The 53,636-nt window shown below is 44.6% G+C and overlaps 1 non-coding gene and 1 pseudogene across 1 annotated transcript; both read left to right on the forward strand.

Moving 5' to 3' along the window:
- Nucleotides 1-6,642: 6,642 nt before the first annotated feature.
- Nucleotides 6,643-6,715, forward strand: TRNAR-CCU (transfer RNA arginine (anticodon CCU)). The gene has a single exon. It is a non-coding gene; the product is annotated as a tRNA-Arg (tRNA).
- A 15,421-nt stretch (nucleotides 6,716-22,136) lies between these two features.
- LOC133912998 (protein WHAT'S THIS FACTOR 1 homolog, chloroplastic-like) lies at nucleotides 22,137-26,758 on the forward strand (annotated as a pseudogene).
- Nucleotides 26,759-53,636: the final 26,878 nt, after the last annotated feature.

The following is a 53,636-nucleotide window of genomic DNA, read 5'->3' on the forward strand; positions in this document are numbered from 1 at the left end:
GGGGTTTCTCGATCCTGGGAGAGGCTACACCTCACTCTGCAGTCCCTTTTATCATATCTGGTGTACCTCTAGTACCACACAGCTTCTAGCGGAGTGAGCCATGAACCTCATCACACGGATATCTAGTCCACACACTCACTCATCAAAACTCACACACCCGGAGTCTATTCAAGCGTGATCATGCCTTCGCATGTCCATCACCATGGACACGACTATTCGAATAGATTTACACTCTACAAAGATTGTACAACTTTACCCACGCGATATACTCAGCCTCCAACCATTGCAAGCAGAGGAGCGAATCATACTGAGACTCTTCAAACACCTTTCCTGCCGGGCTTTTCCACAAGACACGCTAAGTCCCAGAGCGCATGTTCCGAAGGCCAGCATCCCTTTTTAAGCCTAAGCCAGTCCCTGAAACCTCCAAACAACGGGACAGATGGACCCTTGGCTGCTCGTTGCTCTCAGCCTCCTGGTATGATGTCCAACTCAGTCCAGTGAAAGAAAGTCCGAAAGTCCAATCCTACCCATACAGGACGCATGGTTGCACGGGGGTGGCTAAGCATGACGGCGCAAGACTCGGTCCTTAAGCGGCCGGGCTAGGCATCTTCATGGGCAATGAATACCACCATGTAACTCAAGCCCTCAAAAGCATCCTCCTTGGATGACCACTCTACCTGCACGAGCCAAAGCAGTTTTCACCCATTTTTACACATCACCATCTATATCCCACATGGCACCAAGGATTTCACGATCATCACGGAATTCACAACCATCAAGGAGGCATGGTATATGAGTTGTCATTGATAACAGTAAATCTTTTCTCTGAGGAGAGGTGTTTTAAAAGCGACATCTCTGAGGAGATATATTCAATCCGGAGCATGCTAGATATCATGGAGTCGTCCAACGTTAATATAGATAATGACAGGTAATCCTAGGGTGATATGTATTTTGGATGATGACATGTAAGACATGGCAGTGTTGATAGGATTAACTACTACAAGTAGTTTGAAAGAAAACACAATATATAGCACATGCGATAATAAGTCCGGTTTTAGTTGATCATGTATATTATTTGAAAACCATAGGTTCAGTATGATCAAGGAGATAGGACTAGCCTTCTCTGGAATTTTCTTCAAAGTCTTGATTGTAATCAGGATCCTCCTCACTCCTGATGCTTCCGGCGTAGCACTCGCAGAACTCGGGTTGCCCTGAAATCGCGACTACGATCAATAACGGTAACACTAAAGAAGAATCAATTAGCACAAAATGGAAAGCCAAATGAGCCCTAATGTATACCAAAAAATTACAGATGAGTAGATCTCGATTTTAGACGAATTTCGGTGAAAGAATCGCCGAAATCGGAGCCAGAATGGAGAAGTTACGGCTCCTAGAAGATTTAATCAGAATTTAAATCAAGAAATTAAGAAATAGCACTGTTTATATGTGGGGCCCACGGGTGGGACCCGCTGAACAGTAATCTGGCTCCACATGAACAGTGATAGGTGGGATCCACATGAACAGTACAAATTTGGGCCGAGTGGGCTTGGATGGGTCGGATCTGGGCCTGGGTCGGGTTTGTACGGGCGAGGCTGCACAGTGTTGGGCTGCACAGTGAAGGCCTATTCAGGTTTGGGCTGGGTGGCTTAGCGGGTTCTGGGAGCTGGGCTGGCCCACTGGAGCGCGACCTTTGAACGGCTGGGCCGGCCTGGCAAGCCAGCGGCGCTCGGGCCGAGCCGTGGCTCAATCGGCCAGGCCAAGTCACGGCCTTTGGCCGGCCCATGAGAGCGCGTGGGTGCACGGGCGAGCGCTGGCGCACGTGAACAACAGAGGGGAGGGGAGAATTAGCTGGCGGCGAGGAATCGACAGTGGCGCGCACAGGGAAGCTCATCGGAGAAGCGTTCTGGTCGGGGCTCCACGAAAATAAATTCATGCCGACCTACTACGCGCTATGGAGAACTCAATTGGGCACTCACCGACTGCGACTGGCAGCGAGAACGACGCCAGATCATGGCTGGAGAGGAGGCAGCGGCGCGGCGCAACTGGACAGCACCTCCCCTGCACTGGGAGGTGCCAACCTGCACAGAGAAATGGGCCTAAGGCCTCTAGGCATCACAACACAATGGTCGGCCACGCACACAGAGCACCAGCATGCCGGTGGGGACTGCTACACGGTGGCGGAGAGCAGAGCTCACGGCGGCACGCGGCATCTAGCTAAGAGAGAGCACGGGGACACCTACACGCTATCTAGGAGGGGGTGCTAGGGGCTTGGGGTGCTCATCGTGCTCAAGGATGATGAGAAGCGGGTCGGCGATTTGTCGAAGAGGCGATGGTGGCGCTGCTCGGCTATTGGTGTGGACAGGCTCCCGTCGGGCTTCTGGTGAACGGGCAGTGGCACAGAGACGACGAAGGCCTCCTAGTACCCCTTAGCAGCACGTTGATGGTGAATGGGTGACGGCGAGGTCGCAGAGCGACGGCGAGGCGAAATGGAGAAGAAGGGCGAGAGAATGACCGGCTGCGCTATTTATAGACGAGTGAGGGAGCACGGGGAGGCGGTGCAGGCGCTGGCATCATGGGGACATCGGCAGCAAAGTGGCAGCCAACGCCTACCTTATTTCCCGGATCATGGGCATGCTCTGCACCGGCCAAGCGCGTGGGCCGCAAAGTCACGGCGCAGAGGCATAGGCAGCAGAGAAAGGGGGGAGAGAAGAGAGAGAGAGAGAGAGAGAGAGAGAGAGAGAGAGAGAGAGAGAGAGAGCGGAGAAAGGGGGGCCGGTGGGGAGAGCTTCCCGAGGAACGATGATCGGCGGAGGCGTCATCGCGCTGGAAAAGGAAGGAGGGAGAGAAGGCATGCGGAACGGAGGCCGGATCAGCGACGCGTGGACATGCGGATGGGTGAGCATGCGCGAGCTGGGCTGGCAGTGCGGTGACGTGGGCCGAGCGTGGCGAGAGAGAGAGAGAGAGAGAGAGAGAGAGAGAGAGAGAGAGAGAGAGAGAGAGAGAGAGAGAGAGAGAGAGAGAGAGAGAGAGGAAGGGCCGACGCGTGGGAGGAGAGAAGAAGGCTGGCTAGTGGGCTGAGAAAGAGAGAGGGGAGGAGAATTCGGCCCGGGTGAAAAAGAGAGGGAGAAAAGGAAAAGAGAAAAAAGAAAAGAGAGGGAGGGATTTTTGGGAATAATTCAAAATGGAAAATGTTAAATTTGAATTTTGACTTGGGATTAAGATCAACTCCATTTGGAATATTTGAACTTTGATTTGAATTTGGAATAAGATCTTTGGGGGAGGATTTGAAACAAAGGATTCAAACTCAATTTGGATTGGAGCTGAATAGAATCTAAGAGTATATTTGAAATTGAGAGACATTCAATTTCAAACCTCCACACAAAGAACCAAAGAAATCTCACACATGAACCAACTTAATGCAGAGACTATTTTGAAATTGATTCTAGTGCACTTTGAAATACCTATGCAACTTAGCACAACTTATAAATATGAATGTATACATATACTGGTATATATATACATCCACATACCTATTCTCTTAACCCACAATTAGCTTAATTAATCCTAAAAAGTTTTAATTTGAAGTGAATTTGTAATTAATTAACATGCTCAAACTCAGGATGTTACAACGACAACAAACGTTGATATGTATGGTACGCATAAAGACTAACCTAATAGCGTGTCGCTACTAAACCTAACATGTATTAGGGAATAAAAATAGGCTAGATTAAAATAGATGCTCTCTACTAATTGGATCTACAATATTTTCTCTTTCGTAGGGCATCGGGGCCCTCCGCTCGTTTGCATGTATGGTACGCTTGAGTCTATCAAGGATATCGTGTCATAGCTCATAAGGGTCTATCTTGCCCTTACCCTTGTTGAACCCGCACCCAGATCTGGTAGCCATGGAAGGGATTATGTTGGATTGTGTTAGAGATGAGGTAGCTATGGATGGGTTACCCTTATATGCATAAAGGGGGAATATTGTCATAAACTGTTTGTTGTATTCAAGGGAGATTTATTGCGATGTCAAGGTGGGTCTCAGGTAATCATGTCGCGTGTCTGTCGAAAGCGTCCGACGACAGAGAGAGAAAGAGGTGTGATATTGTAGAAGAATCGATAAGGTCACAGGCAAGTGTTTCCTCATCATTTGACTGCATGGAGCGAGGATGTGTTTCCTTAGCAAGATTAGTGTCATTATCTCATACATTGCCCCTCTAGTGTCGTACATCAAGGCTCACTTATCTCTTGACTCATTTCGTATCCACTGCGAGAAGTTTGTAACAGATGGCTCTGACCTCCTTACTATCTAGAGAGTATCTATTGGGATGGAATCAAGAGCAACCGACTCCTCTCCAGTGTCTGCTACCTTAGCTGACTGCTTCGTGGTTAGTTCATCTAGCCTTGCTTATAGTGCGTTGAACTTTCTTTGCTGGTTTTGGTAGCACAGTTTCTTGAAAAAATTCATCAACTACTTATTTTTGAATTGTCTATAAAAGTTTTCACCCATACGCCTTATGTACCACCTGCTCTTCAAGTCAGGCCACTTTGTTGTCACACTGTCAAATACTGCAATATTGCATATCCAGCAAAGGTTGCAACATCCTTACATATCTATCATGAATCAAACATATACTAGGTCAGTCTAGAACAATAGCATGCTTCACCGGCTCAAGGAATCAATACTAGCTATCCCCATTCTCGTTCTCCACAAAGGCCAACCCCGGTGGAATAACTTGGTTGTTCCTGCCTACCCCACTTGTAGACAATATCTGTCCTTTAAACTTCCCAGTGAGGAACGTTTCATCTAAGCAAATGATGGGTTGACAGTACATAAATACCTTGATAGTTGCCGCAAATGCAAAAAAAAACACGCTATAATACTCGAGGGGCAGGGTCCCTTACATCACTCGAGGGTTAATGCTTGATGCCAAAGTAACTTTTAGAGTTTCTTGCACATATTGTGATTAGTTGACGTGGTAAGTTGTCATATGATGTTTCGTATGTCACAAATCTTATCTCAATAGCCTTCTATTTCATCATCCATGCCTTGGCGTAGCGTATTGTGTACTGAAACCTTTCCTCAATAACATAGATTATTGATCACGGCTCATACTTTAGGTTGTTCACAATCTCTCCATACATCACATTGACAACAAAAATAAATGATAGGTCTCGATAGCAGAACTCTATTTCCTCAATATGATAGTTACGCTCTCTAACTATTGAGCACTCCCAGTGGTCAACCCACTTTCCCCTGAATGTGTGCACCCGCCATAGACAATCAGGCACCAAACACTTAACGTCGTACTCACTTTTGCTTGACTTCACAATCTTGAACTACCTCTCAAAAGACGATGATCAATATTTTACTACATCAATAACAACCTCATTACTAGGATACATAGCGCTATGGGACACCTCGTTCTCATGATATTCCCACAATGTTCGATGACTCTCGCTGACCACTAGCTATGAAAAATTCTGATTCCTTCACTCTACAGGAACATGAGCACTTTCCTCCTCGTCGAATGAATCATCATCGATAATAGCTTCCTCGAGCTCCTAATCCTCCCTCTCTATCTCTTCAATATGTTAGAGATGTGCTCCCCTCATCGACCACACCTCTCGGATGCATCGGCTACACATCCCCAACATCCTTCTTGTTCCCCATAGTTGCCTTGTCTAATTCATCCACCACAACTTGATTTGTTTCTGGTAATGCTTCTCTGACATTTATCTCTGTTGGATCCTTCTGATACGCCTCAGCTAGCAGCATAAGAGATCATGTTCACATGCTATATCGACATACTACCTCCAAGTAATTGTTGAATTAATCGGGATGAGCTCCCCAATATACCCTTCAGTAGCATAGCTAAGCATAACTCTTAGCTTAAGATTAGTGCTAGGGATCCAATTAAAAATAGTATATCAGTCACTTACACACGCCTAATATTATCCTGACGTTGGCTCTACTAAATCTCTTCACGATATTCTGAAATCAAAAAAATCTACACCGTTAAGATCTAACTCTCAGTTTTGTCTTAGACCTGAAGTTTGTATGTCTTTGAACGAGACATCGAGACCTGACCAAGCTGGATCCAGACCGGGCGTGTAGAGAGCCCGAGTTGTATCGGCATACTGTATTTTGCTACCGAGGACCTGCCCATCAACTATCTTGCCGGGCCATACCAGGCTGCTTATTTGAAGCAGTAAAATCGTAAAAGTAGACTGGTCGAGCTTGTCCTAGCAGGCAAACGTTAGACCTAGATTTAGGGCCAAGCCGTTGGGCTTGAGCTGGACCATTTTTGCTGTACACCCATAGAACAGACCGACGGGTCCTTTCAAAGAAAGAAAGAAAGAACAGGACAACGGACTGCGCAGAGCAATCGGGCAGCACGTTCCATGAACCAAACAAGTGTGAACAGTACTGTGCCAGGATGGGGACCAATGCCAATCATAAAAGATGGTTAGTAAGCACATCGAGGAGCAGCATTCGCGAAGGGACGTGTTTTATCATGAAAATGATGAATGGTATTTGGGAAAGAAATGATTTGTTGCGCGCAAAATAGAACTGTGGCACAGCTTGATTTGGAGTGAGTTCTAGAGATAATGAAATTGGTAATACTTAATGGTCGCCAAGCGCCTGTAGCTCAGTGGATAGAGCGTCTGTTTCCTAAGCAGAAGGCCGTAGGTTCGACCCCTACCTGGCGCGTTTACTCTTCTTGTCGGTTGGTATTTTTTCCCTCCCCTCTTGAAGAAGCTTGGCCTAGGCGTTTTGGCATTTTTATTTTAATAAGGCCCTGTTTATTTCAGATTATAAAAGCTGGATTGTGATCAAAATTTTAAAGCTGAAACAAACAGCTAAATTGTAAAAGTTGGATTCTGATCACAATCCAAAAGCTGAAACAAACAGCTGGGTGAAAAAGCTGGATTGTTACAATCCAACACACAGATTGTAACAATCCAGCAATCTGCTTTGCACCAGATTCTAACAATCCACAATCCAGCTTTTTACAATCCAGCTTTTTACAATCCACAATCCATAAGCTGATTTTCACAATCTACAGTTGAAACAAACAGGGCCTAAGTCCAACCGATAAACGAGCGGACTCACCGCGTCCTCCGCCGCCTCGCGCCGCGTGCCGCTGGGCATGGCGCGCTGCGCGCCACCTGCTGCGGGCGAACCTGCTCCCGCTCAAGTTGGGCGGCATCTTCATCTGCTTCGTCGGCCATGACCTCCCGGGCTTCCTCGCCCGGCCCTCGTCGGAGCCCACCATCTCCGGCTGGCCGACTCCCTTCCCATCACACAAGAGGGCGCTGACATGGAGGATCACTGCAACGGCCTCCTCCTGCTCGACGACCTCGTGGTTAACCGTGCCACGCGATGGTGGGCACCCCTTGCCCTGCCGCACACGGCACACCCTTGCCCTGGCCCACGTGCGTGCCGACAAAGATTTACCATGATTACGAGGTCACGCATTATGAGGTGACCGCATTCCCCTGCTTCTATTATGAGAACGCGCTTCATTGAGACCGTCTCTACTATGGTCCTGGGGATAAACACGAACTAGACCCTGCAATCGAGCAATCCGAATGGCCACCATCACCATACACCTTACAAGTGTTCTCGTCCAGTATCGGGCAATGGAAAGAGGAGACATTTGTTCGCGAAGGGGAGTCTGTTAGGACTCTCGCTGGCATGAGGTTGGTCTGCCCATCCCAAAGCCTGCATCATTACTCAGTCCATATTTATTTTAGTCTGTTTTTAGCTTCTACTTCTGTCAGAAACAGAAATCAAAAATTAAAATAAATATATTTGTAAAAAAGTAGTTTTTAAAAGTTAGAAGCCCGTTTTAGAAAATAAATCAGAAGCTGTGTGCTGAGAGGTTAAAAATATTATTGTAAAAACCAACAACTAAAATTCAAAAATAATTTTTTTAAAAAATCAAAAGCACAACTTTAAAAAAAACCAAAAACATAAGCTCAAACAAACCGCCTCTCGATCTACTGGAGAGGAGCACTCTATGTACATTGTCAAAGTGATTTTGTTACGAGGTAACTACTCACTCATTCTACATGATCATTTGATTTTTTGTTTTATTTTTGCTCTTGAGTATTTATCCAAATAGACGAGTTGTTAAACTTTTATTTTGTTTTATCAATGATTCGGTTTCGCAGAATATCCTCATCAAATGACAAGTACCATGTAATTAAATCACCGACAGGTGTGAGCAAATATCAAGACTTCTACCTTGGAAGATCAAGAAAAGGGGTGTACTTTGCCTCACTTGACGCTCAATGTTGGCTTCTAGTTTGGAGGCTTAAAGAATCGAGTGCTCAAATGGAGTGGGTGTTGATACATTACAGGGACCTCAAGCGCATGGTGCCACGTCCGAACTATGGACCAACAAATTCATGGATCCTGGATCGTACAAGGTATTAACTGTGATGAACATGATCAGCCAGTTTATCCAAACAAAAACATGGAAAACTAGAACGGAACTCTGATGATGATAATCTTCTCAGCAATGAAGATAAGGTTGGAGTGTACGGAGGTAGATGTATGTCGATCATTGGGTTTCATTCATAAAAGAAGGTCGTCTTCCGTTACCTGCACATTATAAAACAAGTAAATATATTTCTTCAACTCTAACTTCAATTAATCTATAATTAAAATACTCAAACTAAACTTAAACGATCTAAAACTCGACAAACTAGATCGGTAATCTTATAGGTCACTATCATTGATAAATTAAGATACATTTAGCTTAATTTATCAGAAACACGTGTGCACGTATGGAATCTCGACCTAGGAATAGGAGGATTTGGAGTGCTACAGCCTGTCGGCACGTAGCGAAATCATCGTTGAACTCCGCTTGTTGTACACCCCAGTTGCCTGTGCCTGTTAGACTATATTTAGACGTGATCACCCTCCTAATCTTCCCGGTTGTTGTTTCCATAAGCCGGTTGTTAAGATATGGAAGGGTTTAGCCTATTTATGTAACCTTCTGGTAAATCAATCATCATCGCGTGAATAATCTCGCTTTCATGGTATCAACGAGCGGTTCGCTCCTGCGACCCTCGCTTCCGCATCTCTAACTACCGCCGCCGCCCCTCTCTCTTCCGGCGTTCTCTCTCTCCTTCTCGCCATGGCCTCCGCTTCCCAGGGGCTCTCTCATGCCGCCGCTCTGGAAAACGCCGCCATCGAGGCCGCACGCGCCGATCTCGTCCGTCTCCAGGCCGCCAAGGCAGACGCCGCCCTCATCAATGCGGCCGAGGATGCTGTCACACGCCTGGAGGATCTCCGCGCCGCCCGGGAGCAGCTCGACGCCGACTTCAAAGCCGCTCAAGCCGCGACCGTCCAGGCCTATGCGGCGGCCCAGGCACACGCCGCCACCACTGCGCTCCATGCCCAGGCGGTGGCTGTCTCCAACATCAAGACCGCGATTCCCATCGCCCTCGATCTCACCTCGATGAACTATACCAAATGGAAGGCCCTGTTCCTCAACACCCTTGGTAAATATGAGCTGACCGACCACGTCTTGGTTGAGATAGATGACGACACCGCCGCCGATCCATATTGGGCGCGTATGGATTGCACGGTGAAATCCTGGATTTTCAGCACCATCACGTCGGACCTGATGGAGGTCGTCCACACCGGCACGCCGTCTGCCCGCGCGATGTGGCAGAACATTGAGGAACAATTCGTCGGCAATAAGGAGACGCGCGTCCTCATGCTCGACAGCCAGTTCCGTACTTTTGTACAAGGCTCTCTCACCATCACCGAGTATTGCCGCAAACTCAAAAGCATGGCGGATGGCCTGGCTGATCTCGGACACCCGGTGGAGGATCGCACCCTCGTTCTCTCCGTTCTTCGCAGTTTGAACGAGCGCTTCGAATACATGGCGGCTCTCATCAAACGCCAGCGCCCGTTCCCGTCCTTCGTCACCGTGCGCTCCGATCTCGAGCTGGAGGAACTCAACATGCTGTCCAAGGCGCCCTCTCAAGCCCTTGTCGCTGCAGCCCCTCCACGGACGACGACTTCCGTGACGCCTGCTGGTGGCGGCTCCCCTTCGATTGTTGCTGCCGTCACCTCGCCTTCCGCGGTGTCTCCTTCTGGCAGCGCGACGCTTCGCGGCAAGGGCCGTGGCCGCGGTAAGGGGCGCGGTCGCGGAGGGCCGGCGTGGCCCACCACCTTCAACCCGATGACTGGGACGTTCCAGGTGTGGCCCGGCTACAACTCAGGCGTTCTCGGCGCTCGTCCACGCGCCCCTGTTGCCGGCGCTGTCACTGGTCATGCGCTGACTGCGCAGGGCACACACGGCGCTGCACCCGCCTTCGGTCTTCTGGGTGCGCCCCCTGGCTATGGCGCGCCAGGCGCGCCGACCCCCGGCTCTGGTGCTTGGACACCTTCCCCGCTTGCTCCGTACTGGGATCAGCAGGCGCTTGCTAATTCTTTCAGCACCATGACGCTTACTCCCCCGCCGTCCAGTGAATGGTACATGGACTCTGGGGCCGATGCTCACATGACGTCTTCGTCTGGTAACCTCTCCTCCTCTTCTCCCCCTTCATCGAATTGTCCTCCTAATATTATTATCGGTAATGGGTCACTGCTGCCCGTTATCTCCACTGGCCATACTAGTTTTTCTGCCGAGCGCCCTTTATATCTTCATAATGTTCTTGTTTCTCCAAATATTATTAAAAATCTCATATCCGTTCGACAATTTACCACTGACAATTTTTGTTCTGTCGAGTTTGATCCTTTTGGCCTCTCTGTGAAGGATTTGGCAACCAGGAACGAAATCGTTCGCTGTAACATCTCGGGGCGGCTCTACTCCTTCCATGTCCCGCCTCGTGCGCTCCTGGCTGCCACCACTCCTAGCACCCTCTGGCATCGACGTCTTGGTCATTTAGGTGTCGAAGCCCTGTCTCACTTGTTTCATGCAATAAACGTGAGCTAGAACCCTTGTGTCATGCATGTCAGCTTGGTCGCCATGCACGACAACCTTTTGCTACATCCAATTCGCGTGCCATCACGAACTTTGATTTAATACATTGTGATTTGTGGACATCACCTGTGCCTAGCATTTCTGGCTATAAATATTATCTCATCATTCTTGACGACTGCTCACATTTTACATGGACTTTTCCCCTTCGGCTAAAATCAGACACATTTCAGACCATCTCACATTTTTTTGCTTATGTTGCTACACAGTTTGGCACCACTGTAAAAACTGTCCAGTGCGACAACGGACGAGAGTTTGACAACTTGACCTCGCGTCATTTTTTTCTCACCAAAGGCGTTACCTTGCGCATGTCATGTCCTCACACCTCACCCCAAAACGGTAAAGCTGAGCGCATTATCCGTACTACTAACAATATCATGCGCTCCCTTATGTTTCAGGCTAGCATTCCTTCACCATATTGGGCTGAGGCGCTCAGCACAGCTACGTATCTTCTAAATCTGCACCCAACCAAAACACTGAACTTTTCCACCCCTTTTTTCGCTTTATTCGGTATCCCACCCACCTATGATCATCTCCGTGTTTTCGGGTGCAAATGCTATCCCAATCTTTCTGCCACAGCCCCCAACAAACTTTCACCCCGCTCTTCCCTTTGTGTTTTCCTTGGCTATCCACCCGAACACAAAGGTTATCGCTGCCTTGATCTAGCCACAAACCGCATCATCATCTCTCGTCACGTTGTGTTCGACGAGTCCTCCTTTCCTTTCGCCGAACTCGGCTCGGCACCGCCTTCATCCCACTTTGAGTTTCTCGATTCTGATGAAACTAACGGGCCTCCTCCAGTTGGCCACCCTTTTTCTTCAGGTACACCTGCAGGTCCTCCCCATGTCAGCCCCGCTGCCCCTGCCTCCCCGCAGGTTGCTGCCAGCGAGGATGGAGCGGCCACCGGTGACGCCACGCCTGATGCTGCCCTCGGCTCACCCCGGGTTGCTGCCAGCATCGGGCCACCGTTTCCTGTCGCACCTCCGGCGGCTTCGCCGGCCCCTGAGCCTGGCGTCGCTCCCTCGTCCTCTGTCGCTGGGCCGACATCACCCACAGGAGCTGCAGCACCCCCTGCTGGTACTGTCCGTATCCCTCCTGTGGACAATGCGCATTCGATGCGCACTCGCGGCAAAGATGGCTTCCGGCATCCGAAAAAGGCGTTTGATCTTCAGGCGACCTCCCTGTCACCCATACCGAAGACATATCATGGTGCCCTCTCGGATCCCAATTGGCGCGACGCTATGATTGAGGAATTCTCCGCTCTTCAAGCAAATCACACTTGGGATCTCGTGCCTCCTCCGCCTGGTGTCAATATTGTCTCTGGTAAATGGGTCTATCGCCATAAGCTTCACCCAGATGGCACTCTTGATCGCTACAAAGCACGCTGGGTTCTTCGTGGTTTTACACAACGACCCGGTATTGATTTCGGTGAGACTTTCAGTCCAGTTGTCAAACCAGCTACTATTCGTACCGTGCTGTCGCTTGCTGTTTCACAGGACTGGCCCATACACCAGCTCGATGTGAAGAACGTGTTTCTCCACGGGACCCTCGCGGAGACAGTTTATTGTGCACAGCCATCTGGATTTGTGGACTCCTCTCGCCCTGATCATGTTTGTCGGCTAAACAAATCTTTATATGGTCTGAAGCAGGCTCCGCGTGCTTGGTACAGTCGGTTTGCTACTTATATTCAGTCTCTGGGTTTCATTGGTGCCAAGTCTGACACTTCTCTATTTGTCTTTCGTCGTGGCTCCGACACAGTTTATTTATTGCTGTATGTGGATGATACTATTCTCACTGCCTCTTCTACAGCACTTCTTCAGAAGATCATTGCAGCCCTCACAGCTGAATTCTCTATGAAGGACTTGGGACCCTTACATCATTTTCTGGTAATGTCTGTGACACGCAATGCAGAGGGTTTACAGTTGTCTCAGCGCCATTACATGCTTGAGATCCTTGACCGTGCCGGCATGTCTAACTGCAAACCATGCACGACTCCTGTTGATACTAGTGCCAAGTTGTCTCCAGATGGAACTCCAGTGGCTGATGCGACTCATTTTCGTGGCCTGGCTGGTGCTTTGCAGTACCTCACGTTCACCCGTCCCGACATTGCTTATGCCGTCCAGCAGGTCTGTCTGTTCATGCACGATCCGCGCGAGCCGCATTTGGCCGTGATCAAGCGCATTCTGCGCTATGTCAAGGGCACTCTAAATTATGGGCTTCAGATTCATCGCTCTCCTTCGACTGATCTTGTGGCCTACTCTGATGCTGACTGGGCTGGCTGTCCTGAGACTCGACGCTCCACTTCAGGCTATGCTGTTTTTCTGGGTAATAATCTCGTCTCCTGGTCCTCCAAACGTCAGGCCACAGTTTCTCGCTCTAGTGCTGAGGCTGAGTATCGGGCTGTCGCCAATACTGTTGCTGAGACTACATGGTTGCACCAGTTATTGGGGGAGCTTCATCATCCTGTTCGGCGTGCTACAGTTGTCTATTGTGATAATATCAGTGCAGTCTACCTCTCTTCCAATCCTGTGCAGCATCAGCGCACGAAGCATATTGAGATTGATCTACACTTCGTCCGTGACAAGGTCGCCGCCGGAGCCGTCCGTGTTCTTCACGTACCGACGTCATCTCAGTACGCCGACATCTTCACCAAGGGATTGCCTTCATCCGTCTTCACCGAGTTTCGCTCCAGTCTGAACGTCCGTCTCTGTGGCTAGTTACGACGCTCAGACTGCGGGGGGTGTTAGACTATATTTAGACGTGATCACCCTCCTAATCTTCCCGGTTGTTGTTTCCATAAGCCGGTTGTTAAGATATGGAAGGGTTTAGCCTATTTATGTAACCTTCTGGTAAATCAATCATCATCGCGTGAATAATCTCGCTTTCAGTGCCGCTCGGCGTTCATCCCATCGTCACCTACTTCCCGCCGCCTCTCTCCATCTCGCGCGTACTTTGCTTCGCGTCCTCCGGAAAGCCAGAGTCTTTCTTCCACTCGCGATGGCTGCCTGCGAAGGAGCCGCCGAAGTGCTGGCGGAACTAGACGTGCAGCAGCACAGCCTGTTCCCTGAGGCGATGCTGTACAACCAAGGATTTTGAGGTCCTGAACGGCCTTTCTCGCGTGCATGCCCGACAAGCGGCTCACGGCAGCCGCCGTGCTCAAACACCCATTATTCGCCAAGGTCGACGCACTGGCGCTGCCAAAGAGGACGTGGTGCCCAAGAAGAAGGAGCTGCTGGTCATTCCTCTGGCTTCGCCTAAGAGATGAAACCTGCATTGCGCGTGATTCGAGAGTCCTTTGATCGTTGTAATGGCTACTGTAGCTTAACACACTTGAACAGCCATGCTTCGATCAAAAAATTAATGAAAACTCTTACTGAATAAGAATAACACGTGATAAAACGTGCATGCAACTAAAGCCTAGCACGCACGATTGTTTGAAAGAAACAGTATAGCACGATTAATGGAGTAATCATTTTCAAATGGCGGAATCTCTGGGGAAAAATCGAAGGGTGTTCAACAATCTCAGTGAATCCATAACACAAGTTGTGCAATTCATTAGAGATTACTAGCGCATCAACCTGTGCGATTGCACAGGCTAGAAATTTAGCATACAACTGAATTTTAGATATTTATGTTAATAATAATTGTATGTTAAGATACATCAGCTATTTATATTTAAATATTAGAATATAAAATATAAATGTAATTTTTATTCATAATATTGAAATCATATTTATTATTTGTGAATAGATCTAATTTATAATTTTCATTTTATGTGTTATGCAAATTGATTTTTATTTGTTTCTTGATTTTTTGAAATTATTATTATTTTTAATATTGTCACCGTATCTCATATTATTTTTTTGAGATACATTATAAATTCTTTGATATTACTTTTATGTGATAATCCGTAATATGTTTGCGTTCTGTTGTTTTAATTTTGTAATATCTGATTGGTATATTTTAATTGATTTGGAAAAATGTGTTTATTGCTAACGTAACTAAGTTGGAGTTTGCTAACGTAACCTTGTTGGACAAAGGATATCTATAAAAAAAAAGGAAAGATCAGGAAGGAAGTAGTCTTAGAGTTGGACTCTGATTTGTTTTTTAATCTTTTGTTTCTTCTGGTTGTTGATCTATGGTTACAGTTAGTCAATCAATCAATTCGACGGTCGGATGTTTTGCTTTTTTATGAGAATTTCTAGAATTTTTCTAGAATTAATGTGGAGGCACTAAAAGGAGCCTCCAATTAGTAAATATAAGACTGCACACAATATAGCGGAGCCCATCAGACATAGAGCAAAGCCCTGCGTTAGCCCATGGGTCCAATCCTTCTAACAGAACAGATCCATTAGCCCATGAGTCCTTCCTTGGGATGACCCTCGCTACTAATCCCGATCAGATGGTATTGTGCCGCTCTATCGAAAGACGCGAAGGGCAACCTAGAGGTCTAGATAGAGCGCGATGCGTTTTATATGATATGGCTCACATGTGGCAGCAAGTCCCACATATCAGATGACACCTTACCTCCTCTCCATCTCTTCAAACCGTTTCGAGGAAATGCCAAAGAGAAGACCCACCACGCCATCCCATTGACACCACCAAATCCCACCAACCACCACCACCTCCAACACCTCTCCAAGCTAGATCGCATCACCAAATGGCCACCTCATGCTGCCGCGAGGTCCTCGCCCTTCTCTTCACCGATCTCGTCAAGCTCACCTTCTCCTTCGATCGCCTCTACCAGCCCTCCAACCCCAGCAATGTTGAGGACGTGGAAAATGGTGGTGGCTCAGTATGTTCCCCAAGTTAGGAGACTCCTCGTCAGGGACGCCCAATGGTGGTGGGATCAGGAAAAACCTTACCGGTAAAGTAAATTTATCGGAGGTCACCAGTATACCCGATTTCTTAGAGATATCAAATCTACCGAAAATTTACTGGACAAATTAAAAAATATTTTTAATTTTTTTTGCATGATTTCCCTAAATTTTAGTTCCGATTCAGTTTATCACAAATTACACATAAGATAATATCACAAACTCATAGCATATTAGAAAGGTTCATTACATCAATAATAACAATATCATCCTTCATACAAAAGTTGTTAGATATGTTTAAGCAAAATGATGGACATAGACCAAATTGTACATCAATCACATTACAGATCCTTAAATTATCTCCGGGGAGGGAGGATTTGCATAGTAAAGACATACATTAATATAACTGAAAAGTAAAATGAACTTAAATAGGAAGTAACAAACAAAAGCTGACATATATCTGAAATGACAACAGAATAATGATTGGTTTCAGTTTCACTCAGCAACCTACCAACTAAATGAACTTTTGAAAGTCCTTTTGGGTGATCACTTCAATTATTCATAATGAGAATGTCTGAAGTGGCAATTTTAGCCCACATCGCAGAAATAACAATTCATCAGGGCACCTAAAAAGTTCAAATTTAAATGTCGACCACAAGATTTAAACAAAAATTAAAACAAACAATAGTTGTGATGGTAAGTCAACAGTCAACAAGGACAAAAATGATCATGTGAGTCCATAAACTGTTAGGAATTTAGCGGAAGTATCACCAGGATCATCAAGCCAAGCATAAGATTAACACACAAGACACGATATTTTTTAACGAAGTTCGGCCAAATTGCCTACATCCTCGGTGTATGACTACGGGCGCTCCTCCCCAACTGTTTCGTCTTGCCATGGTTACAATGATGATGCCTTCTATTTAAAGGCCCAGAATTAGGAGTTCGACTACAACTTTAATCGTAGTCCCACTCAATTACAACTCAAGTCTATCTGTAACCTACCATGTACACATATTCGACACATATTCCAACAAACTCCACCTTGACGAATATGCACGTCAACTTGAGTCTGCCATGTGTGAACCTCCGTGTACCTAGACTTGAGCCGTCTATCTCTGCTGCTCATCCTGAACAGTCCGACGAGGATGCCTCGCCGCTAGGAACGTATTCCGCAAAATTTGCAGCTCCCACCTTCATGAATTCACCTTTCAACTTGTATTGATGACCTCCCATCTTCTCACCTATCATCACAGTCTTGCCATCCTGCATCACATTCAAGGTCTTCTTATCTGACATCGCCTGATATAGCCAACCTTCTTCATGCAGAAATCCAAGCGATATTAGATTCTTCGTAAGTCCCGGCACATGCCGCACACCCTCAAGTAGCACTTCTTGTCCATCATACATCTTCAGTTTGATATCGCCGACTCCCATAACACGGTAACCCGTGTCATCTCCCAAGCGAGCAAGACCAAAATCACCTTCAGAGTATGAAGAGAACCACTCCTTGTTTGATGTTGCATGATATGAACTCGCCGAATCTAACAGCCATGCTTCACCATAAGACTTTTCACTTGATAGTACGAGAAGATCACCATCGCTATCCGAGTCATCTTTTTTGGAAACCACAATATTTGCCACGCCCTTCTTCAGTTCTGGACAATCTTTCCTTACATGTCCCCAATCCTTGCATTTATAGCACTGTGGCCCCTTCTTCTTCTTTTTCTTGTTAGTCTCCCTACCTGGATCACCTTTGACCAACAAAGCATCTCCAGATGAACTCTCACCAGCATTGTTCTTCCTCCTTTGTTCATGAGCAAACAATGCCGCAAGAATATCATCCACTTTGACTGCCTCTTTACCATACGTCAATGTTGTGACCAAGTGCTCATAAGATCTTGGCAAGGAACACAGAAGAATAATCGCCTTGTCTTCATCATCAATTTTCACCTCCACCTTCATAAGATCAGCGACAACTTGATTAAAGACGTTTACGTGCTCAGCAAGATCTGACCCCTCCTGCATCTTCAGCCCATACAGTTTTTTGCTTCAGATACAGCTTTCGAGTCAATGTCTTGGACATGAATTGATCATCTAATTTATCCCAAATCTTCTTAGGTGATGTTTCATCCATGACATGGTACATGATCTGATTGGAGAGACACAACCTTATTGTCGCCGCTGCTTATACTTGCATCTCTTCCCACTTGTCATCATCTACCGTGACTGGCTTCTTGTCGCTAAGAGCCTTCAGGATCCCCTGCTGTGCTAGCAAGTCCTTGACTCTTGTCTGCCAAAGCCCGAAGTTGCCAGTCCCGTCAAATCTCATCACCTCGAATTTGGACGCCATCGACGTCATCTGCCTGTTGCCGCAAACCGCCGAATCCCGCTCACGTGTACCTCACGTGTGCTGAACGCGCCTTTGCACGCTCGTACCTGCGCCCCGCGTGGACGCACCGTCACGCACACGCCGAACCGCGCGTACGCCCGCCTCGTACACCGCTCGTGCACGATCCGCCGCTCTCAAGCCCCGTCGACAACCACGCCGCTTGCACACGATGAAGCCGACCCGCTCGATCGCCGCCCGTCGTTCGCCGTCAACCGCCACAAGCAATGGTTCACGATCAGTCTGATTGCAATTTTCGCAATCTCGTGGACTTCATTCTCTGGTTACCTTGCGTTCTGTTTCTGTTGCGCGCTGCACTCGCACGCCTTGTATTTATTACCCAGCCCAGTCGGCTCTTGACCAACTCCAAGTCGGTACCCAATCGGACACGCCCACCCAGCTCTCGCGAGTGCATGTCCAAGCCACCGAGCCGAACACGCCCGCTGAAAGCGACACGAACTCCAGCATCACGAGCCCGCCTCTTTTTTAATGCCACAGCCGAGCTTCCTAGACCTCTGGAACCGAGCCGATCAACGTTGACTGTCGTGCGGTACCAATTCGACCACCTGGACTGGCTACCTCAGCCATGCATGATGCGTGGTAGAGCCCACCTGGGCCTTCCGTACCGAGCCAGCCACAGGCCGAGCGCCTCCTGCCCAGCTGCATAGTCTTGTGCGCATGATCTCCACGGGCTGTCTCCGTCCGCCACATCGCATATGCTGGACCACCACCGACGCCCGTCACCACGCCTGGCCTGGCCGCCCATGTGAGCCAATGCCTGCTGACCCTGTCCCACGCACCTGTCCGTCCGCGTCTGGCTTTGGCCGCCCGCCCGTGACGCCCAAGCAGTGGCCTGATCTGTATTGAACGCGCCTTCACGGCTTGGTCACCTCGCCACAAAACACGCGCACAAATCTCCTGGAGCTCCAGACCGTCTCGGCCTTATTCAAAGCCGCGTGCAAACTCCAGCCGATCACCATGCAATATTTTAATCCCATATGCATACATGCTTTGCTAGAAGACACACATCACATAAGGCCATGCACGTGTGCCCTCCAAAACCAATCACGCTGGATTTTTAAATCCAAATAGTGTGCATGTCTCCCATGCACCCTACATGCATGCATACAAGCTGTTGACCAAGCCTTGCCGATTTCCTTTTTTCTTTTCTCCGTTCCTCACCACCACGGCCCGCGCGCTGACTCCTGGGCCGGCCAGCTAAACTAATTAGACACCTGTTCGGCCACGTCTCGGAACCAGCCGCTTCCTGCTGCAGCTCCACGTGTTCCACCTCAGGCCAACACAGCCGAACGCTAAACGAGTCCGCACGAGTCCACGTCAGCCACGCCTCACGAGCCTCCGAAGTCCACCGTGATTTTCGCCATCGCTATCGCTGCTCCACCTTGAGCAAACAACAGCCGCTCCGATCTAGATTGATCGCCCGTCAATCAGACCGTGAGTCGAAGCCGCTGCCTTATCAACAACGTCTTCCAGCCGCACCGTCGAAACTGGCCGTCACGTCTGACTGACCACTATCGAACTACAGCCCCCAGCCGCTATCAACCTGATCTCCACGTCTGGACGGATCCCTATTGATGCAGCCCATCGGACGGTTCAAGCCGCCGCGCTTGAAGTGTCCGAATCCACCGACCGAATCGTTGATCATCGCCATGCTCCACCTTGCGCCGTCCTTCCCCGGACTAGTGCAAGCCTTGCGCGGTGTGGAACATATCCTCGTGCCTTCTCTTGATCTTTCTTCATGGCTCTGGTACCACTTGTTAGGAATTTAGCGGAAGTATCACCAGGATCATCAAGCCAAGTATAAGATCAACACACAAGACACGATATTTTTTAACGAGGTTCGGCCAAGTTGCCTACATCCTCAGGGCATGACTACGGGCGCTCCTCCCCAACTGTTTCGTCTTGCCATGGTTACAACGGTGGTGCCTTCTATTTAAAGGCCCAGAATTAGGAGTTCGACTACAACTTTAATCTTAGTCCCACTCAATTACAACTCAAGTCTATCTGTAACCTACCATGTATACATATTCGACACATATTTCAACATAAACAAACAAAATCAGAACATCCTGGTGAATATAATTTGGTCAGGGACACATGCAATCACGAGGACAGGTTAGTTCCTGTTAAAAAATCAGAAAGCTGAAACAACCTGTCATTGGTGCCCACTGCAAAGACACCTCTTTTCCCTTATCTAAAAACTAAGGACATCTCTTTGATATGCATTATTGCATTGCAAATTTCCATTCCTAACATATGGGCCATGCATGCAAGCATGCAAATATTGATACGCTGATTTCTGAACACCTAAGACACAAGAGTTAATTAATCATTACACATCGTGACCACACCTAGGCGGGAGCGGAGTGCGGGACGTGGATATCGGCCGGGGAGGGCGTGTCGCCGGGCGTAGACGTGTAGTTAAGAGTGAGGTGACAACCTTCAGGGTGCCGACGTGCAGAGGCCTGCTGGAGCCTAAAGGCGGAGGGGCGGAGCAGGGCGCGCAGCCGCGCAGGAGGTAGAGGCACATGGGTGGCGGCGGCTGGGAGTGAGAGAGCTCAATACTGGCCTGCTGGGAACGAAATGGGCGATTGGCCGGGCGTTGGCATGGAGCACTAACCTAATTTTTTTTGGACCGGGCCACACGAGGGATCTGGTTGGGCTGGCCAGCGGCAAAATGAATATTTGGCCGAAAATTTTTGTCCGGTTGTTTTTTTTCAGTAAATCGGGTTTATCAGCCGTTTACCGGCGGTAAGTTTTTCCCAAGGTGGGACACGAGCTATGGTTGGCAGCAGGGTAATAGTTTGGCGAGAAGGGAACTCCAGCGAGGGAGCTCCTCTGTGGCGGTAGAGGGGATGGCGTGGCCGTGGGAGGATTCACAGAGGCAAGGCAAACCTAGATGTCCAGGATAGCAAGGCCGGAGAGGCTTTGCTAGGGATATCAAGGGAGCAACGACGTGTGCTATCACTACCAAAATGCGAACCATGTCATCTGCATCAACGATCCTGGCAGTCTCGAGGTCGTGGCAAATGGCCACGGATACCCCCTGCTGCACAGTGGCATGGCACCACCTCGATGTCTGCCCCGCGCCCCGACCACAGCGCGGCGGCGTGCCCAACCCCGCCGCCCTTCCCCAGCCTCAGCAGCAGCTGTGCAACCAGCATGCCATGCTCGGGAGGGTGCATGCCGGTGCTATGGGTGCTCGATTTATGCGGTGGCGTGCTCCCAACCAGCAGATGCCGGAAGAAATAGAGAGAAGAAAGAGGATAGAGGTTGACGTGTGGACCCGTTCTTATTTCTTTCAATAATTTACACCTGAGCCAAACGGTTGCCACATGCCATCTGACATATGGAGCCAGTGGCAAAAACATCGGATATCTTTCTTTTAGCCTGCTCAATGCTGTAGTATTGAAAGTGCGTATATTACATTCGATACATGCACATTCACACCTCACACGTACTCTAAGACACATGTTAGACCAATAATTTATACAATAACCTATTAAATAGACTCTCGAAGCCAATGATTCTATAAGCAACAGGCATATCGTGTTCTCATTGTGGTCTAGTGACGTTCGAGATTGTCTTTAAAAAATCTATTTACGAGGGTAAGTCCTGGTACAAAGTTAGGAGTCAAACTCCCAGCCAATAGTTCACTCACTGACGAAACAACCAAAACGCTATGAGAGTATTCGCCCGGTTTGGATATATGGTTTTACAGATGAGGAGGAAATCAAATACACGAGGCTAAATAGACTTTTTCCAAAAAGAAAAAGAGGCCAATTAGTCCTCAGGAAAAACGGCCCAACGAACTGGAAATTCAGTCCCCAAGGCCCAATCTCACTCATATTCTGCCCAACACCCTTCCCTCAAAAAAAAAAAAAAAATGTTGCTCCACACTCGATCCCGACTACAGTGCCACGTGCTACCGTAAAAATCGACACAGTTCCTCAAGTCGCCGAGCGCGGAGGAAGTGTCGCCCGCCCGCCAGTGCTTGCCGCCGCGAGTCGCGGAAGCGTCGCCGGACGCCGCCGAAGGCCACACCTGTGCGGAGGTGTCCTCCGCCCCGCCCCTCGCCAGGTTGTGCCCTCACAACCTTAGCAGTTAATTTAGCGATGAATGAACTTGAAATACTGATCGAGTGAAACAAGTCTAAAATTTAGGGATGTGTTTTCCTTCTGTTTTTATGATGCGTAGGAACTTAGGATTTAGGATACAGGTAAATCGTAGCCATGAGGATATCAACACATTTCCCTTCAATATCCATGGAGAACGCCCCCATAGTCAGCAGGAATTGGAGCTATTCACATTGAACCAAAGAAACCACCTACCGAGCTTTCGATAGCAGCAGGAATTGGAGCTATTCACATTTAACTAAAGAAACCACCTACTGAGCTTTCTGAACCAGCTCTATACTGCTCTACTTATTTGCCTATGACACACTCTTCGCATCAGAATAGAAGATGGGGTAACTGGAGGCACGCAGTGGCCGTTTGTATGTCAGATCTCTGCTAAACATTTCGACTCCTGACTTGCCAAGTTTAAGCTACTTGACTTGACCAGTAATATAATTTTGATCTTTCTTGCAGAATTTGAATTACAACTTGCTGCTTCATTATTTCACACTCTTGAATGCTTGGGCCTGGAGTGACTATATAGGGTGGTATTCTTTACATAAATGATAGAAGGTAGATTGCAGGGCATTTATATTTGATTCCCAGAATTCTTTCCTTGATACAACTGAAGGCTATGTCCTCATTCTCAGCCGGCCATGGACGTCGACCCAAGAAGAAAATATATCACCGTGAGCCTGTACTTGACAAGGCCATGGACCTCCAAAAGAAGCCTGCCCTCCTCCTTCGTCTCCATGAGCTCATTTTGGGCCTTTTGGCACAAAAGAAAGGTTCACTACTTGTACGTGACCTCAAATAGGAGGTTGAGTTTGTCCAAAAATGGAACTTTCTTTCACTTATCGAGCGTCACCCCAATATCTTCCATATCTCTGGTGGATGTGTTTCCCGAGAGCCCATTGCTGTCACACTTACTGAGAAGGCCAGAGAGTTATCCAGTGAAGAGACTGAAGCACAAGAGCTAATGGAGCCAATCTTGGTGAGAAACCTAAGGAAGCTACTGATGATGTCAATGGACTGCCAGATTTCTCTGGAGAAGGTTGAACTAATCCAGTCTGAATTGGGCTCACCCAAGAACTTCAGAACTACTAGATTCCAAAGTATCCTGAATTTTTTCGATCTGTGATGTGAAAGGATTGGACCATTACTGTTTGGATAGTTGGGACTCTTCACTGGCAGTCACAGCACGAGAGGAAAAATTGGATTTTGAGGGTTTCCAAATAGCCTGGAGAGGGATTCCTAAAGATGGAAATATCTTTGATCCCTTTGCTTTCAAGTTAAAGTACCCAGCGGGATTTAGGCCAAACTGAAAGTACCTTGAGGAGGTGGTCAGGTGGCAGAAGATGGCATTTCCTTCACCTTATTTGAACGCTAGACGAGTTGAGCCTGCAACACCACGGGCTCGAAAGCGAGCTGTGGCTGTTCTGCATGAGATTTTGAGCTTGACAATGGAGAGGCAGCTGACATCCGATAAGCTGGATGTATTCCACAATGAGTACAGGCTGCATTTTGGATGGCTTACTTAATAATACTCCATGCAAGCTACCTCTTTGTTTAGTGAAAAATCATGGCATATTCAACATCACTAACAAGGGAGCAAGAAGTACTGTCTTCCTCAAAGAGGCCTATGACAATAGTAACCTCATTGACAAGTGTCCTTTGTTGAACTTTCATGATCGGTTTGGATCTTTATTGGCTGACCGTGTTCCGACTCAAATATTCCTTTGGCAGTATAATTGCAGTGTCAATTTACACCTGAGAAGGTAACCTGCAGCTGATGCATCTATTTAGTTGAAACTCAGGTCAGCTTACTTAAGCTCATTTGCACACAGCACTCATATGTATGTCCTTTGTAAAATGGGTGTTTCTGCTGCTAAAGAGAGAATTAAAGAATTGAAATGACCAGTTTCTCATCATCAAATGTGAAGCCCCCTCCGGAATCAAGTGTCAGCTCTACAGATTTGACAACAGTCCATTGTTGTACCAGAAGTCATATATTCCATTCCCACCTATGTAGACTTGGAATTTAGGGGACAATATGGTTAGGTTTAGGAATTTTAGGATTAGCTCCTGTTATGAAGCTGATATAGTGTTGTATTTTACCGGGGTTTCTCTTGCTTAGTTGTATGCTTTTAATTCACTACTAGCATCATTGTACATTTACTTCCATCTATTGAACCATTGGTTAATGGTAACAACCCAGGCCGGTATTGTTTCTCAATCTTTTCTTATGTTTATTTCTTCATCCATACACAGGCAGAAAACACCTATAAAATGCTTTGGTTGTTATCAGTAGCAGAAAATTTCGTTCCATATAACACATCAAATGGTCTGCTAGCTTCTGAATTTGTTGACAGTGCTAACCTTTGATGGAAGGAATTTTTTTTATTATGCCGAGACTGCAGCAGAACTTATGGCATCTGTGCTAATTTTATGTCCTCCTTTAGTGTTGATTTTAGTCTTAACTTCATATATAGTTTTCCGGATGATTAAGATTGAACCTGATTAGTTATGAAATAATGTCAGCATCCCTATTTCAGCTGTCTGCTTTGTTGATGAATTAAACTGCAGAGGATGGGCATGATTTTTTGTGCTTATGCTCACATGTTAAGAACACATCAGTTGACACAACAATGTATGTACATTATTGTTATTTTTAATTTCATGTGTTAATGGATAACAGTTTGCTTTATGTTATTGTTATCCATGTTAATAGTTCTTTGGATTTATGTTTAAAAAATGTGTAGTACTCTAGCTAGCTTCTAGTTCACATGTTGATTATGATTTAAAAGCAACTTTGATAAGACATCTTAGTGCTTGATGCTGTCACTTGTCAGGTTATTTCGTGTCAGAATGATACATTCTGCAGTTGTCAAATAATGAGACTTTCCAGTGGAGTGCTCTGAAAGACTGGACAGTGAGTGAATGCTATCCTATAAAGCCTTTAGGCTACATGGTTGCTTGGTGCTGAATAATGATCAATGAAATTGGGGGCACTCACTCAGTGTTGTTGATCTGGGGCCAGATTCTAAACAGGGGAAGCTTTAGCAATGGTTATGCCAACCCCGACAACAGGCTAATAATAGGCACACGTTTGGATTCTTTTCATACTTCCTACAATATATCGAGTATGTTCTGATTTCTCTGTATCAAAGTGGCTGTCCAGAACCCAAATAGAATATCTTGGCGGGAGATCCATTGGTGATGTTCTCCAGACTTAACTGCAACGCTAAACCGAGCTATCAGTGGGATCCATTGGAATAATCAGATGGGCATATGCCAAGTAAAGATCGATCGACAAAATTATGGACGGTGTGGACACACTGAGGTGAAATGAGGCTAACTGGCTGCTGCTCAATTATAACCCATGAAAGTGAGGAGCATATATGGGAGCAGTGATTGGGACCAGATTCTGCAGACACCAAGAGAGCACCCATAATGATAGTTGTCATGAGCCTGGTAAGATGCATTAGTGGCTGATAGTTTAGGCAGGCCTATCCTGAAGTCATACAAACAATGGATGGAGACTAGACACCTTTTTCTGATCCTTATTTCTTCTAGTAAGCATTTATGCCTCCCTCTGCAGTAGCCTTTCCATTTGTTCTTACTTCGACAACTTGCATTGGCCTCTTTTAAATCTGTTGGCTCTATTATTGGCCACCAAGAGCACATGCTTTACTTTGCCCCTCCAGTCACCTTCAGCCTCCAGTGACCCCATCTGGATTTCCAAGTTGATGCGTCTTTCTTGTACACCAGTCTTTCCCTGCCTGTCGCTGTCCTTCAGTAGCATTACCTGTTCGATAAACAACTTTTGTGTGTTTCTGGGACCTGCCTTTTTAAGTTGGCAACTTCCACAAAATCACAAGAGTTATCACTGCTTCAGAACCGGACTTTAGGAAGCTACCATTATCTTTACTTGTCCTTCATTTTGATTCGCATACTTACCACTAGATTTGGACCGAAATCTTATTTTACGCTCCCAATTAGGTGGATTTCTGGTTTCTTGCAGCTTATTGCTCAACACATCATTGTCTTGTTGATTTATGCGGGGTGCCTGTATGTTTGTTGTTGGTTCTTAGCTTTTACAGTGGGAATCTCTTTACTTTTTTTTCTGCTCTGAAGTAATAATTTCTCAAACTTTAGAGAAAGTCGGTGCCAGAGAAGGCCCCGTGTATTGTGTCGTTAAACGTCTCTTTGATGGTTGAATGTCGCAATTAGGTTGACCAGCCCACACCGCCCCTGTTTCTGTCATCATTCACCTAGTGTCTATCCATTTGGAGGGGAGAGCACCTCGTTTAGGTCGTCTAACATTTTCTCTTTCTCTTGCTTGAATGAGTAAGTTGGCGCTTAGCGAGCAAACAGCCCTGATTTGAACATCGGTGCCTGCTCAGCCATCACCATCCATCCTCCCGGACAAAAGTCTGGACTATGTATCAGCATCATGCTGGAGTCTGGTTTCTTCCAACTCCTCCACAACCTCCGATAACAAGTCATTTTTATAGTTGTCTCATCTGAAGAAAGTAATGTGTGCATTGATATGTCCGTGTGGGGGGTCCATCGTGGCCTAGGCGTAGCCTTGTGTGATTTGTTAGGTTCAGATTTCGCAATCTGGGCATACAATCGGGCTGTCTGTCTGTCCCACGTATCCAATCCCTTGGTAGTGTTTTCAAGCCTTCCTTGTCATGTTGACAAGTAAAGACATAAGCATATTATTATTATTATTCTAGCCCATTACTGAAGAAACATATTATACCATGTCAATCAACTGAACATCGTGAGTGGGAGATGAGATGAATCATTCCATCTTCAAGTAGCTGTCCTCAAACCCCACAGCGATTTCACCTGTCCTCAACTGATCCTCTCGTCCACCCTCCAAGTAATTGTAACCAATCGGAGCTCCCACCGCGTCACCCGCTCTGATTACTCGAGGGGCGACTCCACCTTCAACCCAACTCCCGCTCTAAAACAAGCTAGATCCGGCCACCGCCGTTGCTGGCCGCTAGCGACGGCCCCGAAGCCGGGGCATAGCGATCGCGTCCTCTACCCCTGTCGTTCTCTTTTTCCTCCTCTACCCCCACCCCCTCCCCCCCACTGACTGCTCTTTTGAGGTTGCTTTTCGACCATCCATGTCTCCAGCTGGCTAGATCCGAGTGTCCTTAGGCTAGATCTACTACCGGCAGCATCAGATCCACGCTCGGAGGTCCGGTAGTGTCATGGCAGCGCTGCTCGTGCGTGTTTCCCTCTTGGATGGCGATTGCGGCGACGGCTTGCATCTTGGGCGCGTTCTGCGCCTTCTTCGTCGGCCTGCTTGGGCAGATCCATCGTGGGCTGCACCTACCTTTGATGTCGTCAGCCTTCTGTTGCCCAGTGGTGCCAACTGGCCACCTTTGGATAGGTTGGCTAGCACTTCTGCCTCGAGAGGGTGCGGGTGGGATCTGTGGCCGGGGGGATCCAGGGCTGCGCCGCCAGTTGCGGTTCTGCCCCCCCACTGGCTACCCCTTGGCGTGGGTGCGCCATTAGCCTGGTCTGGTCGTCAGTGACCCCCGATGCTCCTCGCAGTGGTCGGTCGTTGCTTCAAGACGATATTGGTGTTACCCTGGCGGCCATGTTGTGTTTTGATGCGGGCTAAGGCTTCGTCCCCAGTCGTCTTTTATGGCGGATGTTGTTGTGCTCTTGTGTTGCTGCCTGTTCTCTTGCAGGTGGTTGGTCTGGTCAAACCTTTGGCTTCTTGGGTCGTGCCGTGGTCGGGGGGTGGGGGGAGCTAAGGGAGAAAGTCCTGACAGGCTTCATGCCAATGTCGGCTGCAGTGGCGCCCACGGGCGTCATAACCTCCCTGGAGGTGCGTGGCACAAAGCTTCCCTTGGGATCTCTCTGGGTGAAAACTCTATCTGGCTTCCCAGACGAACGGCGGCAGCTCATACACTGCTACCTTCCTGAAGGCATCATTTCGGAGAATCTTTGCTATTTTGTGCTGCATCTGGCGGCACTCTTTACAGGGCACACCATCCTCCTCTGTTGCTCTGTCCCTCTCCTGGTCGGTGGGGCTCCCTTCACCTTTCAGCACTTCGTGACAATATCTATGCTCCGACATCCTAGGAGCCGTCTTTGCTTGCGGTTTGGCATGGAGGTCGTCAACCGAGTCGGGTAGTCAGGCGTGGGAGCAGGGCTCCGCCTGTTAAGTTGTCGGGGTGTTCTGATTGAGGTGCTAGCATGGCATAATTGCTTGCGGTATAGCGTTGCTAGGTGTGAACTCTGTCTATTGTGTGGTCGCCGGATTGTAGCTACTTTCTGTACCTTCGTCGTACTGTTGTTATAGGGGATTCAGGGTTTATTTCTTTCTTCTTCTTTGTGTCACGCGTGAGCTGGGCTCCGCGGATTGTAGCAACGCATGTTAAGGTTTTCGGGCCCGGTTTCTCTTGTAAACTAAGTCACTCTCTCTACTTAATGCACTGGCGCACAACTTTCGTGCATGTTGGAGAAAAAAATCATTCCATCTTCAGCTCACTACCAAACCCACAAGCCACCCGGTCAATACATTCAGGTAAGCATTTGAGATAGATTATTACAATACCAGATTACATAGTTTATTCCTTCTTGCAAATTTTGTAGAGACACTTGGTGCTGGAGCAATCATATTCATATCTTATCGGTTGGGATTAGTAGCTGATTTGTTTAATCAAATCCTAGGGTGTAAACATTGCACTGGCTGCGGATTATAGAATGCAGTGGTAAAGATGAACTGATCGACTTTGGCAGGAAAGTAACGTCTACTAGCTACCATCATGCACAAATCAAGTTGTAGTGCATTCTAGGTCAAGTTTTGTTAAAGCTGATGAGCTCTTTCGGTCTGGGTGGCTTGTTGTGGAACAAGATGAGGTGATGGCCACCCTAATGCGCTGCTCTAATGCGATTAGTTAGGGTCTTTTGTAACTGTGAATGGTGAAGAAGTCATATGCGTCCGTGGCAGTGACTTGTGCACCGCAAGCTGCATTGTGTCGCTTCTGATCTGAATGATGGTGCCAACAGGTGTGTGGGGCTGCCGGTTCTGCTCTTGTCTGCTGCTGCTGCCTGCCTGGTGAAGCCATGCACCTGCATCTTTCTGCCATCGAAAATGTTCTCGGGGCCATTTGCTTTGGTGCGCATGCGTTAGGTCTCTGTATCTTTTGCTCCCTTCAGCATCAATGCACTTTAACCCCACACAAGCAACTTTGTGTACAATCCCTAGAGCTTTCTCCTGTTTCTTTCCCTCCTGTCATGTTGCAACAATTACAAAGGCGATTGATGCCATGGGAGGCTGCATAAATCTATGGAAAGGGACGTGTGTGCATAATCGCGCACAGCACACACACCTCTATGATCTATCTATCTACATATAATAGAGCTTCTTTTTCTTCCTTTGTCAGTTTTTCTTTGTGTTTGTGATCCATGACTCCAGAGCCTGACGCGAACATTGGCGGCATCCTGGCGCACCAACTACACCATCCGGCCCCTTCTTTCGGCAGCACTGCATGCGTCTGCGCACGACTCGTGGCCGCGGAATGGAATAGGCTTTTGGCATTTGCAAGGAGAGGCGGGATGCACCACCCCATTTTCAGTGGCCAGCGTTCAAAACCAGGCACCAGCCAAGTGAGGTCCTCGGGATGAGGTGAGGTGAGGGTGTCCAGTGAGATGTTTGGTCAGGCCATGACTCGATCGGACTCCAGGCACTAATGTTGTCCGCAACAGTGATGCTAGGATGGACCTTTCTTCCCAGTTTCATAAGGATCGAGATCGTAGGATCATGATACTATACATCGATCGTAGCTATACTACAGTGATATAGATATAATTCTAAAGATCATATAATCTCTGGCACGACGACCCGATCGAAGTTCTACATAGGATTAATATTCTGACAACCTCAGGATGACCCGTAGAGGACAATGGCGTGAGTACATAGGTGTTGTGTTGTAGGACTTAGGAATTATCTATCTATTTATGTACTGTCGATGACGCGTGGATCCCTTGGTCGATCTGGGACTGCGGTGATGGTGTCTGTTGGCAACAGTTTCTTGATCTCGGAGCATGATCATGCATGCATGCCTCCGGGCAGGCACCACCCGTGGCAGCCGATGCCGTTGGCGTGGGTGGCGGTGTTGGGTGGCGTGGCGTGGGTGCAGGTGCTGTGGGTGGTGCTCGGGAGGCTGAAAGAGGCAGCAAGCTCATGGGGGCTTCGACTTGGCCTTTTCTCCCCACTATTGCTAGCTACGTGATCCCAACAATCCATACCTAAACTGGTCCCCTTCCCTTTACAAAAGTGGGAAACGACAGAGAAAATATCTAGAAATTGTTGAATTATCAGGAATGGACGCCAGCTACATTGCTGCAATGATAATGTGCGTGTATGAGGAATCGGTTCCTTTCCATTCCTTTGAACAATAGCTGCTTCTCTTCTTTCGATCGCAAGCCGTTTGATCCGAATTGAACGGTTGGTGCAGAGACGAGTTCACAACCGTATCTCGAGGATTGATTCTTGTAAACAATAGGCTAGCTGCTATATTATTTGTTCATGCTAATTGAGTGGGACGTGCACACGGAGTCGCACCACGCATGACACGACCGCTGCCGTCCGCAACTGCCTCTCGCAACGCGGAGCGTGCGCACCCGAGGCGTTGCTTCGAGCCAAGGCAAGCAAGCTCCCCGTTGCATATCGCATTGGGAACTTCTTTCCGTCTGAGCGACCTTTACATCATGTTACTTAGACACTCGTGTATGATTTTTTTCACCGAGTTTGACCCTTCGAATTTGAGTTGAATTCTAATACCTATATCAGATTTCGAATTATATTTCACATGTCTAATTTTTTTTTATCAAATCAAAGATTCGAATTCGAGTCAGATAACACTGCCTTATGTCGCCTTTTTCTTTCCCTTGTTTCAATTTCGGACGTACGGAGGACTGCCACTGTCCAATTTCGGAGCACCGTTCCTGGCGTCAGTTGTTATCTTGCACAGTGCCTTGCTTGCTCCAATCACATGCCAGGAAAACGATGATTATCATGCCTGGTGGGCGCGGCGACGCAGGCACGCGGCAACGGTACAGGCGTACGACCTCCGCACAGTACCGGGACGAGGAGCCAGGGCCCAGGGGAGCCCATGTCTCTCTGTCTCGTCTCTCTCCTGTTGCAGGTCCTTGGCTACCTTTGAGCGTAGCAAATCATGGACTCCTTGGCTACCTTTGAGCGTAGCAAATCATGCACTCCTCCCCGGTGGAAGGAGGCATCTGATCTACGACAGCGAAACAAGAGAAAGAAAAGGCCATGATGGAAGAAGGAAAGTAAGCTCATAAAGATGGTGTGGAGTATGGATGGGGTGAGTTAGATTCTCACCAAACATGGTTGGATGGGGTTGGAGTCGCAGTCATCATTTGTGCCAAAAGAGGGTTATCACTAGCTTTCAAGTTGGATTTAGGATCAGTTCAATTTATTTCGTGAAAGTAGGATCAGTTAAGTTAAATTAAGGAGCTTGTCGCAACAAGATTACCCGTGGATGCGGGGAGGCATCGAGATAAACAATAAAAGGCATTAGGATAAATAACAAACATACGTGATTTTCGGTTGAACCGTCTGGATTTCATTTGAGGCGTTGGGGACGATCTCTGCGACTGATTTATTTCCGTGCTGAATCTACCTAGATGGGTGTTGTGGACGCTACGATGCACGCTTCTTTATTTCGTAACCTCTCTTTTCTTCTCTCTTTTTCAGATACCTGATAGTCTTATTTATGCATCTTCCATTAGTGTCTTGTGAGTTGTGATGAGATTTTCTTGAGTAGTTAAGCCTAGCGAGTCGATGTGGTTATGGTTGATGGGATCGGTAATGGAGCCATGTAATTTCAGCAAAAATGAGGGACAATGGTACCTATCGCATTCACCCATCAATCAATCAATCTTCTTATGCTTGCTGGACGGACATAATTTTACATGCCTTTTGAATTTCGTCAACTTTTCCTTGTTCCACCTCGCCCTTTATTTGATATCACACCCAATTCCTTGCCCTATGGTAGAGGCTGAAAGCATAAGCGATTTGATTCCATTGGCACGACTGGAGGCAGGACTTGCACCTTTGTGCATGTGGTCCTACCTCTACATGTCGATGTTGGCCGTACGGCATGATATTTGCATCGAAACGTCTAATGTGAAAGTAGTGCCTTAAACCACAAGGCTTTATTCACCTTTTTCAGGTTCACTACCGGAGACGGCGTCTTTGCCGAGTGTCTCATACTTTGCCGAGTGTTTTTTATCGGACACTCGGCAAAGAGGGTCTTTGCCGAGTTCCAGAGGTAAAGCACTCGGCAAACATCTGGCACTCGGCAAAGACCCTCTTTGCCGAGTGCCAGAAATAGGACACTCGGCAAAGGAGTATCTTTGCTGAGTGCCAGAGAGCAACCACTCGGCAAACATCTGGCACTCGGCAAAGAGGGTCTTTGCCGAGTGTAATTTTTTAACACTCGGCAAACCCTAATTTTTTCCCCCTTTTTGGCCTCCAAATTTTTTCTACAGCCCTCATACAGTACCTGGTACTCCATGTTCCAATGTGGCATATTTCTCGGACTTTTTCTATATTTCTTTAATTCATTTCAATTAATTGAATTTTCTTGGATAATTCAAATTATAACTGCTAGTCATTCGAATAATGAAAAAAAATGAATGGAAAAATGATATTCATGTTATTTAGTATATTGTGAGACCGTATCCAGGAACAGACCACCAATTTCGAATATCAAGGTCACGAAACATGACCACGAACTTGCGATCGAGTTGTTTTTAAATTGTATAAAAAGCAAACAAAGTCCGAAAATCTTGAAACTTGTCAAAGATATCATGATATCATATGTGGAGGCTGTCATAAAAATTTGAGAAGGTTTTAAGCAAGTTATCACGTACGATGCTTGCAAACCGAATTATCTCAGCAAGGTTTTAAGCAACTTCTTCGGAGATTCTTCGATTTGCAAGCATCGTACGTGATAACTTGCTTAAAACCTTCTCAAATTTTTATGACAGCCTCCACATATGATATCATGATATCTTGACAAGTTTCAAGATTTTTGGACTTTGTTTGCTTTTTATACAATTTAAAAACAACTCGATCGCAAGTTCGTGGTCATGTTTCGTGACCTTGATATTCGAAATTGGTTGTCTGTTCCTGGATACGGCCTCACATTATACTAAATAACATGAATATCATTTTTCCATTCATTTTTTTTCATTATTTGAATGACTAGCAGTTATAATTTGAATTATCCAAGAAAATTCAATTAATTGAAATGAATTAAAGAAATATAGAAAAAGTCCGAGAAATGTGCCACATTGGAACATGGAGTACCAGGTATTGTATGAGAACTGTAGGAAAAATTTGGAGGCCAAAAGGGGGAAAAAATTAGGGTTTGCCGAGTGTTAAAAAATTACACTCGGCAAAGACCCTCTTTGCCGAGTGCCAGACTTATGGCACTCGGCAAATACCCTCTTTGCCGAGTGCCAGACTTCTGGCACTCGGCAAAGTCCTTCTTTGCCGAGTGCCAGAAGTCTGGCACTCGGCAAAGCCCCTGAAATTTTTTTAAAAAAAATCCCGGTTTTCTTTGCCGAGTGCCAGATCGGGGGCACTCGGCAAAGAATTTGCACCTGTTTTTAAAAAACCCCTCTTTGCCGAGTGCCAGATCGGGGGCACTCGGCAAAGCAGGGATTTAAGTACCCAGCCCAGCCGGCCCGCACGCACGCACGCACGCACGCACGCGCACCCGCCGCCGCCGCCGCCCGCGCCCGCTCCCGCGCCCGCCGCTGCCGGCCCCTACCGCCGCGCCAGCCAGCGCGCCAGCGCCGCCCGCGCCCGCCGCCGCCGGCCCCTGCGCCCGCAGCCGCCGGCCCCCGAGCCGCCCGCGCCCGCCGCCGCCGGCCCCTGCGCCCGTGCCAGCGCCGCCGCGCCCGCCGCCACGCGCCGCCGGAGGAGGAGGAGAAAGACAGGAGGAGGAGGAGAGGAGGAAGAAGGAGGAAGAAGAAGGAGGAAAGAGAGGAGGAGGAGGAGAGGAGGAAGAAGGAGGAAGTGAAGGAGAGGAGGAAGAAGGAGGGAGAGAAGGAGGAGGAGGAAGAAGGAGGAAGGAGGAAGAAGAAGGAGGAGGAGGAGGCGCTCCGGTCGTCGTTGTCACGTTCCCGACGTTTCCGTATCACTAGGTATGCCATACCGTCGTCGTCGTAGTATTACTAATGGTTGCGGTAGTAGTAGTGGTAAAATAGTTGTGGTGGTAGTCAAAGTAGTCGTAGGAGTGATTGTGATATTGTTATATATATGCGGTTGGATATAATCTTGTGGATGTCGGCCATCGTGCCGTTCATATATATGTGCATGTCGGCTATCGTGCCGTTGGTTTTGTTGCAGGTTTTGGAAACCTCACCGTGCAGGGGAGGTGCTGCCGAAATTTTGTATTAACAGTTTTATATTTCTTTTTTGGCAGAGAAGAGCCAGTCGGAGCGGCGCCGGAGTACCTCGGCGACCCCGATCGCCTTCCTTGGCGCTGCGAGACTGCCTGCACCACGTCGCCTGACTCCACCGCCACCCTAGGTATAACCCCTCTTTCCGTATCATGTTGTAGATCACGTAACCCAGTTAGGCGTCTCCCGTTCGAAAGAGATACGGTTGGAAATATGCAGATATTTGCATATCTAAAACCGTATCTGTTTCGAATTGTCCACGTTTTTTGGACAGCACGCGGATGCGTAGGTGGGGTTAGTTTTCATGATCTGCTCCGATCGGAGACAGAGTTTCGGCATCATCTCCCTGTTGTTCTCCGGATACACACTCTCCCTAGCAGGACGTGTATTTGGAGAACAGCGGGGAGGTGCTGCCGAAATTCTGTCTCGAATAGGAGTAGAGAATGGAAACTAACCTCATCTACGGATCCTCGTGTGGGATTAGGACCTAACCTCACCTATAAGATAGTAGGAACGTCGTGTAGATGCAATTGATGTTTATATTACTCGCCGCTATATATGTTAGAGGATGGAGGACCGTGAGTGGATGTACACGGGCCGCGCAAGTCAGGGTCAGGTCACCAATGAATGGATCGACAAGACCGATGCTTTCTTGGAACAGGCATTTGGCGTGGCTGCTAAAGGAGCGAGTAAAATTTGCTGTCCCTGCAGCAAATGTGCAAACAGGAAAAGACAAACGAAGAAGGTAATGGGGGAACATCTTTGGAAGAATGGATTTACGGCAGACTATACCCGGTGGATCTACCATGGTGAAGCCGATCGTACGAGAGAGGAGGTGGTGAGGCCACGCGTCGAGGATTATGATGCTGAGGCCGGGGTAGCAAACATGTTAAATGACTATCACGAGGCACAGTTCGCTGAAGGACGTACGGAGGAGGAGCCAGAGGCAACCGCAAAGGCGTTTTACGACATGTTTGCCGCGGCACAGATAGTGTTGATTATTTCGACATGATTGATAGTGATGATGAGACTTATGATCCAGCTAATCCCGATCATGAAGAATATTTCTAATACATGTAATACTATGTTATTTTGTAATTACGTTTTGTTTATTTTACATCTCTTTCTAAGGACTTCTTGTTTATATGTGCTTATTGGTTTACTCTTCTTAATTGCAGGTGATTGAACAAAGATGGTGGGCGGTGGGATGAGGAAGCTAACGTCCTTGTACCGAAGGACAATGACCGCTGCATCGGGGGAGAGTAGGAGGACGAGCAGCCGCAGGAAGGAGACGTCGCCTGCCGCCCCGTCGCGTGAGGAGGAGGAGGAGCAGGTGCCCCAGGAGGAGTCCGAGGAGGCGCAGGAGGAGGACGAGGAGGCGCAGGAGGACGAGGAGGAGGAGGCGACAGCAGGGGGTTCCGCTTCCTCTAGTTCGTCGAGCGTCTACTTGCGAGGTCCCGCAAGCCTCCCTCAGCGACCGATACCTCGTGAGAGACGCCCGCTGATTCGACCCGAGGGGGAAAAGTAAGTAACTTTAGATGTTATCACTACTTTATATGATATGTTGAAAATCAAAATAGAAATTAATAATTTTCCTTAATCACTTGGGCAGGAACTGGACGATTGTGGTGAGTGGAGGTGCTCACACACGCCAAGTCAATGGCATCCTCGGTCTTCTGTGCAAGGAGCACTTCCCTGGCCTGGTTGAGTACGCCGGAGTGACGGGGCCGGCCTACTCGTTTGACCACTACGCCGCCGCCCCCGATGCTGCAGATCGGGCCCGCAGGGTATTCAACAACAAGGCGGAGCGGGTGAAGCAAGAGCTGTGGGTAAGTCTTCCCCGCACTACATTGCTCAATACATCGTATTTATTGGACATTCTTGAAATAATGAATGGATACATCGTGTTTGTATGCAGGATTTCTTTAGATGCCAGGACGGACATGAGGCTAGGGCGGATGCGGTGGCTACCAAATGCTGCAAAAAACTCGTCGTGGACATGCATTACGAGGCGCGCATCCAGGCCGTCGTAACTTACCACGGGACCATCGTTGGAACGAAGGTCACCAAAAGGGACGCAAGAACCATGACGCTGACCCGGGACCAGTACCTGCAGGTAAATACAGAACATTAATACTGATTCCTCTTGAGATTAAGAAGGCTTAATTTCATCTTCTGATATGTCATGTACTTAATGGCATGTAGATGATTCCTTATTGGTGCGCCGCGCATCCCCAGTGCTGGGAACAGATGGTGGACAAGTGGTGCTCACGCGAGTGGGAGGAGACGCACAACTTGTGCCGGGAGCGGCGTTTGATGATGCCAGGTGTCGCACACCATCAAGGCAGCCGCAACCTCAGCGGATACGCACAAACATGGGTACGCGAATTCATTTATTTATTCTAACGCTCAATTCTGCATGATTTCTAATCATCTTGCTATTTTTCTCGCAGTCGGCGTCACATGGTGGCCAGCCTTGCTCCATCTTCAAGGCATTTGCTATGGCCCATAAGGGCAAGGCGACTTCCGACGTCGACTACAACCCGGAGGACGGGCCCGAGGCGTACAGCAATGCGACCGTCCACAACCGTCTTAGTGAGTACACATCGATGGCAAGGGAGGTCCATGGGCCAGAGTACGATCCGAGCACCGAGGACCTTGATGGAGAAGTCGTCATGAGGGCGGGAGGAGGAAAGAAGCATGGGCGATACTGGATTGGCGACGGTGCAATCGACTCGGCCGCTACTCCCAGTCTCTCCCAGATTCGAGCAAGCAGCACGAGCCCGAGCCCGGCCATACGACCTCGGAAGGACACTTCACAGCACCGGGTGGAGGCACTCGAGGTTATTCCTAGTTTATTCGTCGTTCATTGGTTTTTTCATACCTTTCCTTTGCATTATTGTAACATTAGGGTGAATATATTGTAGGCCCAGCTGGAACAAGAGAGGAGGATACGGGAGCAAATGCAAGCGACGATGGAGAGGGTGGAGGCCGAGCGGGAGGCCGAGCAACGGAGGATGGTGGAGATTCTTCAGTACATGCAAAGTATTGGCGCTGCTACGGGTGTAGCTCCGCCACCTTCGCTATTCGCTCCACCTCCACCTCCTCCCTATTCTACTCCTGTGAGTATAAATGTTTTAGTTTGTATGTTCATGCTTACGGTCAAATCTAGTGGAGTATGAAAGTTTTATTCATGTATGTTATATATTTATCTTGTCTCACACATGCAATCTCTTCTCCTTTGTGCAGAATCAATCGGCGGCATCGAACGATCCTAATGCTTCAGCGAATCCTTCACCAAATCAGTTTCGTTGACCATCTTGCTTATGATACTTGTGGTTGTTAATGGTACATCTATTTGCAATTATGGTTGTAAATGATGGACCTCTTGGATTAATTATAAACTTATTTGTGATATATTGTGAGACATGTGACGTTTGTGATATATATGTGGTGTTGGTGATATAAATGTGCTGTTGATGATATATATGTGATGTTGGTGATGTTTGTTATATATATCTTCTGTTTGTTTGGATGGGATGTAAAAAACAAAAAAAAGAAGGCTGTTATCAGTCACTTTGCCGAGTGCAATGTCCATTGCACTCGGCAAAGTGACAATTCTTTGCCGAGTGCAATGGCCTCGGACACTCGGCAAAGTGACAATTCTTTGCCGAGTGCAATGTCCATTGCACTCGGCAAAGTTACAACGCTTTGCCGAGTGCCACGGTCCAGACACTCGGCAAACAAAATGTACTTTGCCGAGTGCCGCTTTCACTGGCACTCGGCAAAGTGGAGACCTTTGCCGAGTGTCAGATTAGCACTCGGCAAATCCTTTGCCGAGTGCCCGATAAAGTGCACTCGGCAAAGAGGTCTTTGCCGACAAACTGTTTACCGAGCGCCCTTTGCCGAGTGTAGCACTCGGCAAAGCCTTTGCCGAGTGTATATCGTACTTTGCCGAGTGCCTGAGGCACTCGGCAAAGAGGCTGTTTCCGGTAGTGGTTACTTCAGAGTCACAGGGCATCTGGAAAGCCATGCATGCAGGCATATAGCTACTGAGGGGAGCAATGCTGGTTACTAGTCACCATCAAGGCGGATGATAGTGTTCGAAAATCTAAAGAGAGAGTAGACCGAGATAACAAATTGAGAGATTGATTTATTCATTGATTTGTTTATATATATATATATTCCTTAGGGATACCAAGTAACTAGCGGCAGACTATGTCAGTGTTGATCGAGTTCATAACACTCCCCTGATCAATGATGACTTCTGTATAAAGTGAATTGAAGATTTCTTCAAAAACCCTGTGAAAAAATATGAGAAAAATATAATTATAATATGTCACTTAAAACTCCTTAAAAACCCAACGAAAAAAATTTAGAAGAAAATGATATGGCATATATATACTTGTATTAATATTGTCTCACTAAAAACCTTATATGAGAAACCAAATTAAAAACTAAAAAAAATAGTGCAATATATATATATATAAAATCATTAACATGTTATTAGATATTTATCGAAGGCTTCTCGTACCGATTTTATGAATAGAATAAATATATTGGTAAAGATTTTATGAATAAATCTGTAAGATTATCACATGATATTATTTGCAAAATATTTATCCACTCATTTTTCTGTAATTTATGAGGATAAAATAATTTTAGGCAATACACTATGTGATATTGAACTTTATATAACATATATGCATTTGAGCAATACAAGTAGCATTATCTTCATAGATAATAGTAGATAATTCTATGAACTAATACCACACTATTTTTGTATGTGGTTAATCATTTTGTGAAGTCATACACTTTTATGTGATGCTTTATATAATATAATTATTTAAAAATGATTAGTGGATCTAGCCACGAGAGTCTGTTTTGATGATTTCTATGGAAAAAGTTATTCCACACCATATAAGAATACAAAGTCTATCTGTGATATGGTATTATGGAGATCAAATAAAATAGATAGTATATATATATATATATATATATATATATATATCCAATTATAGCCATATTTTGATTTTTTTCTAATAGAATAAACTAAGATTATTTGTACCTTAGATATACCTGGGGTATCTTTTAGTCTTGCTCAATGGTATTTTGGAGTTGCGCTATATTTAACTAGCAAGTTATCTGCAAATACAATATCAGGCATGATGCAATTTACAAGGTACTTTAGTGCTCCAAAGGTACTAAGTTATAGAACTTTAGGTCCCAATATCTCCTCATCATCATCTCGAGATTTGAATGGATTTTTATCCATTTAAAGGGATTGAACGACCATAGGTATTTAGGTATTTTGATGGATATCCATATTAAATTTCTTCAATATCTTTTGAATATATGCAAATTAGTATACAAGTATTCCTGAGGTAATATGCTCAAGTTTGAGACCTAAGCAAAATTTGGTTTTACCCAAATTTATCATCTCAAATTTTGTCATAAGATGATTGCAAGCTTATTGTGTATTTTTTATGATATTAATTATCTACATATATTGAGATGATATAAAATCCAATTGAAGATTTCTTTATAAATATATATGAGCAATCATCATTATTTGAGTAATCCTTCTGCAGAAGGAACTCATTCAGTCGGTTGTACCATATTTTATCGGACCGTTTTAAACCATAGAGTGACTTCACACAATACATGTTACGATTTATTGATGATCCAAAACCAAAAACCATGACAGAGTGCCTGAAGCGCTCAGACTGGATCAAATGAAATTTGATCATTTGATTAGGAAATATATAAATATATATACATATATTTCCCAATCAAATGATCAGATTCCACCTATAATTTATAATATCAGAACGTTACTTTACTCATAACTAGATGTTATGTTACATCAAATCGATGTCAAATCTCTGCATGAACCCTTGTACTACAAGCCTCATTTTGTATCTCACCACTTCATTGTTTTTGTTTCATTTGCAGATGAAAACCCATTTTGATCCCATTGGAAAGGTATTTGGGGAGTATGTATTACTAATGTAAATACCTCTATTTTCTTAAGCGAGCATAATTCTACGTCAATTGCCTCCTTCCATTTGATGTAGTCTGAGCGCTTCAGGCACTCTGCCATGGTCTTTGGTTTTGGATCTACCTCGAGATTTTTGGTTATTTTGAGGAGAAATAAATGTTGATAATTGTAGTCTTTTTATTATGTGATTATCCTAAATCAATATAATTTGTCGATATTTTATTTATCCTTTCCAACTCCTCATGATTTCCCACAACAATGGAGTTAGAGTGTTCCGATGTCCCAACCTCTAAAGTAGTACGCACATTTGTGCCGGGTCTTGGATGTAGAGAATTCGTACCGGGCTATGGATAATTCCCATGTTAGGGGCTCAAGGTATTTATGATTGATGGTAAAATATACATCATACAGATCCCCAATTTCATATAAGTGCATTGATGTACGCTGTGGTGGTGATATATGTACTTATATAATGTAATCGATTCTTTGCAGATGGGAAACACTTATTTGATTTTCACGTACTAACTGCAACAGAAAAGTAGTATGATATGCAGTTGGTCTTATTTGAATTAAATCTGCGGCATGTAAGACCGCACAACCTCTAATATGAGGTTGGTAAATTACAATTCTAGAGTAAATATCGTGAAATTAATTTTTAACTCTTTTTGATGAGAGATTTCAGCCAGACCATTTGGAGTGTGCACATAAGGCACTTCATGTTTCAAATTAATGCCTAAGGCCATACAATAATTATTAAAAGCCCATGAAGTGAATTTAATGGCATTATCCATTTCAATTGATTTTATCCTGTGTTCAGGATAGTTTGCTATTAATTTGATAATTTGAGTAATAAATTTGTAGATGCATCTATGAGTATCATAAAATACCTTAATGGTTAAGATTATTACTGAATAAGACCAAATATATCTTGTTGAATGTGTTCGAGGAAATTGAGTAGCTCATTTTTAACTTTAAGGTAAGTGAGCCTTAAAATTAATTCTCCTGTGGAACATGCGGTGCACACAAAATTTGAGGATTTTTTTTATCATTCCTAAATTTGGATGACCAAGGCAATCATGCTAATTCTTGAATTTATCAAGATTATGAAAAATTATCTTGAACGCAACATGTGATACATGATTCATGTATGTATGATACAATTCAGATGAAAAAGAAGGAATTTTCTCAAGTATGTGCTTGGCATATCTGTGGTAATGAAGATATATTTATCTTTGTTGTCATTTTGAGTTTCCAATGGAAACCATTTTAATGTATATCTTTGCAATTTAGTAGGGTATGTGTAGAATCCGTGGTAATGAAGGATACATGAGTTTATCCTCGATTGCTATTTAAGTACTCATTGGGAGGATGATTGTGGCTTTGCCGGAATCAACAATCAAAGCATTGCGTTCTGCGATAGTCATAATATTTCCTTATCTCATTTTAAAAGTATAGAAATATTTAGTATCCCTTGATTTTGTATTAGTGGTACAACTGTTCACTAAATATATTTCATCCATCTGATTATTTCCTATAAAAATCTATATGGAGTAAATCAATATGAACTCATATAGAATGTATATCAATATTATTGAGTATCAATGTGTGATACAATATTTTACGTAATGAAAAATAAGAATTACAACATGTAGTAGTACATAAAGTGACTGATAACATTCTATGGGGATTTGTGGATAAACTAATTCATGTCTTCATACATGTCTTGAGAATTATATTTCATAAGCATATCGTTTGTATCCAGGAAGTCATCCTACTTCTACTAGATCATGTTATCGTTGTGTTCTTGAGGAATATCTTTAGAACAACTTGCTTCCGTATTGACGTCAGGTTGAATGTTGAAATGAGCTTCAAACTTGTCCCCTTGAACTTGCTTTCCTTTTCCAACATATTTCAGGTATAAATCAACCAAGTGTTTAGGGGTTCGCCATTTCTTGTTATAATGATTCATACAAAGGAAACCTTTGACAAACTTTGGAATTATCATTGTGGTTCTGTTTCTTGAACTTGCCTTTACCCTTGTTAAATCCATCAAACTTTTGCCTATTCTCATTACGCTTCCACTTTCCTTTGAACTTATTTTGGTTCTTTTTATGACCATCAAATTTGTTTGTATTATGAATATTGGAATGTTCTTTAGGCAGTGGTACTGCACCTGTTGGATGCTGTTGATGATTCTTTATTAGAAGTTCATCATGTTTCTTTGCCTGGAGTAATGTATAAATCAACTTAGAGTATTTGGTGTACTTTTGAGTACAGTATTATTGTTGTAACACCCTATTTGCCGGTAGGAAAGTAGACAAAGTCTTCTCGATCATGTCCGCATCCAAGACGGGTTGATCATAGAAGCGCAATTTGGAGTAGATCTTATGAAAAACTGAGTTATAGTCTGCCACATATTTGAAATCCTGAAAACGAATGAGAGACCATTTGTGAAGTGCTTCGGGCAGAATCACAGCTTTTTGTTGATCATATCACTCTTTGAGGGAGACCCAAAGAGCACGTGTATCTTCCTTCATCATATACTCATTCTTGAGATCCGAATAGAGGTGATGCCTTATAAAATATAAGACTCCATATTTAATTGTTGCAGGTACTTCAGGGGTATCAGGTAGGTGTTCATTAATTGCTGAAATTATACCTCGAAATGTCATAGAAATTTTGACATCCATTGCCCAAGTTGGATAATTGCTACCATTTAACGCGAGTTTCTGAAAATCTTTGTTGGTTATATGAGCTATGTCCTACATTAAATATCATGAATTTAATTAAATTACTATGAGAGTATTGAATAACCATTGGTGTAGACCTTCATGAAAGGAGCAATATTCATTGTTAATGTATTGGACTCCACTTCTAAGGAAGTAGGTGACATGTAGTCACTGCCAAGTCTATAGATTTGTACATGTAAAATATTGAGAAACACGTTGAAGGTAATCACCATAAGGTGTAGACCTCGCAACAGTAGACGAGCAACTCATTGCTATAATATGGACTCCATCCAATTAAGGTGGACGACACTGCAATCATAGCAAATGTTATAGGCTCTACTACCTTGTGTGTAGCCAATATTCTATGAAAAGGTAATCATCCAAAGTTTGCATAATTTTTTGCAAATTATTTAAGCAAAGGCTTAAAAATTTAAAAGAAATGAAAATGAATAAGTGCAAGAAAGCAAAAGAAAAATGTAAATTTTTGCAATTATATTGAAATATTGAGTATTACTGAGGTAATACATAGTAACTGCAGAAAATACACATCACCATGCAATTTATGATGACCTGAGGGTTTGGAATGCATATTTACATGAGGAAATACAATATAACATAATTTATGTAAAAGCTGAGGGCTTGAATAGAAATATTACAACTGTGTAATAGTTTCATTTGGCTGGAACTGCAACTATTAAAGTCCTGAGGGCTTAAATACAATGAAAATAATATAACTGATGTTATATCTAAAACTCACTGCACAATTTAAGTAAAAAACTGCAAAATAATATAACTGACTTGTCGAGGCCATCATCGTGTGGTCATGAGAAGAAGGTGTTGTACCATCCTGCATGAAGAAGATCCGTCGTCGTCGTCGTCTTAGGTATCTATGATGTTGCGGCGTGTGCCCTCTGTTCTTGCTCTTGTCACCATGCTTCTTCTTCTTCTCTGTTCTGGCATACGTGCTTACCTTTGTTTTTCCGATTGATATGCTCTTCTCCTTCTTGCTTCTGTGGGCCGATTAGTATAGAGCATGCTAATAACGTGTTCGAGTGAAAATCTAAAGAGAGAGTAGATCGAGATAACAAATTGATATATATATATATATATATATATATATATATATATATATATATATATATATATAACAAATTGAGAGTAGATCGAGATATCCGAACGGGCAACTCTCCGTAGGAATGCCAAGTAATTGGCGGCAGTAACTGTGTCAGTGTTGATCGAGTTCACAAGGTATAGCATAGGATAAGTAGTGTTCTGTTCTCCATGACCTTGATCTCACAAGGCAGCCTTTGCATTTAGCACATTGGTTGGTACAAAATTATGGGATGATCCATGGCTTTAGTAGACCCCATGCATGTGCTTGGTAGACCCAAAAGGCTAACGTAGCATGTCGGCATGAGATCAAATCTGCGCCATCGTTTGTTGGATGGTGTTTTGGTTTCGGTTCCAAGCTAGGAGGAATAATTAAGTTCCATGTGTAGTTGTGTGTGGAGGCAATTTGTGTAGTACGTAATAGTACTACAGGGCCAAGTGGTAGCATGAGCTAGCTGCACTATGTGACTATTTGTAGGAAGCAGCTAGTAGCAAGGAATAAAAGATATTTCTTTCTTTCTTTTCTAGTGGAAAAATTCTACCCATTAACCTTTTCTCTTGTCAAATAATGTTCCATCTCTTTGCTTCCCCATATTGAACTTTGAGCCGAAATTTATAAAATGATTCCTTCTAATTGCATTCGGTTTCAGATGTGACACATCATTTAAAAATTCCATTGTTACTGATATTAGGTGAATTATCTTTGTGAAAAACCTTTCACCTACAAATTAATGCCCTATCCATGAAACAAACCATATGGTTGAATAATGGTGTAACTGTTCTGCCTTTTCATGTTTGCATTTTTCCCAAAAAGCATTTATTTTTATCTCAAATAAAAAACTATATCTTGATCGACATAACCGAGAGGCTGGCAATCTTATACCTCCGTTTGCAAGAGAAGAAATCCTACACTACGCGCGATCAAGCTTTCATATCTAAAAGTATTATTACAAACAAACTACGTAGACTACTTTCATTACATGAAAATAACATTGATAGGTCGACTTGTTAATGCCTCCCGTTTCCATTAAAATTTAATTTATTTTAGTATTATTTTTATTTGGGAAAGTAACGTTTAAAGATGTACATCGAAGACCATATCAATGCCAAGTAAATCGCACCAGGTGATTAATATATACATAAAACTATCGTAAACATCAACTTGGTTATAATTTTTTTCCTTTGCAGCTACCTTTTGGGCTAGCCTTGATCCTTTTTCCTCTATGTATTTTTGAGGTGAACAAGCATCAAACATTCTAGCTAGAAACGGACGAACTATCCGCAAGCAAGTTGCACTAGCGCTGGCATGGAATCTGCATGCACCTTTGGGCAGCCACGCAGTACTCTCTATCATGAACCATCCATCTCTCCCAAACCTCACGTGAACCAGTGAAAATTTGACGGAGCAAAGCCTTTAGCGTTGGTGTGGTGCACTTCTCCTTTTGTGCCTTTCACTCGTCCTCTCTGCTTTGTTAGATAAATGGAGGAATCACCCTTTAGTCCTTTAGTTGACTGATGAAGCGAAGGTGACACGGTGACCTTGGGTAGATGCATGATGCCTGACAGTTAACCATACCCATTGATCTTTTGTGGTATTGAGATTAATTTAAAAGGTGAGTTAGTTCACAAAGCGTCCATGCTAAACATGACAAATGTACTTGGACTCTCTCTCTCTCTCTCTCTCTCTCTCTCTCTCTCTCTCTCTCTCTCTCTCTCTCTCTCTCTCTCACGCCTTAAGGTGATCGAGATCGGCAAAAGGACGGCATAGATGTTGATGTGGTGTGGCATGTCCGTTCTACCGGTGTCGATCATATTTTGGTACAACTATTAATGATGATTTCTGAAAAGAAAATGAAAGCCGAACCAATACCAGTACACAAGGATGTGAAGTCCTCGCTCTCTGTAATACTTCCTTGAAGGAAAACATGAAGGTAGTTTTGTTGGTTTAGTCCAAAAGTTCATTTTCTGAGCTGCCAAGTAAGCTAAAGATTGCACATATTTGATCATTTCTGAAAAGGAATTAAAAGCCAAGCAATATGAAGTCATCATTATGCTAACCCCTCTATTACACTTTAATTTCTTAAAGGAAAACACAAAAGGAGATTAACTTTGGAGCATTTGTTAATATATTGTCGATATTTTTTTATGACACTACTACAGAAAGGATCATCACTGCCAGTTCGAAATAAACGATATGATAAAATATCAGTATCAGTTCTTACAAAAAATTGATAGTACTAGCCCATCTAGCAAAAACTAATAGTGATAATCAAGTATCACTATCGATTTAATTAAAAAACCGATATTGGTACTTGATTATCACTGTCAGTTCTAGATATTAATCGGCAATAATAACGATAGTATTATCACTGTCGGTTCGTTATATTGACCAGCTGTGACAATAAAATGCAGGTCATCATTGAAAATTTATAATGTTTTCATACGGAGTTGGATAGAGACAAACATTATATGAAAAATATAGCTCTCGATGACAACTATAATTTTGTAGTTAATAACTTTTTTATTTGAAGCCATATATATGCCCAAATAATGTTCAAAAATTTATGCATGAAAGTCAAAAGAATAAATTACCTCATAGTTATCAACTAAATTTGTGAGGTGAGATGGTAAGAAAGCTTCACGTGAGGGGTGAAATCATGGGTTCAACTCTCACAAACTGCTTGGGCACGCAATTTACTATATTCGATGAATCAACTCCTATAGAAGACGCTGGAGTTCATCACAAGCACGGATGACAATTGGATATGATAGGTATGGATAGCGCTCACCCATACCTGCACTCGTTGCCAGCGGGTATACCCATTTACCTACAGGATGGCACTGGACAATGGGGCGGCGCAGGGTGGATATACAGATTTCGTGGGTATGGATACGTCTTACTTATACCCGTACCTATCTACCTGTTGGGTAGTATTTTCTATCCACGAATATACCTGTGGATACCAATTCTACCCATATTGTATCCTACTTGGGTATTTACCCGCGAGTAAACGGGTACTCGGGATTAATTGCCACCCATAGTCACAAGTCACAAATATCGTGGGAGTTTGTCAAGTGCAAACAAAAATTGTTTGTATACAAATAGACAACGATAACTCTATTACTTCTGGTTTCAAAACTGATAGTGGTGCCTAATAGTAATAATATTTTCTGTAGTAGTGTGAGCCCTTATAATACAAAATATAGACAAGCATGATATTTTACTTTTATCAAGTTGATAGCATTTCCTCGCAAAAAGATAATTGTGTTATTGCTAGCTATTATACCCTGATTATATTTCCTCGCATAGAGATGTGATTGCTTTTACTGCTAGATATTGATCTTATTGATGGGAATTTAACTTATCCCGGCCAGCAATGACCAAGTGCACGATGGATAGGCACTCCAGTAATAACTGTCTAATTATTTCCATGAAGTCATCAGAAGCAATCGTGCGTCCATTTTAGTCGCCAAATCTTTTTTACAAGCGCAGTGTAATTAAATTTAAAGTCAATAGATATCTAAATAAAGTTGGACACGGTATGATCTCCTTCATGTTTGTAATAATTATTAGCTGCTGCTGCAAGCAAGTTCCTATGGCAAAATCATAAATTCATCCCACGTATATTAATTTAAATTTGAACGGACGAGCTCCAGCTTGTTTGATGTAAAGGATTTGACGAGGATCTAGTTTGGAGTAAAGGAAGATTGAACTGTCACAACATATATAGTACCTGCATTCGCATCGCAGTTAAAAAATAGCGCAAAATTGTAATTTTTTATTTAAAAAATTGGCTGAAAACTCTATAATTCACATAAAGGAGGCAGCCACCCGGCCAAATCCTAGAATTCAAACCCGGGCAGCGGGCGTTCCACGAAACCAACATGCTAAAATCGTCTTGTAAAACACTATAACAAAATTAATTCTCATACTATACACAATTTACATAAGAAAGCTATGGCGAAGTTAATGGCAAATTGGCAATGCAAGTACAGATGCAGTTGATCAGTGATCACAGTAGGATTACGATGTTTCGCCCAATGCATTAGACTACATCACAGTAATCCCTTGACAGTAATGAACAAAATAACCTCACGTGCAACTTGTGAGTTGGGACGACCCATTGTATTCAGCAACCTAGTAGCAGCTGCTATATAGGCTGCGATTTTTTGCGGTCCATGACAAGGCCGGATACGATCAGTAAAAGTTAACAGCACTGAATTTGATGTGTCAGGGACGACGACGGTCCAAGAACGCCATTCAGATGCATAACACATGAACGTACCCTGCAAGTCTATAAAGACCTACTAGCTAGACGTTTACTTGTCAGCTGCCACACAGTGTTTGAGGAAATTCTTCGATCGTATGTAATATAATCCTGTTGCTTTTGTTTTCTTCACTCTTTATGCAGACCAAAGCCAATCTTCGTTGTCACGTTGCAGTCAAATTTCTTGTCACGTGTAGACTACAAAAGATTTAATCGTGACAGAAATTAGTCGGCACATATGCAACATGAATATCAAATATATATCTCGCACAAAAGTTCAAATGAATCTAGATAAACATATCGGTGGTGTGGTGGTCAGTAAAAGACCCACAACAAAAATGAAAGGATATACTATTTATTAGGTTAGAGGTTCCTATATCCTATTTATTAACTTAGAGATGCCTTATAACTCTGATATATATAATAAATCATTAAAAAAATATTTAACCTTATGTGGGTCCGCCTCTGGTGATGGTGGAGAGGTTATTTAAAACTCTCCCTCACCTGAATTCTGTGTTGGCTGGAACTACTCGTACACTCCGTCAAATATTTCATAATAGTTTGCGAGCACAAGAAATTTGGTCAGAGGCCAACTCGTAACGCATCATATAAAGTCGTAGATTTTTTTTTGAACCGATGATAAAATACTACCATTCCCATAATCGTCAAACACCTTCCCAAAAGATATACTACATCTATTCTCAAATAGATATCATTTTAAAAATTTAATTTTATTCTTAAATAGATGTTATTTTAGAAATTTAATTTTGTTCTTAAATAGATGTCGTTTTAGATTTTCAAGTGGTATTTTACTATAGTGCACATATTAAAGGCTATTAGAAAGCGGGATTTTAATTCAATGAGTGTAAAAAATTGAGAGAGTTAAACATGTCATGTATGAAAAAAAAAATATTATAACCTTGTTATGTGTGCTAAAGGTTAAAACGATATCTAAAAGAGAATGGAGGTAATATATAATTCCAGATACACGTACACTTACAAAACAGGGATCATCATCCTCCACATACTTTTTCCACTTCTGACAAAATCCACGAGTAATACATAATAAGCAAAGATGCACAAGCCCAACCTGCTGGTCCCACCAATTAGGCTCCTATCGCAGGCCCACTCCGCGTCACCACCAGCCCCTGCTTAGAGGTGAAAACGGATCAGATACGGACATATAATTGTCGTTATGTATCCCTATCCATAATTTTTTTAACCAAAAACAGAAATGAATACAGATAATATCAAAAATAAATACGATGCAAATACAAGTTGAATACAAGTACGGATCTAGATATCTGCCAAATGATAAAGACAGCTTAAATTGTATCTATAAAAACAACAAAAATAACAATATAGTGTAAGTGTGTAACTTCACACGAAAGAGAAATTCATAGTTTGTCACGGGTTTTCTACAACTTAAGCTACCCCATCATAACTCAAAAGTCACATAGTATAATATAGATAACTAAGCATAGTTCATTAAGTTATAAAATATATAGTTCATCACAAGCTCGTAAATATTTAGATAGTCTTACTGCTCCACAATCTATATCATTCCTCCATTTCGTTGTCCATCTCCATCATGTCCTCCTCCCCCATAGCATCCGCATTTGTGTTGAGAGAAAACAATAGAATAATTGATATTTGTCTTTGTAGATTGTAGGACTAATAAACTTATCAAGCTTCGAACAATTGGTTCACAACACTAATAAACTTATCAAACTCTTATGTAGCATTTGTGGGGTAGATCCTTTTTGCAAAATATTCTATCAACTTTGTCTTGTATCTAGGATCCAGAAAGATTGCTACAAATAGTGTCATATTAGACTTCTCCCAATACTTATTATATTTAATTTGCATGGAAACTGCCATAGCCTTAATTACTTCATCAAAATTGGCACACACCATTCTGCAATTGCAAGCTTAATTTGACAAAATTTTCTGAAAAATTGATTTGCAGTTAGATATAAAGTTCCAGAGAAAAAGTCAGTAGCATTAAAAAAACGGCTTCAAGCATGCAGAAATTGATGTTGCACTAGCCCAGTTTGGCCAGTTTGCACTAGCACAAATTGCACCATGTATTTCTAAGTCACATTCTGATGCACACTTCTTAAACTCCTCAAATTGTAATAGAGAATTCTTCACAATTGTAATTGTATTTCTGGTAGAAATACATGGTGCAATTTGTTTCAAACCATCTTGAGCAACAAGGTTTAAAATGTGATTGAAACATCTCACATGAAAAAAGAGTCCATCACAAATTAAGAGAGATATCTTACTGAGCTTAGTTACTACCCCATGAACACATTTATCATTTGCTGAGGCAATGTCCAAAGTAAGTACAAGCAATCTCCTATCAAGATTCCAATCAATCATGCTATCATAAAATTCTGAGCACAACTTCTTTCCATCAAGATGACCTCCTACATGGATGAATTTAACAATTCTCTTTTACATGCACCAATTGTCATCTATCTAATGCACTATGATACACATGTAGCCTTTGTTTTGGTTGGATGTCCACATATCCATGGTTGTACTAAACTAATAATTGATGGTTTTAAAGTACTCGTACAATTTTTTCTTTTCCTCTACAAAGATGTTCAATATATCTTTCCTCACAGTGATGTGACTTTTAATCGAAAAAATAGGGCATAAAGACATGACAAAACCCACAAAGTATCATGCTCAACTATATTAAAGGGATATTCATGCATAATAATTGCAAGACAAAATTTCTTCAAACTAGCAGCCTCGTCATACCTATAAGTCTCAATTGAGGCAATGGAATTGTTACCTTCAGGCTTCTTCAAATTGAGTTTTTGCTGCCCAGTCAAAATTCGGTGTTAAAGCGGGTGTGCTTCTGTCGCTCTCACGCCGATCCTGGTAAGCGCACTATTTACATTTGATCCATTTTTCCACAATCTCAATGCCATCTTCTATTGTCTTCTTTTTTCAAATTGCATGAAGTGGCTCCAGACATCAGATGTGCATTTCTTGCTTCTCTTACAAAGAGGTGCCTTGTTCTCAGCATCTCTCATCAAATCCATACTTTTCACCCCATCATCAGTGGCACCTATAGCTAGAACAACAACAATAGGAGGAGGAGCGTCGAAGGGAAGTTGTGGTGAAACAGTTGGAGGTAACGCCAGGGATGTCACTGTTGTGCTTGCACTGCTGCTAGCCTCCATGGCCTTGGTGAAACAATCAATGGTAGTATAGATCAACACCAAAGAACCAACAATCTAGTGGATAGGGAGGCGTGCAGACTTACAGTGATTCAGACAAGGTGGCGGCGACGAGCGGATGGGCCGATGTGGTGGGCACCCGATGACGGATAGGGAGGTGGGCGACCGATGAGGTGGCGGCAACACAAGGATAGGGAAGCACCATGGGTGCCTAACAGTGGATGAGGAGGTGGGCAATGGATGAGAAAGCGACATCGTGTGGACACGAATGCGGCACGATGGGTGAGTGACGGCTGGTGGCCTATGGGTCTAGATAAGGTTAGGGTTGAGGTCTAAGTAGTTAGGGTTGAATGGTCCATGGTGGGTTGTTGATGGTGGTGGTGGGCTGATGGGCTTGCTCTTCAATGGGTCTGGTGAAAACGGATATTATCTGTTTTGAATCTGACAGGATATCCGTTTCCATATCTTTATCCGACCCAAAAATCATTTTCGTTTTCGTATCCAGATAAAATATCTGTATCCATATCCGATCTGGAAATATTTGTATCCGCATCTAGGTAAGACCATCCGGCAGAAAATATCCACTCCGTTTTCAACCCTACTTGTTGGGGCCTGAGGCACGCGGGCGCTCTATTCTGATCACCGGGGGCGATATGAGTGCGAGCTTGCGACGGTAAGCATGGCAATGGGTACCTATTACCCACTATTTGATGGGTATTTACTTCATTAGGGATTGGGTGTGAAGCATTTTTTGTAACCGTGGGTCTATTAGCGGACAAAATCCTCACCCATCAAGTACAGTGGATTTGGGTACGTTCTTGTAGTATCTGAACCCATTTACCCATGGGTCCGAGGTCCCCCACCAGGCACCAATACACTGGGCCACTGCCCACCTCCTTTTATCCTTCATCCGGCCCAATCCCAAATGGCCCACGCTCACGCTCACACGCCCGTTGCAACTCGCAACCCTAACCATGTGACAGTGCGACCCCGTCGCCTCGCCCAGAGCCCCAGACACCCATACTTAGAGCTTGGTGCCTCAGCGTGTTCACCTCATCGCTGCGACTAAAGATGGCAACAGGTAGAGATTACCCGCTGCCCGCGGGTAAGAAACCTGATGGGTGCAGGTTTGGGTTTCAATGTTTGCTTGTGAGTTTGCATGTGGGTTTGATCCTAAACCCGATGGGAAAAAGGTCACAGGCAAGAAAAAGGTATATCCGTGCCCATGAACCCATAAAGTTTCTCAAATCACCTTACACATGGGCCCAAGTCACCACTAGGTATATAAATCTACCCTAATTACCCGCAAACCCGTGCTGTGGGTGGGCATACTGATGCACCCGCGGGTGACGAGCGCGGGTAGCATTTATTACCTGCGGTGGGTAATGGATATGGGTGCGGATTTGGGTATAAGCTCGTGGATACGGGTCTGGGCAGCCTCTACCCACGAGCATTTTACCTGTTGCTATCTTTAACCGTGATAGCTATGGCGGTGCCCTCTCC

Source organism: Phragmites australis, chromosome 3, assembly GCF_958298935.1.
Source record: "Phragmites australis chromosome 3, lpPhrAust1.1, whole genome shotgun sequence".
In the NCBI taxonomy this organism is placed as follows: domain Eukaryota; kingdom Viridiplantae; phylum Streptophyta; class Magnoliopsida; order Poales; family Poaceae; genus Phragmites; species Phragmites australis.